General features: G+C 32.9%; 4 protein-coding genes and 1 long non-coding RNA gene across 7 annotated transcripts; 4 read left to right on the top strand and 1 right to left on the bottom strand.

Annotated features, from left to right (window-relative positions):
• The first annotated feature begins 17,465 nt into the window (after window positions 1–17,465).
• On the top strand, window positions 17,466–19,199 carry LOC114271599 (uncharacterized). The gene has a single exon (XM_082877225.1). It carries the CDS (start codon window positions 17,472–17,474, stop codon window positions 19,197–19,199), a length of 1,728 nt encoding a protein of 575 aa, XP_082733351.1. The 5' UTR covers window positions 17,466–17,471.
• A 256-nt stretch (window positions 19,200–19,455) lies between these two features.
• LOC145794982 (uncharacterized) lies at window positions 19,456–20,996 on the top strand. Its single transcript, XM_082877517.1, has 3 exons — window positions 19,456–19,610; window positions 19,764–19,863; window positions 19,962–20,996. The coding sequence occupies exons 1-3, from the start codon at window positions 19,498–19,500 to the stop codon at window positions 20,670–20,672; spliced, it is 924 nt and encodes a 307-aa protein (XP_082733643.1). The 5' UTR covers window positions 19,456–19,497; the 3' UTR covers window positions 20,673–20,996.
• A 278-nt stretch (window positions 20,997–21,274) lies between these two features.
• Window positions 21,275–23,245, top strand: LOC114303928 (uncharacterized). The gene is made up of 7 exons (XM_082880466.1): window positions 21,275–21,478; window positions 21,660–21,863; window positions 21,943–22,035; window positions 22,133–22,228; window positions 22,343–22,615; window positions 22,727–22,813; window positions 23,159–23,245. The coding sequence occupies exons 1-7, from the start codon at window positions 21,275–21,277 to the stop codon at window positions 23,243–23,245; spliced, it is 1,044 nt and encodes a 347-aa protein (XP_082736592.1).
• Window positions 23,246–23,466: 221 nt separating this feature from the next.
• LOC145794981 (uncharacterized) lies at window positions 23,467–24,045 on the top strand. The gene is made up of 2 exons (XR_014335017.1): window positions 23,467–23,706; window positions 23,801–24,045. It is a non-coding gene; the product is annotated as an uncharacterized LOC145794981 (long non-coding RNA).
• A 7,257-nt stretch (window positions 24,046–31,302) lies between these two features.
• LOC114307731 (cyclin-T1-4) lies at window positions 31,303–43,125 on the bottom strand. 3 transcript variants are annotated; one of them, XR_014335016.1, is made up of 9 exons: window positions 42,840–43,121; window positions 41,283–41,826; window positions 41,048–41,129; window positions 38,411–38,545; window positions 37,691–37,866; window positions 36,820–37,144; window positions 32,854–33,094; window positions 32,398–32,543; window positions 31,303–31,635 (listed from the first exon to the last, which is right to left on the bottom strand). XR_014335016.1 is itself a non-coding variant. In XM_028253148.2 (7 exons), exons 2-7 carry the CDS (start codon window positions 41,819–41,821, stop codon window positions 31,604–31,606), a joined length of 1,110 nt encoding a protein of 369 aa, XP_028108949.1. In that variant the 5' UTR covers window positions 41,822–41,826; window positions 42,840–43,125; the 3' UTR covers window positions 31,303–31,603. The 3 variants fall into 3 exon arrangements, 1 of the variants encoding a protein (XP_028108949.1); XR_003645211.2 differs by having other exon boundaries at window positions 32,854–37,144; window positions 42,840–43,125; XM_028253148.2 differs by lacking the exons at window positions 32,854–33,094; window positions 36,820–37,144 and having other exon boundaries at window positions 42,840–43,125.
• Between the last annotated feature and the right edge of the window lie 17,823 nt (window positions 43,126–60,948).

Genomic DNA, 60,948 nt, shown 5'->3' with positions numbered 1-60,948 from the left:
TCTGGTGGCCCTCTGTTTGTCTAAGCTCGCTGCAAAAGAGAGACGTTTACTTGATCTTCCCACTCGCTGGGATGAGAGAAAACTTCAGGAGCTGTGGCAAAAAACACAAATATTAGTGGAACTAGATGGCACGACGGGTAATCATAGAGGCAAAACAAATAAAGGCAACTTATAACCTAGACGGCCGGTGACCTTATGGATAGGTCGGATTCGATCAATGCCAGGAGGAAATTCCCAATTCCCTTCTACTATTACAAACACATCATTCACACTTTTACCAAAATCAGAAAGCATTTGAACAAGTTGGCGCTTCACCGATCTGGGTTTGAAATAAAATTTTGTTCTTTCTTTGGTTGTTGGAATGAAATTATAATAGTACCTAATTTCAGAAAGACCTAAGTTGATTTCGAGAATGTCGTTTAGAGCTACTACCCCCATCACTATCTTAAAGAAATTAGGGAAAAGTTGGGAGGGGGATACCCCATAAAAATGAAGCACCTCGCTGAAAAGGGTATGAAGAGGAAATCTAACTCCCTCTCCACGATATTTAGCAAGGGAAGAGGGATTCATTCTTCAGATCCCTCTAATATACTGTCATCGAAGGTAGGAAGGCGGATGACAATATCTTCAGGGATACTATAGAAAGTCCTAAACTCAACAATGCTCTCTTCGGATTCAAGGAAAGACCTCAATCGATTCATTTTAACCAAACAAAAACTTAACACAGAAAACAAAGAATACAAAATCACAAGAAGAAATAGGATAAACTCACAACTGTTACCGATAACTTCTACTGAAGAATGAGGAAATGTGTATAAAGACTAAGGACGTGATGCGTGAAAGACGAAAAGAAAAAAGGTAAACTCTTTAATTAATATGTCAAAAGTGAAACGGCGCATTGAAAGAGGAAATAACAGAAGTCTTTATTTAAATGTAAGGTTACTCAACAGACACACGTCATGTATGACGTTGTTTTCCCATAACCCAGCTAAAATCGGCTAGGATACCTTCAGCGATTCGTTAAAAGGAAACGTCGAATAAGGGGAAATTGTGGAGGGTAAAAACATTAACCCAAAACCCAAGAGAATTGATTTACAACCCAAAGCATTTTAACCCAGCCAAGGCAAGCCCCAAATAAAGGCCAGGCCCAAATCCTTGGTAGGTCCATCTTAAAAGGAACACAGTCATGTGATAGAAGGTTTGAATAAGATCACCCTTTGGGAAGATATTCGCAACGCAAAGGAAAGCCCTTAGATCAATTGGTAACCGACGACAGAGATCAGAACAGACAGAAATGAAGATATGGGATTAGCATATCCCAAAACATGATCATCCGATAAGAGAGATCCGATGATTAAAGATGAAAGCCTATATCTGAACTAAATCTGGGCATCCAAAATAAAGCAACTTCGACAATGGCAGAGCAGGACAACTTGCCCACCTGCCCGACCAGTGTTGGGGGTATAAAATACCATTGAATCAAGACAATCATCTAAAGACCAAAATACAATGTATGAACACTATAAAAGGAGAGCCAAGAATGACAATAGGGGCAAGCAAAAATTTCACTAATAAACAATTACTACCAAGTTTTTCCTTTCAGATATATCATGTCCAAGCCATATTCTAACTTTATCATCGAAGGGTCCTCCACACCAACTCTGGTTGGGAGAGATCACTGACATCTTGGTATCTTTTCTACAGAGCACAAAAAGGAGCATCCCATCTCAATTTCCTTATGGAGAACAAATTTCATCCTTCTACATAGTCTAATGTGAATTAGGCTCTAATTTCCTATCCAAGTACTTAATTTTATCTAGTACAAATTACAGATTCAAATAGGTTTAATTCATATCCTAACCATATTTGTTCACAATAACACATTTCAATTCACACATAGCACATAACACAGAATCAATGCAAATCATATGATTAACTTAATTAATTAAAGAGGTGGTTGTTACAATAAAAGATCAACATAATTTATCCTAAAATAAAATAATCTTCTTTTAATTTTTTTTTTAAATAAACACAATGCATGTAAGGATAAAAAATGTCAATGTGTATAGATAGTAAGTAACAATTTCCCATTAAGGGTAAATTACACTGATACAACTTGAAGTTTGATTTTAATATAAATTATTCTTTCATGTTCTATAAATTATATCCCCTCCTTGAAGTTTAGAATTGCATTACAAATTGCTCCCTCCATTAATTGACTGTTAAGTCAATTAATATATTTGATGTCATCGGTTAAAAATTTTTAAATACCAAGTTTGCCCTCATTTTATTTCTCTTGTTAGTAGTTCTTTCTTTTTTTTCTCTTTGCATAGAGCAGTCACCCAAAACAGCAGAACCCCCACGACGACGTCCTATTTCCTCCTTTCTCATCCTTTCTTCCACCACTTTGCAAGATGAGCCTACCCACCACCACAAACATTAGATATATGTATTTATATAGACAACTCAATTCAATGGACAAACATAAACAAATGTCATATACAAATCATATTTAACATATATATACCCACAAATTCCAACTTATGCATATAATTTGCATAGGAAAATCATATCCCAAGAACCTACCAATGTTATTACTCCAGGCCTTTATTGTTTTGCACACTACTTCTAGAAAGAAAAAAATTAAGAGTTCACATATGCTACCACCAACCATTAACAATATGGTTTTTATTTGTTAAGAAACCAATTAGAACTTGGAAGTATCTCTTTAAAGCTACCACATTTAATTCTCTAAAGCAAAAAACAACAAAAATGCTAGTGATCTCAAAAAATCTACCAAATGTCTCATATGGGTGTGAAATCCACATGAGGCCGACACCACATCTATGTGAGACATTTGTTAGAAATGGTTTTGGAAAACCAGTTTTTTCCTCAACTTTGGTCTAATTTTTAGGTGAGACCCATACGCCAAAGTTGGCGGGTGTAAGTGGTAACGCGTTTTATGCCACATTGTGATTCACGTAGAATATTTGGTCGCTCAAAACCATTATCAGGTGAATGAAAAATTGAAGCCAAAGCGAACTCCATGGAAATGGTGTTTTTGGTGAAATTTCCATTAAGGTTTGAGTTAAGGTTTGTCCCATATTGGTTTTGTCACGTCCCAAAATTTGGACAATTAAATATTGCATTAGGACTAAACCCCAATCAATATTCCATCATCCAAACCTTATGGGTGAAACAAAAAAAACTAAACGCCAATCAAACCATCCACCATAATCTCATAACTAACCAATACCTCAACATTAAGGTAGCAACAACTAGTCAAAATAACTTAAATAAAGTACGGTTACAAACCATGCTAAATTATTCCAATACTAAAGTCATAAAAAAAATAATAAATACATAAACTAATATCAATCCTAAGCTCAAGAAAATAAAAGAAATCCAAACGACGTGTCCTACGATCACAGTTATTTCTTGTCACCACCATCGCCTTAACTAATCCTGCAAAGGAAGCTCGGCTGCGCTCAAACAGAACGCACCCGAGTTACCAAGAGACAAAACGGGTCAGTATACAGGTATACTGGTATGAGTACAAGATTTAACACTCACGTGTCCACTAGACACAAATAAAAATACATTTAACTCTTGTTACGGGACAAGACAAGTAGTTCCAACCGCACCAAGACGAATGGTAGTTTCCCGAGATACGGTGGCATTTAGTTTCTTGTCTGTACACAACGAAATATAAATTGATTATAAAATAAACAAAATAGAAATAAAAATATGGTGGGCCAGCCCTACATAAAAAAATTAGCAAGACCCACCATCCTGCAAAAAAAATAAAGTTAGTATAATTTAATCATAAGTAACTTGTTGAATAAGTATAAAAGTGCACCGTTTCATACTTAAATAATTCGAACTGACCAGAACTCAAAGAGCAAAAGTTGTACAGAATCAAATTTCTTGAAAAAATTCATGAACGAATTTAGTAAAAACTGAACAGGTTGAGAGAAAAACTTGATAGAAGAACCTAGACGGAATTTAATCGAAAAATCTGAAGCTGAAAACATACAAAAACTGCCCTAAGATAATTTTTTTCGGAAAAGTTCAAAACACAAAAAGTGTGCAGAATAATGTTTTACTTCAGTTTACGCAAAACCAAAAAAAATGAGCTCGTTTCGTGAGTTAAAACAGCCTCTAAAATCTGCATTACAAAAATGAATCAAAACTATAATATTTAAGATCATCCGATTATAAGTTCTAATCGATCTTTTTAATAAAAAGTTAAAATACAAAAGTTATCTAGAATCACATATATATGCCTCTTCTCAAATTTCATAATTTATCGAGGTCGTTTACTATTTTTCAAGATGTACAAATCAATACAATTCACACTATACTAATAAACTTTTAATTAAATTCTTTATACCTTAACTCCACCACTTCGGCCCTCCATTTCCGGCCTACACATATATCCCATGTGCCTCCTGTATACCTAACACCGCTCCGAAGCCAAACTTGCACGGGGATATCGTCCCGAGTTTGACTCACACTCCCCAGATGATTAGCATATACGTACGTGCGTAAATCAAATCACTCGTCTACTCATGAGAACGAGACAACAATATATATATACATAACATCTCACTCATGAGAATAAAGATAACAATGCCAAGCCTAAGGCATTCAAATAAATCTCATAATCTTCACTTTTTTTTATACACTCTTTCTCACCAACACTAAAATAAAACAACAATCCACGGAGTTATGGTGGAATATAAGAAATTTATCTATGGATTCCTAATTTATTTTAATTTCATATGATTATGAATGTGATTACAACCATAAAATAAATCCATATAAAAATCCTAAACATGGCATACATAACAAATCAAAATAATTAAAATTCATCAATCAACTAATAACCCTAAACCTTACATACAAAACTAAACAAAATAATTAAAATCAATCAATTATCTAAAAAATCCTAAACCTTACTTACACCACTAATTAAAATAATTAAAATCAAACTATCATCTTTATATAAATACAAAATCGAACTAACATTAAATAAATAAATAAATAAAAACAATGAATTAAACATAAATAAAAATAAATAAATTTTGTAATCACAATATTATTTTAAAAATCAAAAAAATATTTAAAAAATTAATAAAACCACCGAAACAAAATACTAACCTTAATCTTTCTTTCCTTTTCTTTTTTTTCTTTTTCTATACTTCTGCCGTCTCTCCCTTAGGCACACACCCAGCCGCACTCTTTTTTTTTTTCCTTCTTTGATTACTCTCTCTCTCTCTCCTTCTCCTCTCTGAAGCTGCTGATGGGAAAACTTCCACCAAAAAGTGATAAAAACCTTAGTTGACTACATATTATATACTATATATATATAAACCTAAATCTCATACATAATAATCTAATAAACTATTATATAATAAATTATAATATATATAAATATTTGAATTAATTAAATAACATATTAAATTAATTAAATATCACATTAAATTCTTATGTAACCACACAATTAATAAAGCTAAAAATAAAATAAGATAATAATAATTATAATAATAATAAATAATGACTTAAGAAAATTAGGGTCGCTACAATATACACATCTCAAAAGAATCTCGTCCCGAGATTCGATAGGAGAGAGTACTAAGTAAAAAGTTCCGGATGCATACGCCGAACTTTCTCTTCTAACTCCCAAGTAATATGGTTCTCATCCTCTCTCCATCTCACTTTTACCAAGTTCACTTTCTTGCGCCGCAATTGTTTTACATCCCATTCTAGAATAGTAACCGGTCGCACCACATACGTTAGATCGTCACTAATCTCCAACACTTCTGGTGATACTACTTAAGAAGGGTCTTGTACACACTTCCGCAATAAAGATACATGGAACACATTGTGAATCATAGCTAAAGCAGGTGGTACAGCTAATTTGTAAGCCACAATACCAATCTTCTCACTGATCTCATATGGTCCCACAAATCTAGTGCCAACTTTCCTTTCTTTTCGAACCGTATGATACCCTTCATCGGCGAGACCTTCAAAAACACGAAATAGTCTCTCTCTAAACTAGGTAAGTAATTAATTTACTTCTTGTTTTATTTTATTTTATATACTAGTTTAATTTTTGTAATTAAATAGTCTCTCTCTTTATTTTAATTCTTTGAATACTTTGAAGATTGACCAACAACATTTGATAAAAATTTTAATAAAATTTTTAAGTTTTTTATCATTACTCAAAAAACAAGTAGCATGGAGTCTTTTTGCTCCATCTTTAAAGCTACTCATTATCTCACGGCAACCATTCATAACCCACCAAGCAAATTACCACTATAGTCTTTAAATTGTTTTTGTAACTTCTGTCCAGAGACTATAACTGACAGGGGATTCAGTGTAATTTCTAAAATGTTAGAAGTGGTCTGTATTAAAAATAAAAAATAAAAAATTCAAAGATGTTGGTGTAATTTACTCTTTCGTTAATGGTCGTCTCCCAATTTTGTAGGATGTTGATTATGGTGGATCTTTGTCTATGACAGCCACAACACAACTCCCCAGTTCACTTCGTTTGGCGAATGGCTGTTGTGTCAGGGACACAGCAGTTATTACTGTGCAGTTAGATGGGTTTGTTTTAGAATTTATTTTGATAATTTGAATAGTTTATTTTAAATTATAATTATTATTTATTTTTAAAGATACAAATGTAGTTGAATGAAAAGGTTAATGATATCTAATTAATTTGATTTTTTACAGGTATATTCTACTTGATGTACTCTAAAATATGAACAGTTTAGATCATCAAAATAGATCCCGAAATGGGCACATCAGCCACCCCAAATCCACGTTTGGCTAGGGTTTTTTGGACTAAAATGCACAAAGATAAAATAGATTAAATAAATTAATAAGATAAAATGTCATATTCAAATTATAATCATTTTATTTTTTCTCTCACAAAAATAAAAAAAAAACTAAAAAAAAAATCAATCTAAACGAATTTTTTAATCCCACACTAAAAAAATCTCAACTCAACTGAAAAAACCTCAACCAAACAGAAGTTCAGCTTTATGGACTTACTACAAGTTTTTGCAAAGATTTAAATTATTTATATAATTTTAATTAATTTATTTATAAAACTAGATAGTCTATTTCAATTGTATACATTAAAAAATGTTTATTGTTTTTTTTTTTTTTACTTTTAAAAAATAAATGATAAATATATTTTTAAAAGTAAGTTATGTAAACAAATATAATAAAGACGGGTGCTATTAGCACCCCATGAATTATTTTGGATCTCTTATTTTTTTGGACCCCCACTTTTAAATTTTGAAACTCTTAAAAAAAAATTTCTCTCCCCAAATAATATCAAAATTATTCTTGTAAAAACATTCCATTGAATGCACACCAACCACACCCCCAAAAAACCCCACTTCCAAAAAAACCCTAATAAAGCTCACGAAGAAGAAGAGGAAGAAGAGACAATATGATTACTGTCTCTGCTACCTCATCTACCATTATCACAGTTGGTATGCTCTCTCTCTCTCTATATATATATACACATATTTTCATAATTTTCTCATAATAATTTCTTCTCTTATATAAAAAAAATTATAATAATTGGTTTAGTTTTCTCAATAAAATAGGTCTGAACCTATGAATAATATTCAGTTATCTGTTTCCGAACAAATAATAAATGTTCGGTTACCAATTCATGAACAAATAAACAATGTTCAGGCCTATATTCTCGAATTTCGATCATATGTTCAAGAGTCCATCTCGAAAAATGACCAACAGATTTTATTATTTTTGTCATTTTTTTAAGAAACTTATCCTTACAGAGGCTAATCTCTTATGAGTTAAGAACAATATCAAAGTTATGAACATCCTCTAAACTTTTATTGGTGTACTTCTCTCATGTTATGGAGTTGTGGTTGCCAGACAAACTTCCACTCATTGTCATTGCCAGATAAGTATAGGTAATTAAACGGTTGTCACCGTTACCGCTGGAATATTGCCGCCAAATAATTTTCAAGGTTTTGAGGGTGGATAGGTTTTAAAAGCGGGATTTGGAGAAGATGAACAAGGGTTGATGAAAGTAGGTGCTCTCATAAACCCTAATTCACGAGGTAGTGGATGTATAATTGTGAGATGAAATATTCCAAAATTAATGATATCTTTTATAAAATTTTATTTGAGATTATTATTATAATAAAAAAAAACTAAAAATTAAAAAGTCTAAAATAATTTATAAAGTGCTAACAGGAGCACTCATAATAAAATAATGTAGATTGAGCTAATTTTTCTACGTATTTGAATCTAAAAAATAATTAGTTTGGATTATTAAAAAAAAGTCAAAATATAAAGTTACTAATCAGGGCCAGTCATATATTTGACAACTCACTATTTCACTTAAAAAATTAAAATAATTAGTTTGAATTTTTAAAAAAAAGTCAAAATATAAAGTTACTAATCAAGGCAAGTCATATATTTGACAACTCATTATTCCACTTAAAAAATTAAAAAGTCACTCTAAAATATTTAGGCGGTGTTCAGAGCAGCTTTCTAAAATTAATTTCACTCTTACATTTTAATGTTATGTTTAGTTGAAATTTTCAAATCATAATTCTAAATCAATTTCAAAACTCATTTTGAAAACATGTTTGGTAAATCGGATAATTTTTAAATTTTTGATCTACTGGGTCGTCTACACCAGACATCCTCCCCGATTTTTGGTCCACCGGTTGACCGGACATTCTTCCTAATTTTTAATACATTATTTTGTAAAAATTAAAATTTACAAAAAAAAAATAATAATAAAATTCAAAACAATCTTAGTATAATGTGTTTAGTGCCGTGTTTGGATTGTGTTGAATTTGAAAATTTTGGTTTGGATACAGTCGGTGGGTTTGTGCGCAAGGTCGGCGGTGACTGTCGGAGCTTCAATGAAACCAAACGTGGGTCCAAACACGTCCGAACAAAGTACAACATATAGCAGCGTGGTAGTTTTTTTATTTTTTTATTTTTATGCCTAGCACACTCCAAAACAGGATTCAGTGCTGTCTGGTATAACTGTTAAAACAGATTATAGATTATGACTTTAATCTAAAGTTATTAATCTGTTTGGTATAACTGTTGGATTATAGATTTAAGTTGCTGAGTAGTGTTTGTTAAATAACCTGTGAAATAGCTTTTTCACTTAATTTTTTTTTTATTATTCACTATATATCTACATTTCTCATAAAAAATAATAATCATATTAGTCCATTTGGGTCATTTTCTATTTTTAAAAAAATAAAAAAAAAATTAAGTGTATAACCGTGAATTAACATGTCTACAGTAGAAGCTGATAATCAGAAATAAGGGGTGAGCAGCTTTTCAGAATAAGCCAGAAGCCATAAGTTGGCTCAAAAAAACCTACCAAACACCCCCTTAGGGTCTACTTTTATAAGCCAAATTGAGAGAAACTAGCCGATTCATCTAAATCGTCGAACTTCTACTGGAGTAGTAGGGGAATTCGAATCTTGATCAGTGAAGAGAGGAGTAACGTGGTATTTGAGGCTTCGTTTGAGATATGAGTTGATTTTTTATCTTTTTGATATTTAAACTATTTTAGTCTGAGACTAAAAAGTCTCATTTGTATATTTATTAATTTTTTAAAATATTTTTTAATAAAAAATTTACTTTTTAGATATATCTAAGTAAAGTACATTTAAAAAGGTTTTAAAAAATGCTTAAAATTTTAAAAATATTCACTAAAAACAAATAAATACTAAAAATAAAAATTTTAATTTTTAAAAAACTGAATTCAAAAAACTAAAACTAAATATATTGATTATTTTTTACTTTTTCAACGTCTTATTATAACAAAAACAAATCAATTTATAAGTCATATTTGGCATAATTATTTATTGACGTGACAACATGACAAATCAATCTTCAATTATTTATTTGTGTAGGACCCTAGATGACTAAGATTGATTTATACAGATAAATTACTTGAATTAATTTGTCGCAATGTTACATGGCATGGAATAATTTTTCCCTTAATTAAAAATATCATAAATTTACACAGAAATTCAACGCAAATGCGTTAGGATTTATTTATGATGTTGTATCATAAAAAATGAATTGTGTTATAAATATAAAATAATTTCACATAATTCTTTACAAATGAGACACAAAAGATAGATCCACATAAGTGGGTCTATCATTTGTCTTATTTATAAAAAAAATTTGTTATTTTTTTTTATTTTTCTCCTAAAAAATAGATTAAACATAGGTTATGGATGTAAAATTTTGGTTATTTTTTTGTCCCTTTTTTTAGAATAGTAATCTTTTTTAAGAGTAATTTTATTTCCACTACAACAAAAACATACTTTAGTGGCACTACACTAGTGGCATATTTTTAGAAAATGCCACAAAAAACGATATTTAGTGGCACGTTTTTGAAAAATGCCACAAAACGACAAACATAAAAGGCTCTAGTGACATTTCAATGAACAAATGTCACAAAACTACAACAAAAACATACTTTAGTGGCACTACACTAGTGGCATATTTTTAGAAAATGCCACAAAAATGATATTTAGTGTCATGTTTTTGAAAAATGTCACAAAACGACAAACATAAAAGGCTCTAGTGACATTTCAATAAATAAGTGTCACAAAACTAAAACAAAAATACATTTTAGTGACACTATATTAGTGGCATGTTTTTAGAAAATGCCACGAAAAAAATATTTGGTGACACATTTAGAAAAATGCCATTGAACCACAAACATATAAGGCTTTAGTGGCATTTCAATAAAGAAATGTCATATCAATTTTATGGCATTTTATTAAAAGAATGACACAAGAAATTTGTTTAGTGACATTTATCAGCAGATGTCACTAAACTTTAGTAGCAATGGCATTTCCTCAAAAATGTCACTAAGCTAGGTAGGTGCAATTTACTTTTTATGGCATTAGGCAAAAAGTGTCATAGACAATATTTATAGCATTTTGAAAAATGCCACTAAGCCAAAAACTTTCCAAGCTATATAATGGCATTTTTTAGAAAAACAAAAAATGACAATATATTTTCAAAAAATTTAAAATGAACAAAATAAATTAAACTCAATATAACATATTTTTTTAACTGTACTTGTTACATGTATAAAATTGATCAACGACTTTATATGACTAAACAGGAAAAAAAGAATCCAAATTGCTCTCTTGTACAATGATAAAGTTTCATGAATTTTAGTCCCTCTAGTTTCAATTAACTCGATTTTCACTCTGAAATTACGAATTTATCTCAATTTCTTTCAATTGCTTATAATTGTTGGGTAAATTACATCAATAATCCTTACATTTTGTTCTTCCATATAGTTTTAATTGATTCACTTTTGACAGTTAATTTTAGATTTTACCCAACAATTTACATTTATAATTGTTGGGTAAATTAATTATTTTTTATTTCTTAACCAAATTAATTTTTAATTTTTAAATTTTTTTTCTAAAAATCAAACTATACATAGCCTAAAAATCTTTTGATAAGTCATTTCTTATGTTGGTAACTTATTTAATTATTTGTTAATTTTACGACATTTTTATCATCTGAGGCCTGTTTGGTAACCATTTCATTTTCAGTTTTCAATTTATATTTACAAAAATTTAAAAAACTGTCATAAAAACTTGTTTGATATTTTTTTTTTGGTTCATAAATTGTTGTCTCAGTTTGTAAATTTGAGAAGAAAACGTAAATTCAAAAAATGAGTTTATGTTGATTTTTAAACATAAATTAAAAAAATTTACTAACAAAATTTTTTTTCAAATAATTTTTTTTGACAAATAATTTTTTTCCCAATTAATTTTTTTTTTCCAACTAATACTAAATGAGGGGGCAATTGGTAATGCTACTTTAAACCTTAGGGAGGGGATTATAATTTCTAAAATGTGAGGGGTGTTAATGTAATTTACCTAGTGAAGGCAAAAATGGTATTTAAAAAAATTAAATTGTTGAGGGGGAATCTGTAATGAAACTTTAAATCTCAAGGGGAAGTGTAATTACCAAACAGTGAGGGGAAACTGTAATAAATATAAACTTCAGAAGGGTGTCAATGTAATTTACCCATATTTTTAAATGACAAATATACATATAAGTGACATATGTCATACTTTAAAATAAAAAATTTGCTCAACTTGTTAAGTTAACCACAACAAATTCAGTGATAATTTTTTATTAAAAATATTAACAGTATTATTAATTACACTAAATTGACACAAAATTAAAAATTATAAGTTACAACTGATTCAATAAAAAATATAAGGACCAAATATTTACTTTTTAATTTAAGATAAGTTTTTTCCCTTCTATGTTATACAACAAAGTTAAATAACGAAACTGAAGAAACAAACCAAATTTGATACAGCAAAATCTGCATACCAGATTGACATAGAGACAGAGAAGGAAGTCCAAAAATTCTGAAATTGGTGAAGTAAATTTGATTTTGGCGGGTTAAAGAGGCGGGAGCCAAATCATGAAGCAAGGGTTTATCAAATGCCATCCTTATCTACCATCTACACCACAAATTTCCTGTGTTTTCATCTTCTACGATCAGAGTTCATTAGGTATTCTTTCTCTCTTTCTCATTCTCATCAAACACACACAATACCTCTATCTTTCTTACTTATTTATGATCTTCTTGTTTTAGGCATATAACGTGATACAATCTGAAAATCTAATTCTGTAACTCATGAATTTATTAATTTTCATCTTTTAATATAAAAGGTTAGTTGTAATTTACTATTATTGTTTGTATGTTGTGATTGTATATAATGTCTTGTGAGTGTTTGTTTAAATGCTTCAGTGGGATTTTGCATTAGGTTGCTCTGTTTATTTATTTTTTTTTACCAAATTACTCAGTCAAATCACATAAACAAGCATTAGTACACCAGACTATGTGGTCAAGTTTCTTAGTTTAACCCTCAAGGTATACTTATAAAGTAGTTTCGTTGATGAACTTATTATTGTTTATTAAGATTTATGAGTGGTAGATGTCAATGATTTGTGAGATTTCTATAGGCTAGCTTATCATTAAAATGAAAATAATAATAACAATGATTCTCTTTCTTGTGATTGTCAAGGTGAATTATTAAATTTCCAATCTACATTATCTGTAAATAGTATACGAATTGAGATTATACATTGTATGGCCCTGTAAAAAATGTATTCTATTAGATCATGGAGTCATCACTGCCTGTTGGGTGCAAAAGATATATTAAGTATTAAAAAATGGAATAAATTAAAGAGAGGCACATAAGTGAAGTATTGGGTATTTGATTAGACCAAGAATTGAATTCCATTCAAGATAGGAGCATGTACCAGTGGACACAATCAAATTTAACAAAGATGCATTGACTAATGGATGCAATCAGAATTCAGAATACTTCACCGAAGGGAAGAGAAAAAAAAAACAAAAAAAAACTAAAAAACTAAATAATAGATAATAATAAAAACTATAGCAACACTACATTAGGTAAGGGTTATTAGAGCATGCATAATAAGATATATCTTTGTATTTATCTCCTAGATGCTGCTGAACTGAGGTTTAGAACCTTCTAAAAGATGCCAAGCAGAGAGAGAACTTTGGCTATTGAAAAATAAAATAAATCACTGATGTACACAGGGCATTTGTTCTGTACAACAGTGATTTACAAACTACAAAAGCCATGAATATAGATCAAAACAAAAAATTAAAGGAAATAAAATGCATAAAAAAGGGAAAGGAGGAGGCCCACTAGCCATGGGGGATGGCGGCGCGGGTGGGGGTGTCGAGAATATTGCCCTCCATAAGAAAACCAAACAGCAAGTCAACTATCATTCAATGTTCATCAAACATAGCAATTAAATATGAGTTTGGAAAATTAAATCGTTGTGTTAAACCTATACTCGAGCCACAAATGACCCAACAAAACCATATGCACCTTACAAAACTAAATCATAAACGAAGTCAAGAAATTGATTCGGGTTTAGTCTAATCATCAACAAAGCCATGCTCTTCTTCTTGAATCTCTTCCCCACACAGCCGCCCCTCCACACATGCATGAATTTCACCACTCCGGAAAAAACCTAAGAGATCCAAAATATCAAGAAGCTCAAGTCCCATAACTCTCTTGCCACTCTACAATGTAAAAGAACATGGGCCTAGTTTCTCATCACTTTTGCACATGCCACCCTAATTAACATAAAGATTCCTACACAGAGATCAGCATCTGCACTGCACTAGGCCATGACTATAGCTTTCTATTAGATGCAGTTGTATAGAGCCTTAGACCATTGACAATTTGACAATGTCAACCTACCTTGACCAACAAGACCAGTTTGGGTTATCATAAAATAAGATATATACCTTATAGTTCTAGTTAGTTCTTTTGATCCACTAAACAAACCTAAAAAACAGTCACCAAAACAGCCACCAAATCAAATAATAGGATGCTTGGCAGACCAACAGGTGAAGCAGAGATCAGCACAGATAGATAGACAAGCCAATTCAGATAACAGCCACCAAATCAAACAGAACAAAGTAGACCAACTTACCAGACCAACAGACCACAACCTAAGCAGCCAAGAAACAAAAGGTAGCAAAAGCAGAATTAGCAGAATCAGCACATATGGATAGGAAAACAAAGATCCACCAAAATTAGCAAACCCAAATCAGTCACTGGCCTCAGCAACCAGACAAGGCCACACCAAAGCTGAGGCAAAATTTGACCAAAGAGACCGAAGAAAACACGTCAACAACAAAAGCACAACAAGATCTACCCATAACTTAGCATATCAAACCAGCAAATCAGTTAAGACATCTATCCTGTTTAACAATCACAAAAACTTGCAGCTAGCTGCTTCCATACAGAATCTGGAACAAAAGCAGCAGCAACACCACAATCAGCAGACTCAAAAGTAGGTAGCTGCTTCCATACCTGACAGCAGAGCAATACCTCAATTTCTGATGCAATACCTCACTTGCTGCAGGTTAAATACCAAATCATTTATAGATACTCAACTACTTTAAGTAAGGTCAATCACAGCACAAAAATCAACTACTTAATTCGATTTGATTAAATCAGTTCACCATACAAGCACAAAACAAATAGCCTCATGACCATATATCAGTACAGCCCAGTATATCAGTAGTCCACAGCATTTCAGCCTAAGATTACTTGACTTGTATTGGACTGTTGAATTGTATAATAATCCTCACATTGGTATAATGGATTGATTTGTTGTAGGTGAGCAAGCATGAATGTTCTTGAGTCATTTGCAATTCCCATTGCATATGGTTATTCTCTTGAAAAACAGGGCTTTATTCCATTGACATTATAACTTATCATCTTACCTTGCTGTATGCAAAGATTGATGACTCTAGTACACCAACCTGACATGCCATCCATATTTTGTACTGTACACTGCTCAATTTATTGACACTTGCTATGCTAGTTGAAATTTTTTAATTTTCTGGTTTGAGAAGAAGTCCTGTGTACTGTGTATCTGTCTAACAGACCTTTCAAATTTTTAAAGTTAAAAATTGAAGTCTACAATAGGTTTGTACTAGTCACTTGAGTGCATATCCTCTCCGTTTGCATTACTCTGCACAACCGCATCTCAAAAACAATTAGAATCAACTGAATCATCTACTGGGTCAATTTGATTACATTGAAGCCTTGTAAGGACATCTTGATTGAATTTTTCTTTTATTACAAAAAAGAAAAGACATTTAAGGACACTCCAAAATTGCCCCAGAAAACCAAAAAGCTTTCTCTGACAATAGCAGGCTAAAAAATATATCCTATGCAACGTTCTAGAAAAGGAAACTCTCACAACCCGAGAGCCTAGGAAACAATCAAACAAAACAATAATTCTCACAACTCGAGAGGCTATTTTTAGTGGTTTTTTAATTTCTTTTACAAAAAAAGCGTGTAAAATAGTAGAAAGAATGGGTTGACTTTTTGAAGTGAATTTTTGATTTTTTTGTGTTGTTCCCTAACAACACCTAACTAGCCTTTAAAATTTACCAAGGTTGGCACCACAACTATCCACAGGTACAAGGTTTTAAATGGCTAAGTGAATACACATTTACAATTTGAGAGAAATATTTTTGCAATTTTTTTGGAGATGTTGATGTACCTGCAGAGCAGCAACCAATCACGTGGCCATGAAAATGTTTAGGAGTTTTGGTGATTTTAACAAGTATCCATCCAAGTGCTGAACCAATAATAAATGTGAGGAGGATATTAAGAGGCATGAACCACCTACACATTAAACCCAAAAATTAAATAGCAAAATAAAGAGGTATTTTTTTTAAAAAAAAATTAAGAAGAAGAAGAAGGTAAATAGAGAATATACTCACAAAGAAACTAGATCGGTTGTTTTGATTGTATTGGACAGATTGCTAACAATAAGTGCAGGGGGTGAACACAGAATACCAGCTGTTCACAATCATGAAGTAATCGGATTAAAAAACCAAAATTTTGAATCAATCCTAGCTTCAATAGCAACAACATGTGCTATTTTGCTAATTTACTAGTTACTAATTAGATGTAATCGGTATAGAACCGTGATGTCATTTTCTTACACTGTTATATAGAATGAATTGCTATTGAAATAATGTACAATGCTTTCTTCACATTCCCAATGCTCCACTACCATATGATTGCTATTGAAATAATGATATTGCATTGATTTTGTAATACTTAAATTCTTTTACATGTTTTCTCTTGACATGAGTTGGCTTATAGTCATGCACCAATATATTATTAGAGTTTTGTTCTACATTGTTGTTAGTATCTTATAGTTCATGCAAAATAAAGTTTAGTTGTTTTTGTCAATCATAACTTACAAATACTTGTTATTGATATATTCATTTTTTAATGTTCTAGAAACACGTTGGACATTTGTTTAGTCGAGATTGTTTACTTATGGATAAGACATGGATGTATCGATCAAGATTAAGTGATGCATACCAGAAAGGAGTTGACATGTTTCTGGATTTTGCATTTACTAATGCAAGTTATGAGGATAAGATCATATGTCCATGCATCAAGTGTGGACTTACACTTCCCGTCACTCGGTCAGTTGCATATGATCACTTAATATGTGATGGCTTCACAAAGGGTTACACTAAATGGGTTTTACATGGTGAAGCATCATCTGTTGCTACAACAGTTGTTGATAGGCACATGCAGAATAGGCCACAATTAAATATTGATACACATGGATTAGTACACGAGGCATTTGGAATCTCAAATGACGATGATAGAGTCGATGGAGACAACCCTGAAGATTTGGGAGATAAACCAAATCCACAAGCAGAGAAGTTCTACAAGTTGATACATGATGGACAAAAAGAGCTTTATCCACAATGTAGGAATTTTACAAAGCTCTCATTCATCCTTCAGTTATTTCATATCAAGAATTTAGGCGGATAGAGTAATAAATCGTTCACCATGTTATTAGAGTTATTGAAGGAGGCATTCCCAGAGGGTGTAACACTGCCTAATACTATTCATGAAGTTGAGCAGATAGTCATGGAGTTAGGACTTAGTTATGAGAAGATTCATGCATGTCCCAATGATTGCATGTTGTATAGGAATGAGCACAAAAATGATTCTGAATGTTATGTTTGCCATACATCTAGGTATGTAACAGAGCAAAATGATTCAGGCAACGAGGCATCCTCTAAAAAAGGCAGCTATAAAACACCTTCTAAGGTTCTACATTACTTTCCTTTGATACCAAGGCTACAAAGGTTATTCATGTCATCCAAAACAGCATCATCTATGAAGTGGCATAAAGAAGGTCGCACCAATGATGGTTGTATGAGACATCCTGCCGATTCTCCAGCTTGGATGACTTTTGACCACCTACATCCTGATTTCGCAGCAGATTGTAGAAATGTCAGACTTGGGTTGGCGTGTGATGGTGTGAACCCTTTCAGAACATTGAGCAGCACGTATAGCACCTGGCCTGTAATTCTTATACCGTATAATTTGCCTCCATGGATGTGTATGAAGCAGACCAATTTTCTATTATCATTGATTATCCCTGGTCGTAGTGCACCTGGAAATAATATTGATGTGTATTTGGAACCTTTAATAGATGAATTAAAGGAATTATGGGTGGATGGAGTAGAGACGTATGATGCATCAATTAAACAAAATTTCCAATTGCGTGCAGCATTAATGTGGACTATCAGCGACTTCCCTGCTTATGCTTATTTGTCAGGGTGGAGTACTAAGGGGAAGTATGCATGCCCTTCATGCCACAAAGACACATGCTTTCGGTGGTTGAAACATGGCCGAAAACATTGTTACATGGGTCATCGTCGATTCTTGGACAAACATCATGCATTTCGAGATGATGAGCGATCTTTTGATGGTACTAAAGAAAAAAGAACTGGACCCAATCCTTTAACTGGTTCTATGGTATTGGATATGTTACATGGCTTCAATATCACTTATGGAAAGATGAGTACTAATCCAGAATTACCACATAATTGGAAGAAACGAAGCATATTCTTTGAATTACCATATTGGAAGGATAATCTAGTGCGTCACAATCTTGATGTGATGCACATTGAGAAAAATGTATGTGAGAGCTTGCTTGGAACACTACTGAATTTAGAGGGGAAGACAAAGGATAATCTAAATGCACGTCTTGACTTGAAACTTCAAGGTATAAGGCCTGAACTCCATCCAAAAGAAAATGCAGCAAATAAAACCATCTTGCCTCCTTCTTGTTTCTCATTAAAGAAACAAGAAAAAGATGTTTTCTGTAAATTTTTGAAGACTGTTAAAGTTCCTGATGGTTATGCAGCGAATATTTCACGATGCATTGACTTAAAGCAACGTAGAATCTTTGGACTTAAAAGTCATGATTGCCATATTTTGATGCAACAATTACTCCCTTTAGCAATTCGAGGAATGTTGAGTTCACATGTAACTTCACCTTTGATTGAGTTGAGTAATTTCTTTCGAGAGTTATGTTCTAAAGTTGGTTTGGCACAAGACTTTATGCGTCTTGAAAGGCAAATTCCGATAATACTTTGTAAGTTTGAAAAAATATTTCCCCCTAACTTTTTTGACATTATGGTGCATTTGGTGGTTCACTTAGCATCTGAGGCTAGATTAGCAGGACCTGTGCATTATCGTTGGATGTATTCTGTTGAGAGGTAAAGTTTATATTAAATTACATATTTCTTTACCATCGTTATTATATTTTACTTTTGTTATTATCGAACATCATTCAAAATTTTGTTTTTTTAACTTACCAAAACATAGGTACTTGAGTAGATTAAAGTCATATGTGAGAAATAGAAGTCGGCCGGAGGGTAGTATGGCAAAAGGATACCTTGCAAATGAATGCTTGACATTTTGCTCGAGGTATATGAAAGGTGTTGAGACACGATTCAACCGGATGTCTCGAAATTATGATGAGGGAGGTAATGGTACCGAAAGATTATCTATTTTCTCAATGCCTGGCCGACCATTAGGTAAGGGCGTTATAGACACAATGGATGATGGCACAAAAGAAAAGGCACATCGATATGTGCTATTTAATTGTGAGACAGTCAACAAATTTATTGAGTAAGACACTCAACATCTGTAATCAATTATTATTATTATTATTATTATTATTATTATTATTATTATTATTATTATTATTATTATTATTATTATTATTATTATTATTTTACATACTTTTGCCACACCCTTACAAATCTTTTATATGGCATACAGACAACACCGTAGACTTGTTTCCATACAAAATCCACGTCTTCGTGAAATGGCCATTGATCGCATTCATAGTGAAACATTTCCAACATGGTTTGATAAACATGTAAGCAGTGTTTTGAAGTTCCTTAAATTTTGATTTGATATTAACTTCAACTTCATTCCACACTTACAAAAGTTATGTCGTCAATTGTTTGAAAACAGGTTGAGGAATTGCATAATGCAGGGGATAGTCAAATAACTGAAGAGCTTAGATGTTTGGCTCATGGTCCAAATAGAATTTTCACAAAATATAAGCGATACTTGATAAATGGTTTTAGGTTCCATACTAAGGAGATTGAGCGAAAGAGAAAAACTCAAAATAGTGGGATTATTGTCACGGCAAAAACACGAAGCTTTGCAAGTGGTAGAGATGGAAATCCGGTCTCTGGAGATGTTACATTTTATGGCGTGTTAACAGATATAATTGAGTTAGATTATTTGTTTGGGAAGAGGGTCGTGTTATTTAAAGGTGAATGGGTGTCACAATCAGGGAAAAGACAAGATAAAGATTGCACACTAGTCAATTTTGCACGATTAATGAAAGATGTTGAGCCTTTTGTGTTGGCTTCTCAAGCAGAACAGGTAATGTATGTAGAAGACCTGAAACACAAAGATTGGCAAGTTGCTATCAAGATAAATCCGAGAGATTTTTACGATATGAATGTGGGGTCTTCTGTGGACAATGTGGAGGCATACTTGCAGAGTGTTGTATGTAATACACAAAGTGGTGATGGGGACAATAATTTTGATTTGGTTCGGACAGACATGTCTGCTGCAATTGTAGATGCACCACTTTCTCAGGTGTTGAGAGACAACAATGTTCATGATGATGGAGATGATGATGGAGATGAGGAAGAATTAGATCTTATGTGACTGTTAAACTTATTGAACATTGCTAGTTATTTATATTTGAAAACAATTCTATAGTTTCATTTTGTTATCTTTCTTTATCATTGTTTTTGTTAATTTAATTGATTGTTTTAAGAATGAATAGTGCGTTTTTAATTTAACTATGTGATTTGCATATGTGGCTACAAAATATTTATTCACTATATGTTACATTTAGTCACTACCAAGATAGCAATGCCATAAAGGTGAATTATGAATTTTTTTTTTTTGGTTAATTTTCTTCAAGTATTTTGTTCATTTGCAAATAATTTATTTGGATCATTCTAAGTTTACAATTTGATTTGTCTATTTCACTTGAATCATATTAGGATTCATCTATAAAGCAAAAGGCCTATGGACCCATATCTTCAGTTTCGCACAGGCAATGTGGAAGAGTTTAGTGAGTCAGCTCCATCTGAGATACAACCAAATTCTAGTCAACCCAATGATAATGCAGGTATGCAAGTTCAAACCTTATAAAAATGTTATTATTTCTTCGTATATCATTTATTATTAGTATTATTATTATTATTTTTTTATAACTAGATGGTGCTAGTGGACAAAAGAAAACTAGAGGTCCCACGCAAATGCGTAATATTTGGGGTACTCGTGATGATGAGCGCCTAACAGTCAATTGGAACAAACTTGGCCAACCTGACGACAAATTGGCAACAAAGTTATCATCGTTCATTGGAACTATTGTGCGTGATGGGAAAAATGCACCACTCACTTACAAGAATTGGCATAAAGTCCCAGCACATTACAAAGATCACATATGGGCACTTGTACAGGTAAATGACACAATATTGTGCGAAAGATGATCACATGTGAAAAATAGTAAACATGAGTAATGTGATTAAAACAAAACTCGTTATAATTTTGTTTATTTTTAATTTTTTATGTGGGAAGATTAATTTTTTATTATTGTATTCTTCTCTCTCTCTCTCTCTCTCTTGTTCTCTCTCTTTTCAGTCAAAGTTTGATCTTCCAAGTCATGCTAGGAAATGGGTTATGAAGTGCTCTGGTAAGAAGTTAAAAGACTGGAAGGCAAACATAAAGAAAAATTATTATAAGAACCACTTGAGTTTTGACGAACAAAAGCATTATAAAGATAGTAGAGTATATGCTGATCAGTGGGAACACCTTATTAAGTATTGGGCCATCGAAGAAGTAAAGGTATACTCGATCTAATCATTATATGTTATTTTACTTGTTGTAGTTTGGACACCATTAATTTATGCATTTGTAATTTTAGGCACAAAGTGATAAAAACAAAGCAAGTCGTGCAGAGCGAAAGTATAATCATACTACTGGAACAAAAAGTTTTCCACGTGTTCGAAAGGAGCAGGTTAATTCATCTTTTCATGTTGTATATTTAATATCATAAGGTATACATAATGTGACATAATGATATAATTTATATTTTGGAATATATTATTTTGTAGAAAAATAAGTTGGGACACTCTCCAACTCGTGCTCACATGTTTAAAGTATGTTATACAAAGGAGACAGGAACCCCTGAGGCAACGAAAGCAATGATAGTATGTACCAAATAATTATGTCCATTTGAACTTGTAGATTAGTTAAAATTTCCACATTATAGTGTTGAGTTATTGAAATGTATATATTAAGTTATGTTTTTTGCAACCTTATAGGATGAAATGAATGAGAGGACAACCTTAAATGCAAATTTATCAAATAAGGGCCCAAATGATGCATTTGGACAAGTGATGGGTAAAGAAAAACATGGACGAGTTCGCATGTATGGATTAGGTGTCTCCCCGTCTAATTTATGGAGAGATACATCTGGTCATAAAGCAAACCAAGACACAACAATGGATGTTATGGAAGGTGAAAATTCGGAGCTAAGGTCCAAAGGTTCCCATGTTCAGCATGCTCCGAATAACTTGACAAACACATCTAATCAGGTAGTTTTTTTAATAGAATTTATAAGTTATTGATGTTTTCCTACACTTATATATGCATACATATGTCTATGTGTGTGTGTTTGTAAAATTAAATAGTTCAAATTTGGTTAGGCCACAACAATTTCTACTCCTCTCGACATGGCAGCTCGACATCAAGCATGGTCTTTGTCATCGATACAAGATGCTTCTCTTACTCAGGTACCTATTAAGAGCTAATCTTATATATCACATTATTCCCAACTTTATTTCAGAATACCATGCAATACTTATTTTTCAATTAACCAAGGAATGAATATTGCGGACATAAATTTCATTATTGAAATCTAGACAATATGTGCTACATAGTCTAAATCATGACATGACAAAGTTTGTGCTATTTTTTTAAAAAAAATTAATTTAATTTTCTTCTAAAGCTTTAACAAGACATCTATCCATCATTTATTACCGCATGGCCTCTTTCTGATTCTCTCAAAATATTGCTTGAAAGTAATTAGTTGATTGTCATTTTTCACAATTACGTTTGATTTACATCGTTGAGGTTAGGTGATCCTGATATTGATAATGGACATGGTTTTGATTGTCGTTGATTGGTGCTTTTGGTTGTTATTGATTTTTGATGCTATTGTTTGATATGGTCTAAAGTTTTACGGTTGTTACTTTTATATAATTTGTTGTAGTGTAGTGAACCAATTAAGTAATTAAAGCATTTGGCTTGCTTATCTACTATAGAAATCCATATCACTTTCAGTTGTGATCATCTTCACTCTAGCACTTTGTACTAGTTTTTTTTTAAATATTATTTATTAATTTTAAATATACAATTACTTAAGTAGTTAAATCTTGATTTACAGGTGGGAGATATAGTTGTTTTAAAAAGTATTATTAGGCCAACAGAAACAGTTGCAATCGGAGTACTTAAAAGCACAGACGCATCTAAAGAAGTAGAAGGGGAAGAACTAGGACCTGACTATTGGGAGGTACATGTTCAAGTGCCAATCAAACCTAATGAGAGCTTGATCCGATCATATGGACTTGTCAAAACAATTGGACAAGCTATTGGAGCTCATGTTGCTTGGCCTGCTCCATTTGTGGTATATTTCTTTTGTAAATACTAATTTTATTAACAAATTTATATTAACTTAATATAGTTTCAATTACCTTCATATGTTTATCTTTTGGATGCAGATTTCACAAGTTATGGATGCTAGCCGAGAATATTTATACAAGTGAGGTTGAGAATTTGGGAACTAATTTTTTTTTTGATAATTTTTCTCTTCGGAATATGCATATCACTATGGCTTTTCAGAATTTATGGTCGGAATAATTTTCTTTTAAATTGTTTTTACTTTAACTTTGTTAGTGTGGTAGAATATTTAATAATTTTGGATTGAAATTTTAATGAATAATTGATTGTGGCTTTTTTTTTTTTTTTTTTCATGTGATGATCTTATGGTGGTAATATTTGTTTATTATTATGAAAATTTTACAGGATGAATGGATGTTAAATTAATATATGATGTGGCTATTAATATTTAATTGTTTATAAAATTGATTCAATTTTTATAGGTATTTACGCATGCATAATTGTAGCTTTTAAAAGTGTCAATGAAAAAAATATATAAGTGGCATTTTATAGTAGTGATAGTAGCTTTGCAAAGTGTCAGTAAAATAAGTTCCAAAGGCACTTATATTTATTTAATGGCACAAATGAATTGGATTTAGTGGCATTTATGAAGGTGTTATAAATATCAATTGTGGCATAATAAACGTCATTAAAAATTCATATCGTGGCATTTTTTAGATTGCAAGTCTTTTTTAATGGCACTTGATAGCGTCACGAATAGTGTCTACCATGACATTAAAGTGCCACTGAAAGATTTTAATGTTGATGGTGTAATGACACTTGTAGGTGTCACTAACTCTTTTTTTAATGGCGCTTGATAGTGCCACAAATAATATCTACCATGGCATTAAAATCTCATTAAAAGATTTTAGTCATGATGGTGCAGTGGCACTTGCAGGTATCTACCGTGGCACTCGTATCTACCGTGGCACCGATAGAAGTGGCACTTGTTCAAAATGCCACAAGACCAAAAAATGTCATTAGAAGAATAGTTTTGTGGCACTTTCAAATGTCACTAAACTAAAAAAATGTTGTAGTGTTCCACTAAATAAATCTTCTTAAAGCACACACTTAATGAATACTTTCTCAATACACACATCAAAAATAAAAATATTCCCAGTACACATGCTTTCATTCAAATAATACTCTCATTTTGATTGACCCACTCTTCTTCTGTAGAAAAACTTCCAATGTTGTTGATTTATTAATAAAGAAAAAGGAGAAAGATAAAGAAAAGAGAAGAAATAATTTGAAAATTAATAAATCAAATTTATTTTTTAATTTTTTAATCTAAATATTAATTTGAAACTAAACCAAACATCACCACCGTCACCATCACTACCACTCTCAATCCATACCCGCTCCAACCTAAACCTCCATAATCTATTCTTATTGCCTACCATTCCTGCAAAACCCTAACCTTTGTGACCCTTTTTTTCCCGTGATCTCGACCTCTACAAACCTCTCTATCTCTGTGAACTCAATATCCATTCGAAGGTTGCTATCTAGCCAAACCCTATAGGTTCGGATGTGTATTGAGAGATTAGAAAAAATAAAGTTGTGTCTTAAATGATAATTTAATTAAGGAATAAAAATATAATTTTGAAAAAAAAATTTGTTAAGTATGTGTCTAGAGAGCATTTGATGTGTAGAAATAGAATTATCCCTTTTCCAGTGAAAAATTATTTGGTCTAGGATAAATTCATGTGATACTTCAATTTAATATTTATTAATTAAAATTGTGAGACCTAACACTTTTTGTTAAGTTGTTTAGAGAAATTGATAGGTGTCAAATGATAAATAGCGTGAAGTATTACTTTAAAACTATCAAATAATCTCACCACATGTCTCTATTCCTCACCAATCACCAAGTACTAATCTCCCTATTGTTCCATCATGCCCTAACCCAAAATTAAGAATCTCACTCTCTCTAATAATCATAACACTTCAAAAACACTAAATAATCATACCCTACCACAATCAAATAACTCTCTTAATAATTGTCCAATTTGGTACAGGTCAATTATGGTGATCGACCAACATGGCCAGTCTGATTGACCAAAATTTATGCATTTCAATAGGAGGTTAGTTGTTCTAATATTTTATTTGCTTTTGAGTCTTATTTTTGTATATATTTATTGGGGTTTCCTCTCCCACTTTTAATGCTTTTTTGTATTGATTGTATATTGTATTTGACCTTTATCATTATAATTGTAATTTATTAACTTTCATTGTAATATTTATATAAATCAAATAAAAAAATTATGGTGATCAACGAGATAGGAGTAATTATTAAATACCACAATATTCACATTAGGAGAGAAGAAAGTATCATCCAAAATCAATTTAATGAGATAATTGTAATTATATAATTTTATTAAATTTATTTTTTTAAAAATAGACAATTTATTTCAAATTGAGAAAAAAAACTGAGATTCACAATTTAATCTCTAAAATTGTACTCACAATAACATGACAAGTTATGTGTCACAAACTCCATCATGCAAGACCCAATTGCCTTGTTATATCATTGTAAATAAATTGTAGGATTTAAATTGTGAATTTCTATTATTTTTCCAAAATTAATATGTATACTTTTTATTGTACAATCTCTTTCAAATTAAGAAAAAATAAATGATCTATTTCAAAATTATAATTATCATCTATTTTTTTAATCAAAATATACCTATTATCTGTTTTTTTTATTTTTTTGGCGAATTACACTAACAATCCTTATAGTTTGGGGCTCGTGTTATTTTAATCCCTGATTTTTCAATTGCGACAAATTTAACCCTGAATTTTAAATATTGTTTCAAATAAAGACAATAAAAGATACTATTATTTAATTTCAATGACAAAATCATCAATTTGATAAAATTTAAACTAATTTGATAAAAATAAATGTCAAAAAAATATTTTTAAATTTCTAAAAATTATTTGTACCTACCAAAGATAAAATTATGTAAAATTGATAAATCTATTTGACATTTATTTATTTATTTATTTTTATTATATGTTTGGATAATAATCATGCAATAAGTGGTTGTTAGAATTTTAATGTGTAATCAGTATATTTAATATATGAAATGTTTTTAATTTTGGATTTTTTGATTTAATGGATTGGTTTAATAACGATATTAAAGTTGTCACCATATTTGACCTTTGAAAAAATAGAAACTAATTTAATAAAAATAAAAACAATCACCCACTATATAATCATTATCCAAACACATAATAAAAATTAATTTGGTATAAATAAATAAATAAATAAATGTTTAAAAGTTTTATCAATTTTACATAATTTTATCTTTAGTGGGTAGAAATAATTTTAAAAATTCAAAAATATTTTTTTGATATTTATTTTTCAAATTAATTTATATTTTATCAAATTAATAATTTTGTCATTGAAATTAAGCAATGGTATCTTCAATTGTCTTTATTTAGAATAAGATTCAAAATTCAAGATTAAATATGTCACAATTGAAAAGTCAGGAATCAAAGTGACAATCCCAAACTATAGGACTGTTACTGTAATTCACTTTTTTTTTTTTTAGACAATTCTGTTGAAATTATGAAGCTATAATTATCAAAATAAATTGATTTTTTCGTGAATAATAATTTACAAACGAGAGTAAAAAGAAAACATTTTGAATCATTAAAATAAAATTTATAACGAATCTCACACCTCTAATGCTATTAAATTGCACGTTCTCTCTCCGACTAGAACTAGCCAAAGCTATACGTGAATCCAATGGTGTGAATAATGTTTATATATAGATCTCATGTCAATGAATGATATAAATATCATATTATATAATTTTCTTTATTGAGAGAGAGAGAGATGTACTATTATGGATGGAATAGTGAGGCCTAACCATTTAAGTAATTATTTTGGGGATTCACCGCATTCTTCTTGTGCTAATTAATTATTCATGGTTCCTACTCTCGAATAAGATTCAAAGCCTCACCTTTTTTCATCTTTATAATATAGAATTGTCCTTTTCAATAATGGAGGACTAGGAGTAAGTGAGAGTGCCATTCATGTTTTGGAGCATGTCCAAATGCTTGGAGAATTCTTCAGCTATTTGGCAAGTGGAAGGTTGTTAACATCATAATCTTAGTTGAAATTGACAAGAGATATTTACGGTTAGATTCTACTTTTAAAATAGAATAAAATAAAAAATTACGGATAATAATAATATATCTTAAATAATTTTAAAATCAAAAAAAAAAATAGTAAATTGATATAATGTGTCTTTTATATTAATATAAAACGTAAAATATAAATATATTTTATGAGATTTATTTAAAATATAAATTGTCCCTTATGTTTTTTAAAATTATATCTTACTTTTTCAAGTTTCTAATTACATAACAAATTTCACATTTTATTAATAAATCATCAAGTCAATTAATTGCTATTAATAATGTCAAAAATATATTTTAATTAATAATTCAAATAATTTTATTGTTATATAGGAAACTAGTTAGAATTTTTTTTTTTTGTTAATCTGTTAAATAAAAAATTCTAACAATAGAATATTTGTATTTTCAAAACTACAAGGAATTATCCGTAATTTAAATAAATTTCAAGATATTTATAATTTATACTAATATAAATTAGAAGGGGCATTTAGAAATGGTGTGTATAGTGAATTTTTTTTCATGGATTGGGGACATTTGTTGAAATATTTTTTTGTTATGACTTTCTAATAGCATGTCTGTAGATTTACAGCAAAAAACGATTTTATTTCAGGTGTGAATGCTTTTAACGTTATAAAACTCTTCGGTCCATAATTTTGTCATGTTCGAAAAGTAAGGAAATTGCCCGAGACTCCCAATGAGGTGTACCCCATCACCCCATTAGATTTTGATTGGCCCAATTTTTTATTTATTTATTTATTTTTTCAAGTCTTGCTTTCTTAGCAAGACAAGTGACACTGGGGGTGTTGGGGTCGCCCTACTGTGGGTCTCAGCACGGTTGGACAAGTAATTTGTTTTAGGAGGCGTGCATTAAATGGCTTACGTTAATAATGAAGCATTTTATTTTAACATAATTTCACATAAAAGGTGGGGAAAGATATGCAAAAAGTAGAGAGTGATATGATAATTTATAGTGACTTTTTAACTAAAATATGTAGTTGACAAACGAGGTCTCATAATGTTACTAACATTTGAGAAATGCTATTTTAGTAATTTTTAATTTTTTTATGAAAAGATGTGTAAAAAAATAAAGAGAATGATGTGACAATTTATAGTAACTTTTTAACTAAAATTGTAATTCACAAACGAGATTTCATTTATCTAAAAAGTCAATCAACTGATAACCACTTTGGGAAGTTGGATAAAAAGTCAGTTTTTTGACTTTTTAGCTTTTTTAGCAAAAAAAATTAATTTTTTTTTACCCAAAACAATCCAGTTTTTTGCCAAAAAAGTCAAAAAGTCAGTTTTTTACCAATTTCTCAAAACACCACCTAATTTTAAAATTTTTTAGACAACAATCCTAAATTCTAACCTTGCTTGGTTTCCAGTTTTCCAAAAACTTTTCAGAAAATTCTACTTTCTTATTTTTCGTGTTTTTTTGTTTTCGCTGAATTTTTTAATATTTTAAGCAATTTTTTTACTTTTTAGACATACCTAACATAAATACACCTAAAAAGTAAAAAAATGTAAAAAAAATATTTTAAAAATTCACTTAATACCAAAAATACAAAAAAAAATATAAGAATTCAGTACATTTTTTTGTATTTTTATGTATTTATTAATTTTTTAAAATATTTTTTCACAATTTTTTTACTTTTTAGATACATCTAAGTAAGGTGCATCTAAAAAAGTAAAAAAAAATGTTTAAAATTTAAAAAATATTTACTAAAAATAAAAAAACACAAAAATAAAAAAAAATCAATTTTCAAAAAACTTAACCTAGAAAACTCAAACCAAACACAGTAAATATTTTGAAGTCACAATAACAATAACAATTTAAAAATTACTCATCTATTATTTCACATATTTATCCACATCACATATCTGTCTATCTATTCAATGTCAACCATCATTCAAACTAAAATTTTTTAAGATTTTCTATTTCCAGGCTATAGAATGGCCTCTTTGACTTGATTAGTTTTTTGAACAAATTTTACTTTATTCAAATTATGGCTTATGTGCGCATAGCTCCTAATATTATTTGAAAATAAGTAAATAACTCACGTGAATTTCATACTAAAGTACACATCGTTCAGTCTGTTAATAACTCGCACGAAAACACTAAAGTACCCTCGTAAGTCTGTTAATAACTCGCGCGAAAACACTAAAGTACCTCGTACATAGGTTACTGTCACTGCGCAAATCATGAACATTCTCACCTTTTTTAACAAATGTTTTGCACTTACTATTAACTTGATGAAGTACTTAGCACGTTTGATTTGAATTTTTTTAATTTACATTTCAAAAAATTAAGGGCTCGTTTGGTTTGTATTTCTAAAAAATTTTTGAAAAATTTTCTCTGAATAAGTTTTTAAAAGTAATCAAACCAAACAAATTTTTCCAAAAAAATTTCTCAAAACTTATAAACCAAACAAGTTTTCCAAACAAATTTATCTCTCACACACATCAAATCAATCACTTTTTTCAAAACTCTCTCTCAAAATAATTTTCCAAAACATCTTTTAAAAAAAATCAAAGCAAACAACTTTTCGTATTTTTTATCTCTAAAACACATCTCTCAAACACAGACCAAACATATCCTAAATTTTTTATTTTTCGTATTTTTTTGTTGATTTAAATTTTTTTAATATTTTAAACATTTTTTTTTATATATTTTTTAAGTACACCTAACATAAATATACTTAAACAGTATAATATTTTTTTACAAATATTTTATTTTTTAAATACACCTAAGTAAAATGTATCTAAAAAAATAAAAAAATTGTTTAAAATTTTAAAAATATTTACTAAAAACAAAAAAAAAAATACAAAAAATAAAAAATTTAATTTTCAAAAAATTGAATCTAAAAAATTAAAACTAAATACAGTGAATACACTTCAATCTACAAATTACCAAAAAATTATGCAACTACTTCAAAATGATTGATGATAATCTATACCACAAGTAAAGTAAAATTACCCTAACTTTTTTTTTAATCCAAAATTAAATAACTAGTGTATGAATAAATATAATTTATAAACTACGTTAAAACCTGAATAACAATGACAGTTAAAAAAGCATAAAAAACGTTATTGCTAATATAATTTTTTACTAGAATGCAAACACTAGGGGAGAAAAGTAGGTTCAGATAATGTTCTGGTAATTAAAAAATGTAATTGGTAACCACGGTGTTCAAAAAATATAATTAAAATGACACTTTCAAAGAAAGAAAAAAGAAAAAAAAAAAAAATTTAAAAAGTGACGGCTATCCTCACCTTGATTGGTACATTAGGGTGAAAATTTTTCAGTTGAAACAAACAAGTTCTCTTACAATCAGTTAAAAAGTGCTCCGGATCAAATCAACCACAAAAAAAAACTCAAAAAAGGTCACATTTTATAATCATTTGAAGTCACCAATAGTTTTTCAAAAAAATAAAAATTTGTGCCCATTCCTACTGCACATTCATAACCATTCAAGTTACAGATTTTTCAATCTATTCATCCACAGCCAGTGAGGGTACTGGTTAAAAGATTGGAAACTACATATCCTATCCCTGTATAGCATTCTCATGGGGTACAGTACACATCCTTAGAAACTCTGATGATCTATGAATCATAGCAACCAAGACTTCAATAATACAATGAACTAGTATTTATATATATATACCCACAAAGCGAACATGTACCATCAAGCTGAACTGAAGTCCACTGTAGTCATCTTCTAAAATAGCTCCATCAACTGCTGCGCCACATCTGGCATCATATAATACCATAATGTTGTCATTTAACCAAAATTGTAAGGGATAAATTGATGAGGAAAGACAATTCTCATACAATGTGGTTCCATAATCAAGCAAAAGCAAAATTTTGGCGAATATTGTTAAATGCTAATCAATAAGCGTGAGCAAGACACATGAGTATTATCGTATGAAACACAAATCAAGCCTGTGTTATGACTTTTATTTCTCCTATAGTACCTGTGTCAATGGATATGACAAAATTAGGAGGGTAAGATATGTGTCGGACATCCGTACTCAATTTAGACACATAAATCTTCTAATTTACATTTGCTAGTATAGAAACCCAAATAAGATGGAAAAAAGCTTTGGTGAGCCGAGTTAACAATTCCATGCAGCACAAGAATTACAGAAACCAATACTGAAATTTGAATTGTTGGGCTCAAGTTTGGATGCCACTTGAAATTGTTCTGATTTTTATTCCAATACTGGAATTTGAATTGTTAGGCTCAAGTTTGAATGCCACTTGAAATTGTTCTGATTTTTATTCCAACAAGGTCAGGGTTGGATATAACACCCAATTAAATGGAATTTCGAGAGTGTATTTTAATTAAAGACAAACATTTCCAACATCCTTAACACCACATTAGATAGATGCCATTTGAAAACTGCATGTTGGGATTCTAAAAGTTTAACAAATTTAATGGTTTAATTTCATGAATGCATGTCGACAAACTATTAAAAAGGAATGCGACATTTACGTATTGTAGTTAAATACCTTCAAGAATAATTGGCGGCGTTTGGAACTCCATCCATATATTCTGGCATGAAGCAAGATCCATATTTAAATATTTGGCAGCTAGATATGCAGCTCCAGCAGCAATCTGATGTGGTTTAAATTGAAGCCACAATGAACTTCGAAGCCTACATAACAATGCCCGACTTTAGTACAGAATAAAAAGGAATTAAGAACGCAATCGCTGTTTATCGTTGGTTAAGAAATAAATGGATAATCAAACAAACCCATCTGGAGGAACACAAAAACGAAGAGGCAACATCTCGTACAACAGAGGCTACATGGCATACTCGCCGCATTAACACAAATAACATCAGCTTCAAAAAAATATTGGGAACACTTCGACAAACAATTACAATCATATAACCCATGCTAAACTAAAGACAATATAATCGAAGCTTCAAGTAAGAAAAGCAAGCCAAGGCAATTTTCCCTTACCAACTAACAAAGCAGCAACCCAGGAGATATATTTCCCAAGAACCTTCTGGAGAATTGCCGGGAGAGTACCAAAACTATAGCAAACATGTAATACCCATCTACAGAACACATCAACTCCCATGCCCAGTTGCGATCCATTAAACCACCCAAAGCAAATGCTGATATCTTCTGCTCAATAGTTTAATCCGCAAAGCTTGCCAATGTGCATATTTGCTTACAGATATGAATGAACATCTACGTACTTGAGAATACACATATTCATTGTATTTATTAGAGAAATAATTTACCCAAAATTACATATTTCTGTATACCATACACACTGCAAAAATTTAAAAGGTTTGGACCAAAAATATAATAATTTACAGGACCGTAGATTATCAAACCTTAAATTTGTAGTTTAGTGAAGTCTGAACAGTTTTTTGGAATTAAAAAATAAAAAAAAAAAATTAATAATAATAATAACTGATATAAATATAAGGAAATTATTACCCTTTAAGTAAGTGCTAACAGAGCTCCACAGAAAATATGCAAAACCACATATTTAAAGTGGAAAGGTGGTTTGTTCAAAATACATAATAGTAATGATGCTATGCCCACCATGTGAAAAATTTTGGAATCTAGCTGCCAAAATTAAAATGGCGAATGTAGAAAAAAAATACAAATTTTCAGAAAAAATATATGAATTGTTTGCTTCACAAGTGAATACAGTTGGTTCCTGCAACAGTGCTTCAAATAAACGAGGTGGTAGCTATGCCATCATATCTTCCAAATCAATTTCCACAGACAGCATGTTTTGCAGAACTGTACTATTATAACTAATAAAGCTTAGACCAAAGAAGTCTTGACTTCATGATGCCAAACCGAGGCAGAATATAGTAGTATAATTCAATATAATATAAAATAAATAGCAATATAAATTAATAAATATAAACATTATCAATATGGGTTGTGTCATTTCATGGCATTTACCTTAAGGCAACAATAATAGTAATAATATTTTTCAACAAATGGCCCTTATGCTTCCAGGATTATATGTATACAAATATATCACATACTTATAAAAATTGTTACTAGGTGTTATTTGAAAACACCATTAAGTGCACAATCAGGAAGATTTTTAGGATAAATCTTCTATTAAAGTATATTTTATAGAGCATACTACCACTAGAAACGAAAATAGGAAATTTGTTCAGAAACTTGATTTACCAATAAACTCAAAATAAGTTCCACAGGTGGGAATTTTCTTTTAACAGTGTAATTTATACTCAAGATTCAGTTTCACAGATTGATTCAACAACTCAAAAAATTGATAAATATATATCGACACACACAAACAAAAGCATCACCACTTCCTCACTGTTGTTGCCACCTTCGCTGAACAATTTAAATTCTTTAAATTTTTTCATAGAAAAAACTTTAAATTCTTTCATAGAAAATATGTGTTACATCCCAAATCCCACAAAATGGAAGAATGATTCATTAAGTTGTTCCATTTCTTGTGTATATTTAATAATGTAAATAAAATTAGTTTTATTAGTTAGGTAAGTCTCACAGTGTATTAAAATTCCTTCAATTTAAGAAAATCAAATGCAATTCAAAAACTTTAAAGATACATGAAATCTCTTCACTATTATGTTACTACTACTCCGCTCTTTTAACGTGTACAACTCAACTTAACAAGCCTTTGTCCCAATTACTTCGGGCCAGCTACATGGATCATTCTCTCCAGCTAACTCTATCCAGATTAATATCAAGTAAGTTTAACATGATCATGTCCTTTCTTATCTCCTCAACTCATATACTCCTTGGCCTTACTCTATTTATTTTATTACCCATTCTTTTGACATATATCAACCAACAATAATTAATTGGTTGATTAGAAGGTAATAACAATAACCCATAATATTATGTAATTTGAAATCCACTTAAATTCCCTTGCATCAAATTACCACCCTACCCCCAACATGGTTCAAGTTCATATAGCAGAAGTATCACCGAAAAAAAAAAATTGAGCACTAGATTACACCATTAGTTCTCTGATAATTAAGCAAGCACACAGTAGAGCACATCATCATCAGACCAAAGTAAAACCTTCCATTCTAAGAAATTCATTTCTCAGGATCCTTTTACTGATTTACTCTGTGGAGCCCTAAAACACACTACCGCTGCCCAGAAAAATCACTGTAGATACCTCCTGAAGTGCCATGTGCCATAGACACAAGCAATGACATGCCTTACCCATAGACTTGTCAGCCTTCAAGGGACACCTGCGGTTCACGTGTTTGGTCACACCAAACAAGATTAAAGAACCAATAACACTTCATGTGTGCTTAGATCTGTAACTTCATTCTGCAGGTCAAGCTATACCAGGCATCTCATGATTCCAATATCACGACAGTTGCTTCGTGCTACACCCCTATGCAGATCAAGCTGCCTCAGGCTTGTTCAACTAAGAGAGAAACCTTGCCAGCTTTGCTCAGAAATTTCTAGAAAATTTTATTTCTAATTAAGAGACAATTCAGTTAGGTTAGGCTGTTTCAGTTTCCCTAAGGCTTCGGAGACATAGACATCCAGCTAAGGACATGTGCTCACCTTCTACATATAGAAGGTTGTACCCCTCTTACATCAAAACATACAGTTTCCTTTGAGATTGAAGTCCTCTCTCTCTCTCTCTCTCTCTCTGTGTGTGTTTCATCTCTACCAGTCACTCTCACTCTTCTGAATATCCAGTGCCTTTACCAGTTTTTCCACTCTCCAATGAACCTCTGACCGTCTGATCAACGCTTTCACAATTACAAACCTATAAGAGTCATGCTTGCATAGACAACAGAAATTCTAAAGGAAAAAAAAATCATCAAACATTGACGCAATTTGGTATGACTCAGTACCACAAAGAATTGAGTTCAAAAACCTAGGAAAGGGAAGAAGATAAGGGAGGAGCTGTGAAACAAAGTATCAAAAAGTAATAAAGCATGAAAAGAACATTTCATGTGAAACAACATTATTATTTTCGTGTAGTAGTGTAGGGGTGATAAAATTAGCAAACATGTAGTAGGGAGGGAGGGAAGAAGTGACGGGGAGAGAGAGAGATGTGAAAAATACGATCAGGAAAGAATATAAAGGAGCAGATTCAAAGGTTGACATCCAAAGTGATTAGGGTAGGGATGGGCACCAACTGAAAAGTCCATGTAGTCCCAAACCCAAGACAATAGCTGAGCAAAAATAGAGGTCAATTAGAAAATGGGGAAACTAAAAAAATGCACAATGAGCCCAACTAGTATCCACTAGACAGATAACATCACGAGAGTGCATAGGTATACAGCACAGAAGTGTATATTTATGGGCTTATGGATCAGGAGCAAAAATGACTGAAAAATTGATCCTTGCACATAAACTCTTGCAATTTCCATAATCACCGCTCAATGAACATTAAGCAATAACTTTCACCACTGCATGTACACATAACCCATAGTGTATTAGCTTTAGTTAGTATATAGAACATTGGGGTGGGGGAGAGAGAAACAATAAAAAATTAGTTCAATGGAAAGTAATGTGGAAATCATTAGCCTTTCCTTAATGTGTGTGCGTGTGGTGGCGGTAAAGTGGGGGAGTTTTTATGGGTCATTTTCTTTCCATCAATGCCACCAACCTACTATTTGGCCTAAAGTTTTTAACATATATAAAAGGATTTTTGGTAATATACAAAATACAAAACCAATTTAAATCATTTCCAAAATTTTTTAATAGGAAACTCAACTACGATAATATATAGTATTAATACCCATAAATTAATTTTGTGAAAATCCCCAAATGATTTTGAAACAGAACAAAACTTCAAAATTAACATGAATGACTCTAGAAAAGGCAACCCCTAGCTACCTGACCATATATCCCCCCTTTGGGTAGTTGATAATAATCAAACGAGTGGTCATCCGCTAAATCTCAATGGACATGACAAAAACTCACCCAAACACCTTTTCTATGGCTTCTTTTGCCTATTCAACAGTGTCCTATATGGACACCAAGCGGGGCTGCAACATTGAATGAAACGCCACATGATTTGATTTCAAAGGACCACAGAGAAGTCAAAGTGAGATGGCAAAAATGGTTCTGTAGCAACAGTGGCTATCTTCTATAGCCAATGAACAAGTTAAAAGATATTTTCATGAAAAGGCATCCACAACATATCGGTGGTTCAACTTCAGATGTAAAACAAAACTTTCCATGAACAGCATATCAATCCGCCAGCTAAGAATATGAAACAGGTGAGCACGCTAATCTTGTATAGACCCTGCAATTATTTGTCAATCCAAAAAAATCAATATCCCATGCCAAAATGACTACGTACAGGAATTACACAAGAGCAAAGAACGAAGCCATCAACACACAAATAAGAAGCATTTAAAAAATCACGTATGCAGAAAGAAAAAAACACAACTTATACTCCATATTCATGACTGCCCTCCAAACCTCAGCAAGTCTGCAATTTGATTGAAATTCAGACCTCCAAACAGATTTAACAATCATAACCAGACGAGCTGATCCTTATTTACAAACATCATTTTGAGCAGGCTTCTGAATAAGATTAGTCACAGCAGCACAGCGAAACAAAAAAAAAATGTCTAATGGGGAGCACGGTCAGGATTATTGCCTAATCATACTATCAAAATTCATAGTCTACACAGCCAAGTAAAAATTTTGGCAAGCACTAGATACTGCTATTTGATATTGCCCTCAAATCTGCCTGAATTATTCAATATAACAAACAGTGCAGTTGTAAAACTCATGGTATCAATTGCATTATTACAAAATCATGAATTATTAAAGTGAAACTTACCCTTCACTGATCAAATTCAGTGCCAAATTCACCAAAACTGATTGTGAAAGGCCTAATTTGTCGATAATGGATGTAAGAGGAGCATATGGATGTTGTACGTTAAGCTCAAAATCCAGAGTTGTCAATATCAATTGCTCAGCCTCAATCACCCGTTCTCGATACTGCTCAAACCAATCCTATTCAACAAGTGACCCATGTTAGGAAATCATATTGAACTCACTAACTAAAATTCAGAAAGAATGCCAACTTCTGATGCATAACAAATGAATATCCTCAAAAATGAACAAGTTGGTCCACAAATGTCAAAAAATTTAATTCGAGTTAAATTTTTAAGTATACATATAGAAAGAAACAATCATTCCCTATTGAACTGTAGAAAGATATCTGCAATATCATTTGGTCATGCCAAAAGTTGCTGTTTTTTTTTTTCGGTGTGTGTATGTGTGTGTGTGTGTGTGTGTGTGTGTGTGAGAGAGAGAGAGAGAGAGAGATGACACCTATAAAGTGGTTGTGCGAAGTCCAAAAGGGACCAACATTGTGGGATGGAGAGACAATTTTTTTCATTCCTTTTACTTCCATTTTCTCAAAAATCACTTTCTCATATCATGTTCTCGGCAATTAAACATTTGGACAAAGATGGCATTTCTTCATGGAATGAAGTTGTACATGCAGAAATCATGGTGCTTCACAAAACAACATTAAAAAATCAAGTATACTCACAACAGGGAGCAGATAGGAGAGGAAAGTGATGTCCTGCTTGTGGAAAGTTTCACATGATGCTCTCACCACATCGTTCAAAGGGCGTGGTGTCTCCTCAGACTTTGCAGCCAGAAAAAGAGTAGCAGTAGCAATCAACTGCAAGAAAATTGAGTCAACGACAACAAACTGCACAGTGTAAATGCAAGAAACAAAATTGACCGACAATATATCTATATATATAAGAAGCTCTTTCCTGCTTATGGCTTGTCCTTTTTTCCCTATTTGGCCCTTTTATTTTGTATAATTTACTAATGGTGATCTATATGTTGATTTTCCCATTTTACTCTTTTCTTTGGCAATACTGGTGGGTACTAATTTGAGTGAAGGTTTTTTTCCGTAATTACGCAAACATTCTTGGTCAATTATGCAACATAAATTTTTTATTTTTTAACAAATTACAAATACACCCATAAGGTTTGTTTAAAATATGAATAGGTCCTATAATACTAAAAATTACAACTATTGTTTGTTAAAAATTTTAATTTAACACAATAATCAAGAAAAAAAAATTACTTTCTTATGCAATAATAAATTATCAAAATTGTTCATTGAAAAATATTTCTCATATCATTAAAAATTGTTAATTGACTTAATACTTTATTTTATTAACAAAATTGTTAATTGAAAGATATTTTTTATATCATTAAAAAATATTAATTGACTTAATGATAACTTATTAATAAAATTGGTCATTTGTTATGCGAGTATGATTTATTTATTAATAAAATGAGTCATTTGTATATATATGTATTCTCTTTTGCTTTTTTATTAGTTTAGTGAATTATTTAGTCTTTTTTGTTTAGATGGGGGAATTATCATAATATTTGCTTTATATTTATATATTGAGAAAAATTACACACCATAATTCTATTTTTTTATTTTTGTATAAATTCGGAAGAAATGCTAAAGACATATAAATTCACCCACAATGATATGGTAATAGAATTGGGGTCTATATCATTGGGTGTATAACAAATCAAAAAATGATACATATCACATCACATAACTGTAAATCGAATTATGTGAGCTTTTGCGGGTCTCAAACATTTTCCAACAATGTGATGACGGAGTTGGGTTCTATATCATTGGGTGTGTAACAAATTTCAAAACTTTAACAGAAAAAATAAAACTCCTAATTACTCTCCTATACAATAATAAAATCACCAAAACTGTTAATTAAAATATATTTATGATATCATTAAAAACTATTAATTGACTTATTGGTTGTTTAATGAAATAGGTCATTTGTTCTGTGATTAAAAATTTGAAAGGGTGACATATAAGTTTCAAAATCATAAGTCGCAATTAATGAAAGTTGAATGATCATTCAATAGTTTTCAGATAAAATGACCATTTCCTTATAATAGTGAATAAGAATCCATTTTTAATGTATTTTTCATCATATGGGAGAATTAACATGTTAATTCATGATACCATTCCACTTTCATTTCAATGAATTAAACATTACTGATGAAACTCACCACATCGAATAAGTATTGAATAACAAAATGAACTAACCTTATATAAAACAAAAAAATTATCGAATAATTAGTTTGGTGACTATTTGGAGTTGATATGGATTTAGACAATAGCACAAGTGGTCATGAACAAACACTTGAGTGTTAAAAATATATTAACTTACGCAAATTTGATATAATTATATTGGACTCATTTAAAATTTTAAGTTACAGAACACTTAGCTCAATTTTCATTAGTAATTCATTAGTCATATAGATGTAAAATATATTTTTTTTAACCTCTTTTATACTAAAATGTATATTTTATTTTGTTTATCTTTGTTTCTTCACACCCTCTGCAATAATTTCGGTTATTTTAGTCTTACTGAAAAAGAAAAGAGTATAATTATGTTAAAATGATAGGACTTATTATATTTTTCCTAATTGCTATTATTTATACAAATTATATAATTCTATCATATATCTAATAATTTATTATATTCAATTTCACAGAATAATATTTTTATTTTTAAAAATTATCAAAATTCAAAATTTAAAGATCCTGTAATAATAGCACGGGCTTTTTTAAACTAGTATATATATACAAAGCACATATCAGCCAATGGATGATAGGATAAAATACAAGTAAATAGCATCTTAATGACAAAATCAACTAGCTGTCATCCCAATGTGATCCCCTATCAACTTCCACTAACTTACAATAGTAGAATGAAAATTTGCACATATATATCAACAATTAATGGTTTTTTAATAAGTAATTTATACATTTTGCATAGGAATGGCTAAATCATCCACCTCTAAAGGGATCTGTTTAGTTATTTTTTATTACATTTTCGTTTTTCATATTTTCAAAAACACGAACAACAAAATGTTCAATAACAAAAAAAATTCAAAAAAAATTCATTTTTCTGGGAAATCAGTTTTAAAAAATGAAAACAACCAAGTACATTTTGGTTTTTGAGAAAGGTCACATATGCAAGAATAAAACACAATACAAGACAAACTGTACCTGGATATTCTGCAAAGAAAATGAATATGCTTTGAAAATCCTCAATAGCATCCAACAGAATAAGTTCACAGAGATTTTGCAAAAGGTAAGAAATAAAGATGAGAAACTCACAAATCTATCGTGGCAAGCATGAGACCTTCGAACAAAAAAACGGTGGCACAAAACCATTGCAGTGCCAATAGTGGTTTGAGGCCTGCAAGCAAGTCCAGAAATAGAATAAGGTTTCATTAGGACTCTATGGACACAATAAAAAAACTACTGCTCACAATTATTCAAATACACTGGCTACATAGACACCCTAGCTTCTGAAATATATTAAATATGTACGTGCACACGAAGAGCTTACATATCCAATCGCAATCCAAGATTCTGGAGGAAAGCACAATATGAATAGCGCAAGTGCGTTTCATGCAGCACATCAATACCATCTTTCCTGGATGGAGAGCATCTCTCAATCTCATCCCTCGACATAAAGGCCTCATCATCAACCTCAAACGTTGAGCGATCACGTTTACTGGTGGCAGAAGTGTAAGCATTGGGATCTGGTCTAGAAGCAACAGGAAGGACTAAATTGTTGTCGCGTGTAGGAGGGCCATTATTATGTGCTTCTGGTTGATAATGTCTCCCACAGTCTTCCCAAGTTGAAGCCGAAAATTTTCTCCTTTTCAAAGAAGGTGCAGCGTCATGCTTAACATAATTAATGTGATAGTTATACTCCTTAAATTTCTGTGAATAGTCATGGACATTGTTGTACTTCCTTATGCAGTTTCCATTGCCGTTATAATTATTTAAATTGTTGGTGGTGGAGTGATTTCTATTGAAAGAGGACCTACACCCACCAAGGTAAGGGCCACCTTGTGAATGGTAAGTCCGTGCACGAGACATGGTTCCTGTTGGATTAACCAAAAACAAAAAAACAAAAGTCAGAAAACTCAAATTAGTAAAGATAACAAGCTGAAACTTTTCACATTTCACACAAACTTAGCAACAATGTGGCACTATATTGCTACGACTTACGAGTATATTGTATACAACACTGGTAGGTACATTAATCCAAACTCATTCCCTTCATGAGGATTGTTAGGAAGGTTACACTAGTCCAAACTAGGGGCATGATGGTGACACTGATTGACCATGAAAAATGTATGTTTTCCCTTTAACACAAACACATATATATAAATTATACATATAATATAAACAAGCAAAAAAAAAAATCAATACCATGTGCACATCCCAAATCAGTCTAAGATCAATGAGTCGTCATCTAGTGCCAAACATTTTCATAATCTTGCAAAATATCCCAATTTTGTTACTAGAATAAAGTACTCATGACAAATTATTCGGGTATGGGTAGGGCGCCGCGTGGCATTGCTATGTGTATCGCAAATCAATCACAGGCAAACACAAATATAAATGTGATGTGCGCACACCGTGTAAGGCAATCGTGTTCCAGGAATGTACCCACTTGGCAATACCCTCCAAGATATCCAATAATTACTCAGTACTCAGCCCAACCTAACAGACCATTATATTCATATGATCCATCAAATCTGTCAAAAAGTGCAATGTTATACTATAAAACCCTCAATTCCTGACCTCCAAGACATATGAACCCCACCCATAAAAAATCAACACAAACCATTCAAATACTATAATTGACGGAATAACACATCCGCTAATTTGGAGCCAAAATTCGAGAACCAGTGCAGGAACAAATAAATTTTCTTGGCATCCAAACAGGCCCCTAATTCTAAACAGATTTTCAGAAAGAAAAAAATCAAAAAAAGAAAAAGAGAAAGAAAAAGCTATTGCCTAATCATCATAACTTAATAAAAAAAAGGATCAAATTGAACCAAAAAAATAAGCGATTCAAAAACAAAAGAGATGAAATCGAGATAATTACCGAATTAGAATAGAAAATAGATCTGATGAATCCGTAATCGATCGTCGAAAAAGGACGTTGTGATCTGATCTGTGAGGAGTTCAGAAATGAACTCGGAAAGCTTGAGAATTATGGTTAGGGTTGTTTTTCAGTGCAAAAGTAATAGGTAATCCAGAAAACAAAAAAGAAAACGAAGAGAGAGAGACAGAAAGAGAGACAGAGAGACTTCAGAAAAAATAGATAAATGTAAGGTGAAAAGTTTGGTGTATCATTTCGTTCGGAAAAAGTTATGTGTGCTTATCTAATCAATTATTTTACGGTCTATCAATTAATATAAATTAGTATTAAGATATTATTATTAAATATAATATTTAAAATTTTATAAATAATATTATATCATTTATTAACATATTAATGTATATATTAATTAGTACATATAATATTATTTATTATTTTATAAATAAAACTATCCACATGTCCAATAGATAATATGACATAATTTTAAAGATTACAAATCTTTATAATTTATATAAGTAACAATATTATACATATATTAATACATCAATTAATATACTGATTGGTATATATATAATAACACCATTATTATTTTATGTACAAATAGATTTTTTTATGGGGAGTTACCTAATGTTTTTAAACACAAACATGTAGCCTTAGATCCCACAGCATTTCCTTTGTATCTTATTATAAAAATTACTTGTATTTTATATATTTTTGTAATTATTTTTTTTTCTCTATAATTTCCTCCCCTTTTTTTTTTGTTATTCATCTTATCCTCCGTGTCCAATGCTATGGTGTAACGTGTCTCTTTGAACATTTTTATCCAAATCTTTAAAATTTGGTATGATGAATTTTTTTAAAGATTTAGATATGACATAAATGATCTCTAAAATCTATTATTATATTATTTTAAAATTTTGAACCATTTCACAACCACAAATATGTACAAAATTATACCGTTGCTTTTATTTGAAGACAAAATAAAAGAAAAGAAAAAAATAAAAAGAAAAAAAAAAATACATCAAGGGGTCTTCATGTTAAAATTGGCAGGAAGGGTCAACTTTAGGATAATTCTATTTTCACAAACTAATTCCTCTTACTACACACTTAATGAACACTTTCTCAATACACAAATTATAAAAATATAAATTCTCAATACACATATCTATATTATTATATTACCCTCATTTTCAATTTTAAAACCCTAAGCCTATGTTTGGTTTCAATATTTTTTTAATCAATTTTTTGAAATTTTTATGAGAAAAATATAAATTAATTTGACAAAAATAAATACCAAAAAAATTATTTTTAACATTTAAAATTTTTTTGCCCCTAAAAAGATGAAACCATATTGAAATAAGAAGTTTTTTAAAATTTATTTTTGAAAACTTTTCTAAAACTATACCAAATAGAATCTAATTTTTTTTTCCCCCATTCATCCACTCATCTGTCATTGCCGCCGCTTTTAACCCTCTATCACCACCACCATCGCTACTTCTAGCTCATCCCCCTTCATTCTAGACCTCCACAGTCAACATTGAGTGATTCATGGTGAGAGACTTGTAGGAGTGTATGGTTTATAGCGGAAAGTGATTGCAAGCGGATAAGAAAATAAGCCACTGGAGGGGATGGCGAATAAGAGAGGTGGCGCTGGCGATAGAGGATGGTTGTGGTGTTTTTAAATAGGATTTGAGTAGAAGAAGATAAGAGTATTATAGTATTTTTATTTTAGGATAAAATTATGGGTTTTTTTTTTTAAGGTCCCTGGTATTATGATTTTATAGCATAAAGGACACCAAATATTTTCATAATGTCTAAGGTCCCTCAACAATATTTTCATAATATCTAAGGTCCCTCAACCTTGATCCAGAGAAATTTCAGTCTAGAGAAAATTGGTCCAGAGAAATTTGTTCCAGAGAAATTTCAGTGCAGAGAAAATTGGTCAGAGAAATTATGGCTCAGAGAAATTTCTCTGAACCAAATTTCTCTGGATGAGTTTCTCTACTTTTCTTCTCACTCACATCCAAATCATTGTGATTCATTAGGTAAGCAACATTATTCAACTGAATTCAACTAGAAAAATTTCACATTGTAATATGTAAGCAACATTAGAATGGGATAACAATGGCAACTTACCAGAACCAGAGAAACTCTTGAAAAATCTGAGTATTTCTCTAGTTTGTTATTGAAATATCAATTGAGAATTTATTTGGTTTATTAAAAATAACAATTGAGAATTTCTCTGGTTTGTAATATTTTTTGAAAAATTTCTGCAGGTCCAGAGAAAATCTATCCAGAGAAATTTCCATCCAGAGAAATTTCATTTCTCTGATTTGTTCAATTTTTTTGATTTTCTATGTTTTGCAAATGTCTCATCCAATTCCCAAAAATGGTGCAAATCGGAGTATTTTCTGGTGATTTAAACACTGGAATATCTTGTCAATAATTGCCTTAAATCACATGTGGTTTTCGTTTGGGGGAATAAAATGAGCAACTTTGTAAAGAAATTTTAATCAACGGAAAAAAAAAAAGAAAAAAGAATTCAAATGAATTAGAGCACTGAAAGAAGAAATCTATGGGTTATAAAATGAATTCAATTCTCAGCATGACATCATTACACCTTTATACATACTAAAGATTCAAAAAACATGATTTCCAAACCAGAGAAAATTCACAGAGAAAATGTCAAATTTCTCTAGACAACACTTGAGGACTAGTTCAATCTAAACCAGAGAATTTCTATGGATCAACCCAGAGAAAATTCAGTTCAAACCAGAGAATTTCTCTGGATCAACCCAGAGAAAATTCAGTCCAATTCACTAATATCTTGATTAGCAGCTACCACAGTAAAGATAAAACAAAAAAATCCACATGCATCTTAAAACTTAATCTAGCACTACAGTAAAGAATTACATGACAAATCTTAGTTCTCCAAAATAATTTTTTGTTTGCTTCCTTCATATATCCACTAGGATGCTTTTCAAGGAAGTAGGCTGATGATGCCTTCCTATTGACCTCATAGGATGTAAATACCTCATGTAATTAACATGACCCTCAAAGTGGAGCCCTCTTCTTCTTGATTCATCTAGGAACTATAGAGATGTACACTTATCGCATGATTCACATCACTATTTCCAAGTCCAGATTACTTCAATTGCCAAATAGTGGCCTCCCAACTACCATGTTGACATTGAATGCAACAGCAATTCTGAGGCATTCAGAATATAAATTTTTCATGCAAAAGAATTTAAAGTTATAAATAAATATATTTCTTGACAAACTTGGTTATATTTGTCTATTAAATGCTGCCTGATTAGCACATGCATAAAGGACGAAGATAGAAGAAGAAGAAGAACCTGTAATGGAAGTTAGCAAGTCGTTGCAGTCTACACGCCCATCATCACATACAAAATCCAAGATTTGAGCACCAAGTTCACTAAATACATTATAAAAATGTCAAATAATAAAATTAGAACAACCAAAACCTGGTTAACTTAACATCGAGCCTGAACGAGGGAAACACAGGAATCAAAAGACCTTTTAAAATTAAGTTGATGAATGCCCAATGCGAGAACCACCTGTTCAGAGGGAATTTAGTATACCAATGTCACCAGAAATAATTTCCATGCAGTTCCATTACCACATCAAAATGCTAAACTCACCTGGAGACCTTGTTGGTCTTGGCCATTTGAATGTGAAGCAGAAACAGAGAGCCCATGTAGAGAGAGAAAGTGAGTAGAAAGAGAGAGGGAATGGGGTGAGGGACCTTAGACTACAAAAGAACAGATTGTGGACCTAATCCATTACTAAAAGTTGGATAGGGACCTTAGACCGATTTTCCCTAAAATTATATTAATAAAAAATTTCATAAGTGTGTGAACTAAGTGAAATTAGTGTGTGGAAATAGAATTACCCTCAACTTTAAGCACACCGGGTAGAGTTCATGCTTGATGACAAAATATAATTGTTGAAGTGTCACAAAAATTTAAAATATTGGGTGGAGGTGCTTTTTTTTTTTCTATTTAAAACAAAAAATTATATTCTTTCCGTCTCAAAATATTGTTTCCTTTTGAAAAATTTAACTTTTTTTTGGTAGTACAATTATTACACTTAAAAAATATATGATTAACTTTCCAAAACTACCCTTTGATTTAAAATTAAAATAATACAATTTTTTTTAATATCAATTGTCATAATTATACTTTTTGAGTTAATAAATTTAAGAAAAGGGTAAAATAAGAATTCATGCTAGTCCTTAGTTTTTTAAAAGGGATTAATAATTTAGGATAATAAAACATAAAATAAGATACTAATATTTTTAGATGGATGACACTCGAAACGTTGACTTTGAGTTAAAAAAAAAAAAATCTTACAAATACACATATTGTGATATTAATTTGTTTTTTTAATTTTTACTTACTTGAATTACACATGTTAATTTTTTATTTTATTTTTTAATATAGGGTGTTCTAGGCCAATTTTCGTACACTAGATTAAATTTCTACAGTCCAAAGAATCCTTTCAAAACATATTTCACTGCGATTTGTGGTCTCAAGAGGCCTCCAGTCACTAAGCCAACAATTGAGGTTTCATTTGATAGAAATATTGGTACACCTTCTTTTTTTAAGAATACTCTTCCTATTTAATAATTATCAGATTTATTATTGAATAAGGTTGTAAATAAATCGAATTGAGTTAAATAATAAGTTGTGAGCTTCAAAATATGTTTTATTTTATTTTATATAGCGAGCTTATTTCTATCAAATTTTTATTGATGACGAGTTGAGTTCAATTAATTTATTTTTTTTACTTTGACCTTTAAAATTTATTTTTTCTCATATTGTATATTTCAAGCTTACTCAATTTATTTCAAAAGATAACTTATGTTCAAAATTAGACAAAAAATAACATATTGACAATAATATGGTATAAACATATTTTATTATAAATAACTCGCATCTTTGACACAAACCTAAACCCTTATATTACAATATTTTTATGTAACGTGATATTTTTTATTTAATTTTGAACATAAATTATTATTTTTCTCATATTTTATCAAAAAATCAAAAAGTTATTAAAACACATATTGCCAAACAACACATTACCATTGAGAGTAAACTACAAAAAATTTAAAACATGAAAGGTGAAAAAAAAAAAAAATACAATAAGTGCTAAAGTGGAAAAATAACGGAACATAAAGGGGCAAAATGTTATTTATCCAAGTTGAAATCGTCAAATTGATCAAAAAAGAAAAAAATAAAAAAGAAAAGAGTTGAAATCGTCAAACGGAGCTGAAGTTGGTGGTGGGCACCTGATCCAGTTGAGTCCATTCATGGGAAATAAACCCATTGGAAGTCTAAGGCCTGTTCTCCATAAAAGATACAATTCAGGTGGGCTCAATTGAGCAACCCAAGCCCAATTCAATATAATTACTTTTATCATTATTATTATTTTAAGGATTTGGCAATTTGTTTTTGAATTTGACGTGGCACTGAATTGAAATTAAAAAATTCAAATTAAATTAATAATAAGTTTACGTAGTGACGTTGGGCAAACCGAACAACAACAAAAAATTGAAAATATATCAACACATTAGATATATATATAGTGGTGAAAATTTGTTAAAACTATATGGATTGTTATATTATATAAACTATATATTATATGCTTAAAAAATCACATTTCTTACTTATAAATGGCAGAGACTACTGCAGCAATGCATCGGCTTATAAATTCTCATATATTTCCTTTATATTTTTCTTTCATCGTATAAATTATTTGTTTTGATTTTATTAATAATTAAAAAAAGAAGAAGTAGTGTCAAATTTTAACAAGGAAAAATGATTTGATTAATGAGTGCTTTAAGGATATTGGCTGATAAAGTTTAAATTAGTTGTACATTATTTGATTTACACACTATGCATTATGTATAAACATGTCAAACTTTTTAGGTAGTGCCCTAAAAGCACTTATTAACAAAAAAAAAAAAAAAAAAAAAAAATGCTAAGAATTATTAGGTGATTCGGGGCCTAGCTCTAGTTTAATATATTATGTTTGGATCAGATTTGGATAGACAAATTTAGATTGCAAAGTTGAACTTGAACAAATTTAAAGTCTCGTTTGTCAATTATACATTTTAGCTAAAAAGTTAAAAAGTCACTATAAGTTGTCACATTATCTTCTCTACTTTTCTGTATATCTTTCGTAAAAAGTCAAAAAATTACTAAAATAATCTATTTTCCAAACGAGACCTAAGTAATTTTCATCATAACTTGAGTTAGGCTTGAAACACTTTCAAACCTAGTCAAGTTGCACCTATAATAAGGATAGTATGGCAATTTCAATACCGATATCTATATATTTGTTGGCTTTTTGGCTTTTCGAATGGTATTTTTGTAAATGTGAGCGTGCCAGCAAGGATCAATCAGTCCTTACAGAAATTGTGATTGCCAACCAATTACCAGACGATTGTGTTTTAGTTCTTTCAGCCTCAATGAAGAGGACTTTTACTGGTGGCTTGACTTAGGAGAAATTAAGAGAAATAACAATTAATATGAAGAATAATGGAAGTATTTCATAAAAATGAAAAACTTACAATAGTCCAAACTCAGCCTCGAAGAGGTTTACAGCAACAGTCCACTTGAATCTACTTGAGACTACTCCTATGAATTGAAGTGCAGTGCAGATATGTAAAGTGCAGGTATTGAAAGTACAGGAATGTAAAACTGGAAAGTAAAATATGAAATAAAGACTGGTATGTATGATCTGAGTTCCGTCATTTTTCCTGGGGGTCTCTCTGCTATTTATACTTGTCAAAGATGACCTTCGAACTGCTCTTCGAACCGTCGAACTGCTCCTCCATGATCGCTGATCATGTTGCCTTAGAAGTAGCTCCATTATGCCACCATTTGCAGTTAGGCTTCCCTCCTGTATTTGAATTTGAATATGAGTAACCGTTGAAGCCACGTCACCTTGCTGCTCAGACCATGTGAGAACCAATTATCATCACCACGTGTACGATCAGGATTGGAGACTTAAATTATTTTCCAATAATACCCTTATTCTGCCACGTGTCGGATTGTAACTGGCTTTTACAAAATATATAGCTAACATTACCCCCCGCACTAATATACCCAATACTTGGTGATATTAGTGGACCAAGAAGCTTTTCCCGCGCTTTTGGATCGTGTATGGAATTCATCTCCAGGAAACATAACCGTCACCTATTTGATGATTATTTGCATTAATTCCCTTTGATTCTGTTGGATATCCCAACACCTTAGTATTCGAACAGACCATGGCTAAACCAACTCCCCTTTCTACTGATCAACCATACGAAGAGTCATTGGGTAATGCTGATCCCCCTCGAAAGAACCTCCACGCATTCATTAGCCACCTTTATCCACCTTCCTATATCCAGGTTATGGATGCCTTTGCAAATTATCATCCTTTGGACCACGAATATATTGCCCTTAAGACTTTGATTCGACAAACTACAGCCATAGATACAAGAAGTTCTTCCTCTGATTCTTCCTTGTATTTCGAACAAACTGCTTTCGATCCCTCGATTCAGCAATTTGCAGCCATGGATTTAGGAAAAAATTCTGCATGGGATGAGGCTACAACTTCTTCATCTCCTGGGGCCTCTGGCTGGACCAACTGGTCAACACCTGAGACTTGTGATTTGAGGGAGCGAATCAATCACCATTTCGTTGAATTCACTGACCCTTTGGAATTTCCTTCCTACGCTCGAAGTTCAGTGGTCTATCCTTATGTGCCCATTGACCAACGACGTAGCTTGGAGGAGAACTTGCTTGTGGCTTGGTATACATCTTCTATACCTACGAAGATAATGCCTGCTATCCGGCGCTCAGAAGAAGCACAAGGGTACAACCCATCATTCTTAGCCAAGAAGGCGAAGATCTGCTTTTCTGACTGGCTTGCTTATATTAATGCCTTTGTTCCTTCCGCTCCCGCGCCATCTCCTATAATGGAAGCATCCACACCTTCTTCTCCATCCTTTGAAGCTGAAGCATCTACATCTTCTTCTTCACTGTTTGAAGCAGAACCATCCACTCCGTCTCCTCCTCCTACTTTGTCCTGGACGGAGAAACTAAGGCTTGCCCTTCCAATGGACAAAGTTTTCCCACCTTACCAACCTCCGTCACCCCTTTCTCCAGCCGAGCGAAAACAAGCTCAACTTTTGCTTGCGGCTTTCTCCCACCTGCCCTTCAATGTTCTTGAGGATGACATTCCTCTTAAGAACTTTCGATGGGCTTGTGATGTCCTGACTAGGGGTTATGTCCTCAACCCTCTTGCCCAAGCAGAGCTTCATTTGTTTTTGGACCAACTTCCAGTGCTCCTTTATTGGCATCGGAATTCCATGGTCACCATGCAATCTTTAGACCAACTTTCGTCTCTGCGAATTCAGGCCCAGTATGAAGCAGAAAACTTCACCGAAGAATTCGACGACTTCAAGAATAAAGATTCTGCATATTGATGATTTGATCGTAGATGAATTGGAACAAAGATTGAGGGAGGAGGTTTTTGAAATAAAGGCTGAAGAGCTCTATTATGAAGTGAGAGCACATCAGCTCATGCAGCCAACTCTTGAAGAAATAGAAGATATAATAAAGAAAGAACAGAAATTCATTGACCATTGTTGGACTAAATTTCATGATCTTGTTATCTATTCTATTCCTTATTTTTATGAACTTGAGTTTGTACCCAAATGGGGTTATTCAATGTAATCTCTTTATCTTTAATACAAACAAAGTTCTTTTGCACTCGCCATTGCTCGACTCTGCTTCCTTTTATATTTTAAAACTAATTTAGAGCTTCGAATTGGACAACCTCATCCTTCGAATTATATATTCAATCACTTTCTTTTAATGATAATAATGAAACACTAGAAGGAACCAATCATGTCTTTTTCCAATTCATGGAGTAAAATTGACAATTCTGGCAGATATTATCTTAGTGCTTCGATTTCAACAACTTTACTCTTCAACACTAACTGTAACCAATATATGGTCATGGTTGATATAGCCAATCAATTTTAAACTGATCTCTTTGGCTTCGAAGGGCAACCTATGGCAATTCCTTCTTGCACATATAGAAACCAATGATTGGTTTTAGATGTTTCGAACAGTGCCCCTCTTCTTTAAAGAGTCCTAGGGTTTGCTTCGAATGTTGTCACTTTGACTGATAACCTTCAAACAGGTCTTTGGACTTTTTGAAGTAGACCAATACTTTGAGCATTCAAGCATTTTTAAGCATGTAGTATGCTTTGAAGTCGGCTTCTGCATTTCGAAGCCGTTGTTGTTTGAAATTTTAGCGCCAAAATTTGGCTTCGAAGCTGGCATCAATGTGCTTTTCCCTCCAGAAATTATCGATGTTGAAAGAGATTCCTTGTATTTGCACGTTTTAGTACTTAACGACTTACGAGATATATTCCTAAACACAAAAGTTATTTAAAACCTTTTTACTCTGTGCTCCGGAATTGCTTACGCATTCAAACCCCCTTTAGATTTCCATTTCTCTCTACTCCCTTCTATATTTTTCGAAAAAACTCACTATCAATGGCTTCTTCCTCATCAAAAGTTCCGACCATAGAGCGCGTAAGCTCATCTGTGGCTTTGAAATGGCTTATTGATGCTGAATGTGAGAAATACAAGGGTGATGAGAAAAGTGTCATCGATGGGCGTATCTTTATCCCTCGTCGCCATGTGCAGCGAGAGTACGTGCTTGGGCCCATTTTCAAGGAGATCCCTTCTGAGCTTCCCGCCCTATATCCTCGTTTGGAGAATCAATGTCTTCTGTATGAGGGTGGTCTCGACTGGAAAGGTTGGAAAGTCAATCGTCCTCACCGATGCTGGCCTACGATGAGACCAGAGTGGCAAGAATGGTACGACCGGGTTGTCCCTGCTAGGACACTGGACCTTCAAGAACTCTGCCTTCTCGATGCTCTTCGACTATCTAGGGTAACTATCTCAGAAGACCCTTTTCTAATTCCTGCTGCTTTATGTTTTTGGAACCCTATTTTCAATTTCTTTCAGTTTAGGTGTGGGATGATGGCTCCCACTGTCCTTGACATTTGCCATCTTTTAGGAGTATCCCCTATTGGTACTCCCATTACCCCAGATTTCCCTGATTTAACGGTCCCTTTCCTTCTCCCTTCTTTTACTTCCTCTTATAGTGATTTTGTTAGAGCTGAGAATAAAAAAGAGGGCCTGGTAACTGATAGGGAATTCTTTTCCTTCTTGTTATACTAGCTTTGCAAATTTCTCTTCTGTACTTCTTCCCAAAGAATAATGTCAGAATTTGCTCCTCTTGCCAAAGCCTTCGTCTTGCGGAAACGAGTAGCCTTGGCCCCATATATCTTAGGCCATACATATAGAGCTTGCTCTCTCTTTTGTCAAAAACCCTTAGATGCTAACCAAGGGGGGCCATTCTGGATCCTTCAGCTTTGGCTTTTCGCCTACTTCACCGACTTGCAATCCAAATGCCTCAAATTTTCTGGGCCGTTTTCTCTTACCCATGGCATAAGATTGGCCAATGCTTCACTCTATCCCTCTACTTTTTCCTTTTATTTTTCTTTCTTTCATCAGCTACCAGCCACCCCTCCTCTTCATTACTTCCGTCCCTTCGAATCCAATATTGGCCCAACTTGGTTGAATAATTTCCTAAGTGACAAGCTCTGCACCTTACCTGTTCATAAGGAGATATGGGCTTCTCTTCTAATTCCTCGAGAGATATTCATCGGGACCACCAATCCTAGAGCTTATAAATGTATAGCTGAGCCCTATTGTCCTGCCCAATTTTCTAGACAATTTGGTCTCACACAAGGGGTCCCAATCCCTCTCTGTAGCAACACCAATCTGAGCCTTACTAAGAGGGATTTGAAGGTTCGAAAATCAAGGTTAGAAGAGGCAACCTTCAAGTTTATGGATGATTTGGCCAGTTTTGAGTTCACCCATTTCTCTCCTCAAGGTACTGAATTGAAGAGATATCAAAATTGGTGGGTGAGCAACATGGAGGTTTATTTGGCTATCCCCCCTCAGAACCTATTGGAGGTGCTGGATGTGCCCAAGCCCAAGGGAGCTGAGACTGTCATTTCTTCCACTGTTTCAATTACAATACCTGCTACAACTCAGTTTACTTCTGCTGCTTCAATTCCTCCCAGAGTCACCCGAAGTATGTACCCCTTTTTCCTTTTCTCTAACCTCCCCACATAATGCTTGCTATCTTATCTCTAATCCTTCTTCTATGAAGGTGGTCAACAACAAAAGAAGAAGAGACTCCTTGAGCTAGCAAAGGAAAAAACTGAGCTTCCAGAGACAAAAGAAGAAGAAGAAGATCAAGAACAGGAGTCTCCCTTGAAAAGAAGCAAAAGAGTACCTCAATTGGCTCAAGAGGAGACGGCCGCTAAGAAGGTAGAGGAGGAGCTCATTTTTGAAGAGTCTGGACCCCAACCTAAAGAGGTCGAGAAGACAATGGAGGAGCGAATGATACCAATTCAAAGGAAAAGGAGAAGAAAAATTACTGTTTCTCCTTCCGATTTTACTGAAGATTCTGATTCCGAGACAATTGCCCAAGTAATAGAAAAGAGGAGGAAGGTTACCGCTTTAGCTACTGGCTCGTTTGAAGACCCCATCCATAAGGCTGTAGAACAAGAATATTCCAAAGCCATAGTTGTCCTTGAAAGGGCTGAGGGGAGGCAGCAACAACAATTCCTAAGAGAGAAGGTCGTTGCCGTTGATGCATTACCAAAGGAAATGGCAATAGAACAACAGACTATTGAACTATACACTGGAACAAGTAATTTTCTTCATGCCTTTATTCTTTTCTTGTTGAATCTTCAAGACTGAGACTTGACATTACCTCACATTTTCTTCTTTTTGCAGCAACGACCACTGCATTCATCTTTCCAGCGAGACCTTCCCTAATTTCAGTTGAAGTTGACCAGATGCAACGCGTGAAAACCATTCAAATCATGCTCCCACTTCCTAAGCCTATATTCAATACATCTTTTCCGAGTCCAAGTATCCCTGCATCTCTTTTCCTTGGCTTAAAGCCATACCTCCCTTTCTTGACTCTTGATCTGCCTCAGTTTGCTTCTTCGATCCTCGCTCTTCCTCCTACTGCTACTTCATCTCACATGGCAGTTGATTCTCCTTCAGAGGGTGCTGATAGTTCCCCAACTCTTGGTTCATCATCTTTACCCACTTCCAGCCCCTCTTCACTTGATTCATTGGTGGTTAAGACCATAGAGGCTGCCAGAAATGCTCCACCTATTTCTCCTGTTCCCATGCAGTCCTCTGTGTTTTTCACCACAACACTTTCTGCACCCCTCATGTCTATGGATGAGGTAGACATTTTCGAAGCCAAACTGGCTAGTTTCTCCGACATACCCTCTACCTCTCTATCATTTAATGCCGAAGCTGAGCCATTAGTCTTGGCTGACTCCTTGTTGGAAATTTTTGAGAGTTCTTCCTCTAGCAGCAAGCCTTCTGCACCTTTGATAGATATGGGCACATGCCTAGAACTGCTAATTTCTTTATCAAGAATTCCCTTCGAGGCTCTGCAAAGGCCAATAATCAGAGATGGGTTCCTTCAATGTTGCAAAATCGCTGAGCAGTCCGGCATGAAAGTTTCAAGTTATCTATCTCAGGCAGCAGCTACTGTTGACTTCTACCTCAACATTTGTCATGCTGCTAAGGCTGCAGACGAGAAACTGGCTAAGGATCAGAGTTTTGTTTCTCAAGTGCATACTGAAGTATCAGATCTCAAGGAACAGCACTCTTCTGCTTCTCAATTTCGAATTCAGCTGCTGGAGAAGAAAGCCCAACTTGAAGAGGAGCTAGCTGCAGTAAACCAGGCCTTGGTTCGAACAGATACCAAATTGCACATCACCAATCAAGAGTTGACTGACCGAAAAGGAGACATGGCTGCAGCTATCCAATTATTTCCGTTACTTAGCAATAGAAAGTCTACTGTACAAAAACAATTAAGACATTGTAATGATTTCTAGGCCAATCTGTGGCACAACGTATTTAATTCTTTATAAAAGAACAAATCTTGTGCATCATTCGAATAGCCTTGTGTTTTTGTATTATCCTATTCCTTGTGTTTCCCAAATGGTTGGAAAATAAGGTTTCAGATACCTGCCATTAATCTTTTTGGGATGTACATAACCATTTAAATTTCTTAAATGATATGCTCCAAAAGGCAAAACTCTATGAATTTGATATGGCCCTTCCCAGTTAGGTGACCATTTGCCAAACTTATGGCTTTTAATTCCTATTGGGAGTATTGTTTTCCATACCAAATCACCTTCATCAAAGCCAATGTGTTTAACTTTCTTGTTGTAATTCTTGGCTGCTTTCTTCTTCTGTAAAAGAATGCTATTCAAAGCCAGGATTCTGGCTTCATCTATGCCTTCTAACTCCAGGCACATGCTTTGATGGTATTGCTCGGGATCTAACTGATCTTGGCATTTTACCCTCAAAGATTTAATATTAATTTCCACAAGTAACACTGCATCATGCCCATATACTAAGGCATAAGGAGTAATTCCTGTGCTTGATCTTGGGGAAGTTTTGTAAGCCCACAAAACATCCAACAGAAGGTTGTGCCAATCCCTAGGATTATCTTCCACAATCTTTTGTATACCTTTTTTCAAGGATTTATTAGATGATTCAGCTTGACCATTGGCTTGTGCATAATAAGGTGTGGAATTAACAAGACTAATTCCAAATTCTGCCACAAAAGATCTCACCATCCTCCCATCAAACACAGTCCCATTGTCTATAGTTATGGTTTGTGGGATGCCAAATCTATGGATCAAGTCTTTAATGAACCCAATGACCTCTGTTTGATCTACAGCCTTATATGGCTTGGCTTCAACCCACTTAGTGAAGTAATCCGTGGCCACCAGAATGAAACAATGATGTTTCGAAGAAGGTGGGTGTATTTTTCCAATCATATCCATGGCCCATCCTCTGAATGGCCAAGGCTTCACTACTGCATGTAAGTCAGTTATGGGCACATGCCTTATTGCGCCATGTTTTTGGCATGCTTGGCAACCTTTTGCATATTCGATGCAGTCCTTAAGAATGGTTGGCCAATAATAGGAAAGCCTTCGAAGCAACCATCTCATCTTTACACCAGGCTGATGAGCGCCACAGATGCCTTCATGAACCTCAGCCATGGCTGTTAATGCTTCTTTTGGGCCCAAACACTCCAGCAATAAGCCATCTCCCCCTTTTTTGTAAAGAGCATTACCATATATCATATATTGCATGGACTGCAATTTGACCTTCCTGCTGGCCTTCGAAGATGGACCAGCTAAATATTGCATTATTGGATGCCTCCAATCTTGTTCTTGTAAGTCATTATGATTGGCTTCCAAGACCATATTCCTTTTATTCAAAGGTTGTATTAATTTCTGGTATGTTGTTTGACTTATGTCCCTTTGAGAATTATCCTTTCTCTTGAAGTTCGAAGCCTTTTGAGCCACATCATTAGCTCTAATGTTCAAGAATCTTGGAACATGGGTTACATTTGCTATTTGAAACTGAGAAAGCAAATGTAATGCAGCAACATAATATGGCAAAATACTTATGCTTTGACACTTGAAAATCCCTTTCACTTGATTAACCACCAATTGAGAGTCTCCAAATATGTCAACTGCATGTACTTGTAGCCCAATAAGGATTTCTAATCCTACTATTAAAGCTTCATACTCAGCCTGATTATTAGAACAAGTGGCTTCATCTACTCTGAAACCATGTGTGGTTTCTACCCCTTGTGGAGATCTTATTACAACACCAATTCCAATTAAACCATTGGCTTTCGACCCATCAAACCACATCTGCCATGGCTCAACATTAGCCATACCAAGCTCCATTATCTCCTGGCTCTCTGTTTGAGATGGATGATCTGCCAAGAAATTGGCTAAAACCTGCCCTTTTACTGCCCTTTGAGGGACATATTCTAGATGAAATTCTGATAAGGCAAGTATCCACTTGCCAATTCTTCCCCTCAACATTGGTCTAGATAACATATATTTAACCAAATCTGTGGTTGCAATTACCAAGACAGTTGTAGGCAAAAGATAATATCTTAATTTTATTGCAGCAAAATACAAAGCAAGACACAGCTTTTCAACAGCTGAATATTTACATTCACAAGAATTTAAAAACCTACTAAGGTAATAAATAGCTTGCTCCTTGCCTTCTTCGTTGTCTTGGGCTAAGAAAGCTCCCAATGAATCCTCTGCTGCAGCTATGTACAACTTCAAGGGCTTGTTCCCCTTTGGTGGCATCAGCACTGGAGGGTTAGCCAAGTAGGCTTTGATACCTTCGAAAGCAATTTGATGCTCTGCTGACCACACGAATTCTTCTTCAGCTTTCAGCCTTAACAAGGAAGAAAATACTTTAGTTTTTCCTGCAGTGTTAGAAATAAACCTTCGAAGAAAGTTAACCTGTCCAAGGAACTTCTGCAATTCTTTCTTACTTGATGGAGGCCTGGCTGCAATGATGGCTTTGGCTTTGTTCTGGTCAATCTGTATTCCTTTCTTGTGTACCACATAACCCAAGAAGTTTCCAGATGATACGCCAAAGGCACATTTAAGAGGGTTGAGCTTTAATTTGAACCTTCTCATTCTTTCAAAGGCTGCTTCTAAGTGAAACAGGTGCTCTTCCATGGATTGGGATTTAACCACAATGTTATCAATATAACATTCTAAATACCCTCCAATGAGGTCATGAAAAATAGTGTTCATGGCTCTTTGATATGTAGCTCCAGCATTCTTTAGACCAAATGGCATTTTAACCCATTCAAAGGTGCCAATATTCCCAGGACATCTGAATGCTGTCTTGTGGATATCTTCCTCTGCAATGCGGATTTGGTTATAGCCGGAATGCCCATCCATCATTGACAAGACTCGGTGACCTGTTGAACTGTCTACCAGCAAGTCCACTATAGGCATAGGGTACTCATCTTTGGGAGTTGCCAGATTTAAGTTTTTGAAATCGATACATACCCTCATTTTGCCATTCTTCTTGGCTACAGGCACAATATTAGATAGCCACTCGACATACCTGGCTGTTCTAATAAAACCTGCCTTGAGGAGTCTAAGGATCTCTTCCTTGACCTTCTGAATTACTTTTGGACTCATCCTCCTTGGTTTCTGCTTGTAAGGCTTGAAATTAGGCTTCATGGGGAGCCTATGTTCCACTAATGACCTATCCAATCCTGGTAGTTCATTATAAGACCATGCAAAGCAATCTTTGTATTTCTTCAGAACAACCAATAGCTGGTTTCTGTCCAGAGCATTCAAACAAGCACTTATATAAGTGGGCTGTTGTACAGAACCTTCCTCTAGATTTACTTCTTCTAAAGGGTCTTGTGCCTGAGGACTTACCAAAGCTTCTTCCTTGATTTCTTCAACCTTCGAAGTAGCCTTCTTGCTTTGTTCTGCTCCTAGGTTCTTTAGTTCAACTTCCTTGCCCTCCTCCTCATAAACAAAATCTGTCCATAAGGCATCCTCCTCCTGTATCTCCTGGACTTTTGTCTCAATGTCTAATGCACAATATTTCCCAAGGGTCAAAATTCTGACCTGTTGCTGTTTCTGCTTGCAGCCGAGTATCATGGCCTCCCTTTCTTGCTCCTGTACTCTCTGGACTATAGCTTCTACATCCAATGTTGAGAATTTAATCAGAGCCAAGGATGTGGCTTCTTGCTTTTCACTTCTTTGCCTATAACCAGGCATCATTGTCATCCTTTAGAACGACCTCTTCATCAGCACTTTCTTGGACTAAGTGCTTCAAGTGTGTCACTTCCTCATCAGCCGTCACTTCGGCTGAACCGTCATCTTTCATCAGTATACTGAGCGGTGTCACTCCCTCAATATACAATTTAGCCTCCGCAAAGTCTGCACAGGCTATGAAGGGTTGAGGATTTGCATCGATTTCCTCTGTCTCTCCATTGCCTAAAGCCATCATGATTTTCTGATGCAAAGAAGAAGGCACACATTTGTTAGTGTGGATCCAATCCCTTCCAAGTAAAGCATTATATTTAGCATTACTGTCGATTACGAAGAATGCTGTCATGCAATCCCTGGTTCCCACACTTAAATTAATGGGTAGAATCCCCTGAGCCATTTGCTTATCTCCAGCAAAACCAGCGATGGTTGTGCTGGTTGGGATCAACCTGGGATTCCTTTTCCCTAGTTTCTTCAAAGAAGATTTTGGCAACAAGTTTACTGCTGCCCCATTGTCTATTAGGACTCGATTCAGTTGTATCCCATTGAAGAAAGCCTTGATGTACAAAGGCTTAACATGTTGTGTCATGGAATTCGAGGGATACTCGAATGGATACGATAGGTTGATGCTTACCACTTCCTCGCTCTCATATTCATCTTCCATTGGGGTAACCATTTCGAAATTATCTTGCACCATACTTGCTTGTGAGTCTTCACTAGAGATCTGAACTGGATCAGCTTCCTGCCCCTCTTGATTCTCATCTCCAGCTTGGAATTCCTGTGGTAGTATGTGTACCATGTTCACTGATACTGGGGGAAACGAGCCAAACTGGATGGCTGGCTGTACCTGTTTCCCCTCTTGGTCACTTTGGTCGACTTCCTCAGAAACATCCTGCATGATGCATTCTGGTATTTCATTGCTAACTGATCCCTTCGAAGGATCTTTCTCAACTGGCTCTTCAGTCAGAAACGTTTGTTCAGCCATGAAGGCTTCGAACATCTCTTCTTCCATCATTTCTTTCTTTTGGCTTGTGCCAATCTCTTCTTTTGTCTCACTATCACTCTCCATCAGAGCCTTCTCCAATCCAGCTAAACTAGCCTTCTCTCTGGCTGTTAGTTCGGCATGAACCTTAGCCAATTGTTCTCGGCTGCAGACCACTTTGCTCTGTGGAACCGGCTTTGGAGCATGGTCTGACTTTGGGTTCTTCCTTCCTTCCGTTTTGACTGGTGAAGAATTTTCTCCACTTTCCTTCAGATCTTTCTGGTACTGGGTGTACCTGCGCTGAATTTTTCTCCTCTGTGATCTTGAGATGACTGGGACCATGTCTGGTTCCCTCGTCT

The sequence above is a fragment of the Camellia sinensis genome, chromosome 7, assembly GCF_055761805.1.
Source record: "Camellia sinensis isolate YWXY chromosome 7, ASM5576180v1, whole genome shotgun sequence".
Lineage (NCBI taxonomy): Eukaryota > Viridiplantae > Streptophyta > Magnoliopsida > Ericales > Theaceae > Camellia > Camellia sinensis.
Note: the sequence above shows the minus strand (reverse complement) of the source record. Positions and strands in the feature narration are given on the sequence as shown.

Bases quoted from the DNA above. Each gene is read 5' to 3' on its own strand.
- LOC114271599 (XM_082877225.1), top strand. From the start codon at position 17,472: ATGTTATTAGAGTTATTGAAGGAGGCATTCCCAGAGGGTGTAACACTG.
- LOC145794982 (XM_082877517.1), top strand. From the start codon at position 19,498: ATGCCTGGCCGACCATTAGGTAAGGGCGTTATAGACACAATGGATGAT. The intron at 19,611-19,763 runs GTAAGACACTCA...TATGGCATACAG, and splicing joins ACAGTCAACAAATTTATTGA to ACAACACCGTAGACTTGTTT. The intron at 19,864-19,961 runs GTAAGCAGTGTT...GTTTGAAAACAG, and splicing joins CAACATGGTTTGATAAACAT to GTTGAGGAATTGCATAATGC.
- LOC114303928 (XM_082880466.1), top strand. From the start codon at position 21,275: ATGCGTAATATTTGGGGTACTCGTGATGATGAGCGCCTAACAGTCAAT. The intron at 22,036-22,132 runs GTTAATTCATCT...ATTATTTTGTAG, and splicing joins CACGTGTTCGAAAGGAGCAG to AAAAATAAGTTGGGACACTC. The intron at 22,229-22,342 runs GTATGTACCAAA...GCAACCTTATAG, and splicing joins AGGCAACGAAAGCAATGATA to GATGAAATGAATGAGAGGAC.
- LOC114307731 (XM_028253148.2), bottom strand. From the start codon at position 41,821: ATGTCTCGTGCACGGACTTACCATTCACAAGGTGGCCCTTACCTTGGT. The intron at 41,130-41,282 runs GTAAGCTCTTCG...ACTTGCTTGCAG, and splicing joins CTTGGATTGCGATTGGATAT to GCCTCAAACCACTATTGGCA. The intron at 38,546-41,047 runs GTGAGTTTCTCA...ATTTTCTTGCAG, and splicing joins ATGCTTGCCACGATAGATTT to TTGATTGCTACTGCTACTCT.